This window comes from Bombina bombina, chromosome 5 (assembly GCF_027579735.1).
Source record: "Bombina bombina isolate aBomBom1 chromosome 5, aBomBom1.pri, whole genome shotgun sequence".
In the NCBI taxonomy this organism is placed as follows: domain Eukaryota; kingdom Metazoa; phylum Chordata; class Amphibia; order Anura; family Bombinatoridae; genus Bombina; species Bombina bombina.
Window position 1 is genome coordinate 985963551 of NC_069503.1, and position 72089 is coordinate 986035639.

Genomic DNA, 72089 nt, shown 5'->3' on the forward strand with positions numbered 1-72089 from the left:
CACCTTTATACTGTATGCTACTGTAATATGGATTCTGCATCTATGGTCACCAGAACAGTATTGGCAGGCAGTTGTGTACTGTAGCTAAGTCCAATAAGAAAGTAAGTGGTGTCTTGTGTAACACTATTACAATTAGTATTTCAACATTTTAAGGCATTGTCCACTGTTTGATATCTACTCAGTTAGAATGTTCAAACCTGCTGCAATTGCTTTTGGGAAGTAAATAAATGGCATGTAAAAGGTCCTGCTTCAAACTTTTACACTCTTCCCTAGTCTTTACCTTTATACCATCCACTGCTCCCATACACTTAACTCTTAGACTTACGACCCCATGACACCTCCCACCTCTTTCTGTAACTACACAATGGTACCTTCCCTCTTCTTCCAAACCTTTTCTGCATTTTAAGCTACTATCTTCAAATTTCATCATATTGATCAGCTACACACTAGACTTTAGGAAGAGCGGAGACACCTAACAAATTGACCTCCAACACTCTATTCTACTTCATTAAAACAAATAGCTGATTTCCCCATAGTGGCATACCATATCCCATGCAGGGCACTATTTGTACTTATTAAATTCCTTCATATTTATCAGTATTGTTTAATATCTGAGAAAACACCTCTAAACTTGTGTTTGAATATAAAATGTTAGCCCAATAAAAAAATATTATATTTCATTACTGCAGTACTGTTATTTTGGCATTTGAGTAACTTTTCCCCCAATGGGTTAGAATGGCGTTTAATTTGAAAACCATGTGGAGAGCCGTATGTTCAGAAATTCTGCTGGATTGGAATTTAAGACATTGACAGCAGAATATCATTGTGGTCCTAAAAAGTATCCATTTGTATGAAGTGCTTCAATTTTCATTTTGTTTCAGTGTGATAAATGCCCCTGCTGCGGTTAACAATTAAACTATTTCCCATACACAACAGTAATTTGTTACATGTGTTACAGTGGGGATTCTAGCTCAATTTTACTTTGGCAAAATATAATCCATAAAAAGTTGTGTAACAGAAAACTTCAAAAGGCAAGAGAAAAAAATAATATACACACAGATACATTAACTTACAAAGAAGGTCATTATTTCAAAATAAATCTTTAAAATTACAAGATCCTTATCTTAAAATAAATAAAAACCTACCTGGGAAATTAAAAAAACCTAAGTTTAAACTATAAATTAAACTAACATAACTATTAGACTAAAATTAAGATAACTACAAATTAAATTAATTAAATTACTCATTAAAAAAACCTAACACTACTAAAAAAATTAAATCTACAGTTACAAAAAAAATTACTACACTACAAAAAATAAAGAAATACTAAATTACGAAAGAAAAATAATACTAAATTACGAAAAATAACAAACGAAATGATCCAAAATAAAAACAATTACACCTAATCTAATAGCCCTATCAAAATAAACCCCCCCAAAATAAAAAAAACCTAGCCTACAATAAACTACCAATAGCCCTTAAAAGGGCCTTTTGTAGGGCATTGCCCTAAAGAAATCAGCTCTTTTCCCTGAAAAAAATACAAACACCCCCCCAACAGTTAAACCCACCACCCAACCAACCGCCCAAAATAAAAAAACCTATCTCTAAAAAAAACTAAGCTTCCCATTGCCCTGAAAAGGACATTTGTATGGGCATTGCCCTTAAAAGGGCATTCAGCTCTTTTACTGCCCTTAAAAGGGCATTCAGCTCCATTGCCCAATAGCCCTAATCTAAAAAAAAAACCAACCCAAAAAAAACGCGAACCCCTCTTTAGGTATTCATTCACAGTTGCTGAAGTCCGGCTTGAACGATCTTCATTCCAGTGGCTCCATCTTCATCCATCGAAGGACCGGCATCTTCTTCATCCCTGCGGAGGCTGAGCGGTCGATGCATGGAGGCGGAGGTCCAGTTGAAAGTCCAAGGCAGAGGTCCATTGATCTGATGTGGAGGTCCTCTTCATGCAATCGTCCACCGTACACTGAGGATTCAAATGTAAGATACCCCTTTTATACATGGGGTACCATTGAATTCATATTGGCTGAAAATTTTAAATCAGCCAATAGGAATTAGAGCTGCTTAAATCCTATTGGCTGATTTGAACAGCCAATAGGATTTTAGCAGCTCTCATTCCTATTGGCTGATGTGGGGGTTTGTAATGTTAGGGGGTGTTTGTTTTTATTTTGTAGAAAAAGAGCTGATTTCTTTAGGGCAATGCCCTACAAAAGGCCCTTTTAAGGGCTATTGGTAGTTTATAATAGATTAGGGTTCTTTTATTTTGAGGTGTTTTTTTTTTAAAACGGGGTATTAGAATAGGAATAGTTTTTATTATTTTGTATAATTCGTTTGTTATTTTATGTAATGTTTTTTTCTTTCTTTTTGGGGTGTTTTTTTTTTTTTTAGAATAGCCATTTTTCTTTTTAATGGGCAGCAAAAGAGCAGAATGCCCTTTTGAGGGCAATGCCCATACAAATGCCCTTTTCAGGGCAATGGGTAGATTAGGTTTAACTTTATTTTTTTTTGTGGGTTTGGGGGGTGAGGGTTTGTATACTGTTAGGGGGTGTTTGTTTTTCTTTTTTAGAAAAAGAGATGATTTATTTAGGGCAATGCCCTACAAAAGGCCCATGGTAGTTTATTATAAATTAGGTTTTTTTTATTTTGGGGTGTTTTTTTTTTTTTTTTTTTTTAAACAGGGTATTAGAATAGGAATAATTTTTATGGTTTTGGATAATTTCATTTTTTTTGCGTAATGGTAGTTTTTTTTAATTTTTTGTAATTTTAGTGGTTTTTATTTTTTGTAATGTTAATTTTTTTATTTTTTGTAATGTTAGTTGTTTTTTTTGTAATGTTTGGTTTTACTGTAAGGCAGCTTAGGTTTTACTTTTATTTTACAGGTAAGTTTGTATTTATTTTAACTAGGTAGTTAGTAAATAGTTAATAACTATTTACTAACTAGTCTACCTAGTTAAAATAAATACAAACTTACCTGTGAAATAAAAACCTAAGCTAGCTACAATTAACTATTAGTTATATTGTAGATAGCTTAGGTTTTATTTTTATTTGACAGGTAAGTTTGTATTTAGTTTTAAATAGGTATTATTTAGTTAATTGAAACTTTAATTTAGGTATATTTTAATTATGTTAAAGTTAGGGGGTGTTAGGTTTAGGGTTAGGGTTAGGTTTAGGGTTAGGTTTAGGGGTTAATATAGTTTAATTTAGGTTGTTGCGATGTGGGGGCTGGCGGTTTAGGGGTTAATAGGTTTATTTAGTTGTAGTGATGTGGGAGGCCAGAGGTTATGGGGTTAATAACTTTATTAAGTGGCAGCAATGTTGGGGAGCGGCAGAATAGGGATTAATATCTTTATTATAGTATGGGCGATGTTGGGGTGCAGGGGAATTGGGGTTAATAACTTTAGTATAGTGGTGGCGATATCGGGAGCGACAGATTAGCGGTTAATAGATTTATTTTGGTGGCAGCGATATCGGGAGAGGCAGATTAGAGGTTAATAACTTTATGTAGGTGTCAGCGATGTCGGGGGCAGTAGATTAGGGGTGTTTAGACTTGGGGTCTAGGTTTAAACGTAACTTATTTTTCCCCATAGACATCAATGGGGTTGTGTTACGGAGCTTTTCATTCCGCTATCGCAGGTGTTAGTTTTTTTTCTAACACGCTCTCCCCATTGATGTCTATGGGGAAAGTGTGCACGAGCACGTCAAAGCAGTGCTTGTATTTTGTGCGATATGGAGCTCATTGCCACCATATCGGAGGCACAAGGCGGCTTTTTCAAAACTCGTAATGGCAGGTAAAATAACGCAACTTTTGTTGCATTCATTTTGCACCCTCTATAGCGTAAAACTCGTAATCTAGGTGATTGATAAGCTGCCTGGAGAAGCCAACTCCACCCCCCTTATCAGTGTTTAGACACAGGCATTGTATTTCAACTGAGTTCACAGCTTCTAGGTATGCTCCATCAGATAATCCCTATGCATGCATTCTACCAAAGTACAATAGATATAGATACAGCCATAGAAGGAAATATGTGGGGGAGTTAGAGCTTTACAATTCAGAAACTAAACAGAAAGGGTTAAGGCACTGCAGTATAAATTTGCAGGTAAAGTAATTAAAGTACATATTATATTATTTTGTCTCTATCCCAACTTGTTTTATGTCCCTTAAATTGTGATGTGGGAGTTTTGTTTCAACAGTGATTTTCTACCACACATATCAGTATTGCACAAACATACTTTCTGTTGAATTTTAACTCAAAATTAGCAGATTTAATTTAACCAATATTTGTGCAAAAACATATTTATAAATATATGTTACATCATGTTCTTTCATATGCATGATGGACATCTTGATAGTTTAATGTGTCTCTATTCCCTTAAATTTTAGCAAAGTTTCTGAAAATCAACCAGATAAAAATTGTCCCACAGCATATTATTCACTGCTAAAATATTTAGTTTAATGTTTTTCCCTAAAATAATTATCAATATAAATCATTCACCAATATTTGTTACTCAAAACATTTTTATAAAAAATGTTTCTCCAACATTTCATTTGCTGGGTAAAATGTAATATTTATATAGTTTAAAAAAACAACAACAAACATTAATTATAAAAACACACACACACACACACATATATATATATATATAAATAATATACAGTATATATATGTAATGTTAAACACAACAGGAGAACTCATCCGGGAAAAGTAGCCAGGATGAAAAAAGACAGGGATTACAGCACTCTTTTGAAAATAGTCAATTTTTTACTAGCACAATATTTGACATGGATTACAAAGGAGATGGCATATCGGGCCCTCCCCTTACCCACGCAATGCAAAGACCGGATCACGTGATGTGCGTGTGTGGATCTCGGAGAAAGTAACTTTCAGCACATCTTCATGGCTACCTTACAGGCATCCCGAAGCAAACTTCGGATCAGCATTTGGCAATACCTGCCATGGATTTACAGCTACTTGGCATGGCTTACATTGACTGAATCACTCAGGTCGTATGGTTCCACATTGTTATTATTTTTCTTGCCACTAGCTGCACTAATCAGTTCTGAATACTGTGCACTAACTTTGCACCTTGGCAAACGCTGCTCTGTCGAGAGGGCGTCCAGCTTTCCTCAGGAACTTTCAAGGATCACAGCTTACCTAATAATAATGGATGGATTCATGCTTAGCACTAACATGTTTGTTTGCTTGCCTTAATTGCATGTGCTTATGTTATTGCTTTAAGGTTTCTGTTCTGAATTTAACCCTTGACCATCTATACCTTGATATCAAGTCTATGTATGCCATTTTATATGCAGATCCAAATGTTATGTTTACAAACTTATGTACATATCCTGAGGGTGTGTCGCCATTGATCACTTAGATCCCATTTCTATTACCTGCCCGACAGCATATACCTCCAAGGTGAGGTGTCGGTCGCAGAATGGTGTAGTCGATCTTTGAAGTACACTTTCCCTCTGAATATACTTTCTATATTGTACATTATCTTAAGGTATGCCTGATACTTTTATACCGTCTATTTTAAGACTGTCACCACTTTCTTAGATCCCATTTGCCGTTTAACCTGCCCAGCTGGAACCTCTCTACAGGGGTGCTGTGTGCAGCAGGGTGTAGAAAGTTTGACTGGTCTTTCTATGGCCAATTACGCATTTTTGCTGTATTTATGTTTCTGGGCAAATTGTACCGCACATCCCCTGACCGGTCAGGTTTAGTGTATTGGATTTGATATATCCAATATTTTTTGTAATATATTTTTGTTGCAAACTGACTTTGAATTCTCACATTGTAAATATTACCTTTCTTTGCATTGCGTGGGTAAGGGGAGGGCCCTATATGCCATCTCCTTTGTAATCTATGTCAAATATTGTGCTAGTAAAAAATTGACTATTTTCAAAAGAGTGCTGTAATCCCTGTCTTTTTTCATCCTGGCTACTTTTCCCGGATGAGTTCTCCTGTTGTGTTTAACATTACATTTTTCTATAAGGGTCTGCACCACTATTATTTATAAGGAAAGGTAGAGCCGACTTTGGCAACCTTTCAAATACTAGCCTATAGCGAATGCTTCTCTCCTATATCTATTTCTTGATATATATATATATACAGGGAGTGCAGAATTATTAGGCAAGTTGTATTTTTGAGGATTAATTTTATTATTGAACAACAACTATGTTCTCAATGAACCCAAAAAACTCATTAATATCAAAGCTGAATATTTTTGGAAGTAGTTTTTAGTTTGTTTTTAGTTTTAGCTATTTTAGGGGGGATATCTGTGTGTGCAGGTGACTATTACTGTGCATAATTATTAGGCAACTTAACAAAAAACAAATATATACCCATTTCAATTATTTATTTTTACCAGTGAAACCAATATAACATCTCAACATTCACAAATATACATTTCTGACATTCAAAAACAAAACAAAAACAAATCAGTGACCAATATAGCCACCTTTCTTTGCAAGGACACTCAAAAGCCTGCCATCCATGGATTCTGTCAGTGTTTTGATCTGTTCACCATCAACATTGCGTGCAGCAGCAACCACAGCCTCCCAGACACTGTTCAGAGAGGTGTACTGTTTTCCCTCCTTGTAAATCTCACATTTGATGATGGACCACAGGTTCTCAATGGGGTTCAGATCAGGTGAACAAGGAGGCCATGTCATTAGATTTTCTTCTTTTATACCCTTTCTTGCCAGCCACGCTGTGAAGTACTTGGACGCGTGTGATGGAGCATTGTCCTGCATGAAAATCATGTTTTTCTTGAAGGATGCAGACTTCTTCCTGTACCACTGCTTGAAGAAGGTGTCTTCCAGAAACTGGCAGTAGGACTGGGAGTTGAGCTTGACTCCATCCTCAACCCGAAAAGGCCCCACAAGCTCATCTTTGATGATACCAGCCCAAACCAGTACTCCACCTCCACCTTGCTGGCGTCTGAGTCGGACTGGAGCTCTCTGCCCTTTACCAATCCAGCCACGGGCCCATCCATCTGGCCCATCAAGACTCACTCTCATTTCATCAGTCCATAAAACCTTAGAAAAATCAGTCTTGAGATATTTCTTGGCCCAGTCTTGACGTTTCAACTTGTGTGTCTTGTTCAGTGGTGGTCGTCTTTCAGCCTTTCTTACCTTGGCCATGTCTCTGAGTATTGCACACCTTGTGCTTTTGGGCACTCCAGTGATGTTGCAGCTCTGAAATATGGCCAAACTGGTGGCAAGTGGCATCTTGGCAGCTGCACGCTTGACTTTTCTCAGTTCATGGGCAGTTATTTTGCGCCTTGGTTTTTCCACACGCTTCTTGCGACCCTGTTGACTATTTTGAATGAAACGCTTGATTGCTCGATGATCACGCTTCAGAAGCTTTGCAATTTTAAGAGTGCTGCATCCCTCTGCAAGATATCTCACTATTTTTGACTTTTCTGAGCCTGTCAAGTCCTTCTTTTGACCCATTTTGCCAAAGGAAAGGAAGTTGCCTAATAATTATGCACACCTGATATAGGGTGTTGATGTCATTAGACCACACCCCTTCTCATTACAGAGATGCACATCACCTAATATGCTTAATTGGTAGTAGGCTTTCGAGCCTATACAGCTTGGAGTAAGACAACATGCATAAAGAGGATGATGTGGTCAAAATACTAATTTGCCTAATATATATATATATACATAGATAGATAGATAAATAGATAGATAGATTTTTATTATTATTATTTTTTTTTGGTCCAGTCACATTAAAACAGAAGAAAAATAGAAACAAATTTTCTTTGAAAGGAAACCTGTTTTTATTTAAATTAAAAATATAACCTTTATTATTATAAATTTAATTTCAATATTATAGACAAAATCAGTTTATTTTGACTAATTTAACCTATGCATTTCTAAAAATATTAAAAAAAATACAAATATTCTAACAAGTATACTTTTTCAGTTAAAAATGGATCTGTAAATTACAGTTGTTATAATTTTTTTTTTAGAAAAATAGATTGGCATCATAAATTAGAATACAATCAAAAGAGAGACTATCACTTGCTGCTACATTTTTTAAACCAGAGAGTTTGAATTACTAAAAACAACTATTTTGTCTAATTTACTGAAACAGAGCAGATTTTTTTTTAACAAAAACTCATCTATATACAATCCTATATGACCTACTGTTTATAGTAACAGAATCACAACATAGTTTCAGAACTGTCTCTATGAATAGTGTATCATGAGCCATCATACTTGAACCACTAAAAATTGAGTGGCTTAAGCACTGCAGTGGCTTTTAATCTCTATGTGAGCCCCTATTGCATAATAGATACAGTATCCTATGACTGTCAATATTATGTGTAGCAGCACACAGTAAACCCCCCTATTTACCTCTAACTGGAATAAATTTGTCCTGATTCCAACAACTTTCTTTACCTCAAATCAATTTTACCCCTAGTATCCCCTCACTAAACAAAGCCTTCTTAGCTGTCCCCTCATAGTAAAGCCCTAATACATGTCCCAATGATAAATAAATTCACCTATCACATAACTCCTCCCCTAAATGATCAAAAACTACTTTAAAATAATAAACAACATAATCTTACCATTTGTCATGGGTTTCTGGTCATCAGGAACAGACCTTGTTGCAATGGATGCTCACCTTGGTCTGCTTTTGGAAAGGGCTTGCTCATCGTTTTGTAGAAAAAATAACAATGGGTTAATCATTCAGCATTGTAGATTAGTGCATAACTGTCATCAACAAGCCTGTCCACGTTACTTATTTGTTAATGTTAGACATACGGGGTGTGGTTAGGTATAAAGTGTGGTGGTGCCCGGGATTGGGTCAGCGTTCTTATAGTTAGTGTTACAGTTAGTGGGGCGTCATGTCAGAGTTATCTGGTATTGAGTATTGTGGTAGAGGAGTCCACAGTTATGGTTAATTGAACAGGACCATGAGGGAATAGGGTTATAGTTTAGTGGTGGGGATCACATGGTTAGATGACTAAAACACTAATATTAGAGCCTATGTAATATTGATACAATTGTTAAAGGGATTTTATCAGAAGCTCCTGGGCAGTTGCTACTATTATTTAGTAAACCACATATAATGGTTATTTTGCTTAAAAAAGTACTATCATGCCACTAAAATTGAGTTGCTATGTAATCTGGTTGTGCTAGATTTTTAAATTATAATGAATTGCATAGCATAAATCCCAAAATCTCAAACTTTTAGTTGTGAAAACTAAAAGGGCAAATGAAAGAGCATTACTTTCCCCTCCCCCTTAATATTTGGTTAAAGGGTTCAGAACCTGGGTTACGCTTGCTTATTGGTAACTAAATGTAGAACCTAAAATGGGCCGGCTCTTAAGAGTTACATTCCTGCTTTTTTTAAAGAAAGATAGCAAGAGAACGAAGAAAAAATAATAATAGAAGTAAATTAGAAAGTTGCTTAAAATTGCATGCTCTATCTGAATCACGAAAAGAAAAAAAAAAAATGGGTTTAGTATCCCTTTAAGTTAATTACCTTGAATTTTAAACCCCACTAAAAATGTAAAACACGGAAATAGTCCACAATGTTAAAAAACTTCATTCATAATATCATGCTTAGAACGTGTATAGTGTGACTATATACATAAGAATTAAAGATATATAGGAAAGACAATTATTTTCATGAAAAAATTCCAAGCTAATAAACTATTAGGTTTTAAAGCTGAGTGTTTATCACATACACATTATAAACACAACAATTATATCTTAAATCTTATTGCACAGGGACAATACAATGTACATCAGTTACAGTTGTCAAATAAATGTTTTCTTTTGCTTTGGTGCATGCTCCTTGTACATAATTAAATGTCTCTAATCATATTTTTCTTAGTATGGAAAAATTACTATATTTCCTTATCTGATAAAATGTAAAATTCCCACAATTAAATGGCTATGTACTGAAATGCCGCTGAATGGATTTTTGAGTATTTATGTAGCATTAGCTTACTATATCTGGTAATTAATCTTTTTTAAATTGTTTTTCCGTGGAAAGTGAAATTAAAGAACCACTGTTAATGAGGTTGAAAAAAACAAACTTAAAAATGTTACAGAATAATTTGGTTCCGCTAAACTTATAACAGTGACTCAAGTTTCATAATGTATCTAAATTTAAATATATCTGATTGTGTCACAGGAAATACCATTGTATGAAGAAACTGTTTGCAATGTGCTAGTCATCTTAAAGGGATAGTAAACCCAACTTTTTTCTTTCATGATTCAGATAGAGCATGCAATTTTTCTTATTTACTACTATTATTAATTTTTCTTCCTTCTCTTGGTATCTTTATTTAAAAGGCAGAAATGTATGTTTAAGAGCCGGCCCATTTTTGGTTCAGCACCTGGGTTGCACTTGCAAATTGGTTAGATACATTTACCCACCAATAGGCAAGTGCAACCCAGGTTCTGAACCAGAAATGGGCCGGGTCTTAAAAATACATTTCTGCTTTTTAAATTAAGATAACAAGTGAAGGAAGTAAAATTGATAATAGGAGTAAATTGTAAAGTTGCTTAAAATGGCATGCTCTATCTGAATTATGAAAGAAAAAAATTGGGTTTACTATCCCTTTAATGGACATGAATGTCAATAGTATGCTGAAGCTGTACAGCATACAGGAACACTGACTGGTACACATGCCTTTCACAATGCATCGTCTTTTGGTTTATATCCTCACATACACCTAGATTACAAGTTTTGCGCTATAAAGGGTATTGAACAAATGTCACCCTCCATAGCGCTGCCATTACAAGTTTTGAAAAAGCCACCATGTGCGTGCGATATGGTTGTATTGAGCTCCATACCGCACAGAATACAAACGCTGCTTTGATGTGCTCGTGCACGCTTTCCCCATAGACATCAATGATGTGTCAGAAAAAACCTAACACCTGCGATCGCAGAATGAAAAGCTCCGTAACGCAGCCCCATTGATGTCTATGGGGAAAAAAGTTATGTTTAAACCTAACACCCTAACATAAACCCCACGTCTAAACACCACTAATCTGCTGCCCCCGACATCGCCAACACCTACATAATGTTATTAACCCCTAATCTGCTGCTCCCGACATCGCCCCACTGGAATAAATTTATTAACCCCTAATCTGCCACTTCCGATATCGCCACCACTATAATAAAGTTATTAACCCCTATTCTCCACACCCCAACATTGCCCACACTATAATAAAGATATTAGCCCCTATTCCGCTGCTCCCCGACATTGCCGCCATTAAATAAAGCTATGATCCCCTAAACCCCTGGCCTCCCACATCACTACCACTAAATAAACCTATTAACCCCTAAACCGCCAGCCCCCCACATTGCAACAACCTAAATTAAACTATGAACCCCTAAACCTAACCGTAACCCTAAATCTAACACCCCCTAACTTTAACATAATTAAAATAGACCTAAATTAAAGTTACAATTATTAATTAAATAATACCTTTTTAAAACTAAATACATACTTACCTGTAAAATAAAACCTAAGCTAGCTACAATATAACTAATAGTTATATTGTAGCTAGCTTATGTTTTATTTTTATTTCACAGGTAAGTTTGTATTTATTTTAACTATGTAGACTAGTTAGTAAATAGTTATTAACTATTTACTAACTACTTAGTTAAAATAAATACAAACTTACCTGTGAAATAAAACCTAAGCTGCCTTACACTAAAACCTACCATTACAAAAAATAAAAAACACTAAAATGACAAAAAATAAAAAACCTACCATTACAAAAAATAACAAACTATCTGCTAGATTACGAGTTTTTGTTGGTAAGGCTTGCGGCTCTAACGCTCCTTTTTTTTCCACCTCTCCCTTAAGCCAACGCTGGTATTACAGGTTATTTTAAACCTGGCGTTAGCCGCAAAAAGGTGAGCGTAGAGCAGAATTAAGGTAGGAAAAATCCGATTGGTTGATTTAATCAGCCAATCGGATTGAAATTCAATCCCATTGGCTGATTGGATCAGCCAATAGAAATGACCTTGCATTCTATTGGCTGATCCAATCACCCAATCGGATTGAACTTCAATCCGATTGGCTGATTAAATCAACCAATCGGATTTTTCCTACCTTAATTCCGATTGGCTGATAGAATCCTATCAGCCAATCGGAATTCGAGGGACGCCATCTTGGATGACATCATTTAAAGGAACCGTCATTCGTCATTAGTCCGTCGTGCTTGAAAGATGCTCCGCGCCGGATGTCTTCAAGATGGAGTCGCTCCTCGTCGGATGGAAGAAGATAGAAGATACCGCTTGGATGAAGCCTTCTGCCGGTCCGGATGTCCTCTTCTGCCCGGATATGATGAAGACTTCTGCCGGTCTGGATGTCCTCTTCTGCCCCATCGGATGACCACTTGTGCCCGGCTGGGTGAAGACGGCTCAAGGTAGGGTGATCTTCAATGGGGTAGTGTTAGGTTTTTTTAAGGGGGGATTGGGTGGGTTTTAGAGTAGGGGTGTGTGGGTGGTGGGTTGTAATGTTGGGGGGGTATTGTAATTTTTTTTACAGGTAAAAGAGCTGATTACTTTGGGGCAATGACCCACAAAAGGCCCTTTTAAGGGCTATTTGTAATATAGTATAGGGTAGGGCATTTTATTATTTTGGGGGGCTTTTTTATTTTATTAGTGGGCTTAGATTAGGTGTAATTAGTTTAAACTTCTTGTCATTTTTATTTCAGTAATTTAGTGTTTGTTTTTTTCCGTAATTTAGTTTATTGAATTTAATTGTAATTAATTGTAGATAGTTTAGGTAATTAGTTTAATGATAGTGTAGTGTTAGGTGTAACTGTAACTTAGGTTGGGATTTATTTCACAGGTAATTTTGTACTTATTTTAGCTAGGTAGTTATTAAATAGTTAATAACTATTTAATAATTATTGTACCTAGTTAAAATAAATACAAAGTTGCCTGTGAAATAAATATAAATCCTAAGCTAGCTACAATGTAACTATTAGTTATATTGTAGCTAGCTTAGGCCTAGATTTAGAGTTTGGCGGTAGCCGTGAAAACCAGCGTTAGAGGCTCCTAACGCTGGTTTTAGGCTACCGCCGGTATTTGGAGTCAGTCAGGAAAGGGTCTAACGCTCACTTTTCAGCCGCGTCTTTTCCATACCGCAGATCCCCTTACGTCAGTTGTGTATCCTATCTTTTCAATGGGATCTTTCTAACTCCGGTATTTAGAGTTGTGGCTGAAGTGAGCGTTAGAAATCTAACGACAAAACTCCAGCCGCAGAAAAAAGTCAGTAGTTAAGAGCTTTCTGGGCTAACGCCGGTTTATAAAGCTCCTAACTACTGTACTCTAAAGTACACTAACACCCATAAACTACCTATGTACCCCTAAACCGAGGTCCCCCCACATCGCCGCCACTCGATTACATTTTTTAACCCCTAATCTGCCGACCGCCACCTACGTTATACTTATGTACCCCTAATCTGCTGCCCCTAACACCGCCGACCCCTATATTATGTTAATTAACCCCTAACCTGCCCCCCACAACGTCGCCGCCAGCTACCTACAATAATTAACCCCTAATCTGCCGACCGCAAAGCGCCGCTACTTACGTTATCCTTATGTTCCCCTAATCTGCTGCCCCTAACATCGCCGACCCCTATATTATATTTATTAACCCCTAACATGCGCCCCTCAACGTCGCCTCCACCTACCTACACTTATTAACCCCTAATCTGCCGAGCGGATCTCACCCCTACTATAATAAAGTTATTAACTCCTAATCCGCCTCACTCCCGCCTCAATAACCCTATAATAAATAGTATTAACCCCTAATCTGCCCTCCCTCACATCGCCGACACCTAACTTCAAGTATTAACCCCTAATCTGCCGAATCTGAGCTCACCGCTACTCTAATAAATTTTTTAACCCCTAAAGCGAATTTTAACCCTAACCCTAACACCCCCCTAAGTTAAATATAATTTTATTCTAACAAAATAAATTAACTCTTATTAAATAAATTATTCCTATTTAAAGCTAAATACTTACCTGTAAAATAAACCCTAATATAGCTACAACATAAATTATAATTATATTATAGCTATTTTAGGATTAATATTTATTTTACAGGCAACTTTGTATTTATTTTAACCAGGTACAATAGCTATTAAATAGTTAAGAACTATTTAATAGCTAAAATAGTTAAAATAATTACAAAATTACCTGTAAAATAAATCCTAACCTAAGTTACAATTAAACCTAACACTACACTATCAATAAATTAATTTAATAAACTACCAACAATTATCTACAATTAAACCTAACACTACACTATCAATAAATTATTTAAATACAATATCTACAAATAAATACAATGAAATAAACTAACTAAAGTACAAAAAATAAAAAAGAACTAAGTTACAAAAAATAAATTTTTTTTTACAAACATTAGAAAAATATTGCAACAATTTTAAACTAATTACACCTACTCTAAGCCCCCTAATAAAATAACAAAGCCCCCCAAAATAAAAAAATGCCCTACCCTATTCTAAATTAAAAAAGTTCAAAGCTCTTTTACCTTACCAGCCCTGAACAGGGCCCTTTGCGGGGCATGCCCCAAGAAATTCAGCTCTTTTGCCTGTAAAAAAAACACATACAATACCCCCCCAACATTACAACCCACCACCCACATACCCCTAATCTAATCCAAGATGGCGTCCCTCGAATTCCGATTGGCAGATAGGATTCTATCAGCCAATCGGAATTAAGGTAGGAATATTCTGATTGGCTGATGGAATCAGCCAATCAGAATCAAGTATGAATCAGAATCAAGAATCAAGAATCAGAATCAAGCCAATAGAATGCGAGCTCAATCTGATTGGCTGATTGGATCAGCCAATCGGATTGAACTTGATTCTGATTGGCTGATTCCATCAGCCAATCAGAATATTACTACCTTAATTCCGATTGGCTGATAGAATCCTATCAGCCAATCGGAATTCGAGGGACGCCATCTTGGATGACGTCATTTAAAGGAACCGTCATTCGTCGTCTAGTCATCGGTTGAAGAGGATGTTCCGCGTCGGCTTGGAAGAAGATGGTTCCGCTCCGCTCCAGAAGAAAGAAGTTTGAAGATGCGGCTTGATAGAAGACTTCATCCCGATGATGGACTTCCGACTTCAGCCCGATGATGGATTTCTTCAGCCGCCGCTTGGATCCAGACTTCAGCCCGAGGATGGACTTCAATCTTCAGCCCCCCACTTGGGCTTGGATCAACACTTCTGAGGACCGATCGGTGAACCTGGTATAGTGAAGATAAGGTAGGAAGATCTTCAGGGGCTTAGTGTTAGGTTTATTTAAGGGGGGTTTGGGCTAGATTAGGGGTATGTGGGGGTGGGTTGTAATGTTGGGGGGGGTATTGTATGTGTTTTTTTTACAGGCAAAAGAGCTGAATTTCTTGGGGCATGCCCCGCAAAGGGCCCTGTTCAGGGCTGGTAAGGTAAAAGAGCTTTGAACTTTTGTAATTTAGAATAGGGTAGGGCATTTTTTTTATTTTGGGGGGCTTTGTTATTTTATTAGGGGGCTTAGAGTAGGTGTAATTAGTTTAAAATTGTTGCAATATTTTTCTAATGTTTGTAAATATTTTTTTATTTTTTGTAACTTAGTTCTTTTTTATTTTTTGTACTTTAGTTAGTTTATTTCATTGTATTTATTTGTAGATATTGTATTTAAATAATTTATTGATAGTGTAGTGTTAGGTTTAATTGTAGATAATTGTTGGTAGTTTATTTAATTAATTTATTGATAGTGTAGTGTTAGGTTTAATTGTAACTTAGGTTAGGATTTATTTTACAGGTAATTTTGTAATTATTTTAACTATTTTAGCTATTAAATAGTTCTTAACTATTTAATAGCTATTGTACCTGGTTAAAATAAATACAAAGTTACCTGTAAAATAAATATTAATCCTAAAATAGCTATAATATAATTATAATTTATGTTGTAGCTATATTAGGGTTTATTTTACAGGTAAGTATTTAGCTTTAAATAGAAATAATTTATTTAATAAGAGTTAATTAATTTTGTTAGATGTAAATTATATTTAAGTTAGGGGGGTGTTAGGGTTAGATTTAGCTTTAGGGGTTAATACATTTATTAGAATAGCGGTGAGCTCCAGTCGGCAGATTAGGGGTTAATGTTTGAAGTTAGGTGTCGGCGATGTTAGGGAGGGCAGATTAGGGGTTAATACTATTTATTATAGGGTTAGTGAGGCGGATTAGGGGTTAATAACTTTATTATAGTAGCGGTGCGGTCCGCTCGGCAGATTAGGGGTTAATAAGTGTAGGCAGGTGGAGGCGACGTTGTGGGGGGCAGATTAGGGGTTAATAAATATAATATAGGGGTCGGCAGTGTTAGGGGCAGCAGTTTAGGGGTACATAGGGATAATGTAAGTAGCGGCGGTTTACGGAGCGGCAGATTAGGGGTTAATAATAATATGAAGGGGTCAGCGATAGCGGGGGCGGCAGAATAGGGGTTAATAAGTGTAAGGTTAGGGGTGTTTAGACTCGGGGTACATGTTAGAGTGTTAGGTGCAGACGTAGGAAGTGTTTCCCCATAGCAAACAATGGGGCTGCGTTAGGAGCTGAACGCGGCTTTTTTGCAGGTGTTAGGTTTTTTTTCAGCTCAAACAGCCCCATTGCTTTCTATGGGGGAATCGTGCACGAGCACGTTTTTGAAGCTGGCCGCGTCCGTAAGCAACTCTGGTATCGAGAGTTGCAGTGGCGTTAAATATGCCTGTACGCTCCCTTTTTAGAGCCTAACGCAGCCATTCTGTGAACTCTCAATACCAGAGGTATTTAAAAGGTGCGGCCAGAAAAAAGCCAGCGTTAGCTACGCGGGTCGTTAACGACAAAACTCTAAATCTAGGCCTTAGGGTTTATTTTATCGGTAAGTATTTAGTTTTAAATAGGATTAATTTATTTTATTATGTTACATTTATTTCGTTTAATTTAAATTATATTTAAGTTGGGGGGGTTAGGGTTAGGTTTAGACTTAGGTTTAGGGGTTAATACCTTTAATATAGTAGCGGCGACGTTGGGGGTGGCAGATTAGGGGTTAATAAATGTAGGTAGGTGTCGGCGATGTTAGGTCAGGCAGATTAGGGGTTAATAAAATGTATTTACACTAGTTAAATTTAAAATTTAACTAGTGTGTGGCGGTTTAGGGGTTAATACATTTATTAAAGTGGCGGCGATGTCCGGTCGGCAGATTTAAATCATTTTATTATAGTGGGGGTGGCTCAGTTTAATGGTTAATAGGTAGTTTATGGGTGTTAGTGTACTTTGTAGCACTTTAGTTGAGAGTTTTATGTTCTGTCATTAGCCCATAAAACTCTTAACTACTGACTTTTAAATGCGGTAGAAGTCTTGACAAGAGAGGGTCTACCGCTCACTTCTTCCAAGACTCGTAATACTAGCGTTAGGCAAATCCCATTAAAAAGATAGGATACGCTATTGACATAAGGGGATTTGTGGTAGCCTCGAGTCGCGGAAGAAAAGTGAGCGCTAGACCCTTTCCTGCCTGACTCATAATACCAGTGGGCGTTAAAAAACAGCATTGGGACCTCTCAACGCTGCTTTTTAAGGCTAACGACAAACTCGTAATCTAGGCGAAAATTATCCAAAACAATAAAAATTATTCCTATTCTATTACCCTGTTTAAAAAATACCCACTCCAAAATAAAAAACCCTAATCTATAATAAACTATCAAGGGCCCTTAAAAAGGCCTTTTGTAGGGCATTGCTCTAAAGAAATCAGCTCTTTCTTTCATGTATTTGGCAAGAGTCCATGAGCTAGTGACGTATGGGATATACAATCCTACTAGGAGGGGCAAAGTTTCCCAAACCTCAAAATGCCTATAAATACACCCCCCACCACACCCACAATTCAGTTTTAAAACTTTCCCTCCTATGGAGGTGGTGAAGTAAGTTTGTGCTAGATTTCTACGTTGATATGTGCTTCTCAGCTTTTTTGAAGCCCGGTTCCTCTCAGAGTGCAGTGAATGACAGATGGATGTGAAGGGAGTATTACCTATTGAATACAATGGTCATCCTAACGGGGATCTATTTCATAGGTTCTCTGTTATCGGTCGGAGAGATTCATCTCCTACCTCCATTTTCAGATCAACGATATACTCTTATATACCATTACCTCTGCTGATTCTCGTTTCAGTACTGGTTTGGCTATCTACTTTATATAGATGAGTGACTTTTGGTAAGTATATTTCCTTTTATTTAAGACACTCTCAGCTATGGTTTGGCACTTTATATTTAAAGTTCTAAATATATGTTTGTACTTATATTTGCCATTATTCAGGTTTATCAGTATATTTCCTTTTTGCAGACTGTCAGTTTCATATTTGGGAAATGCATATATATATATATATATATATATATATAAAAAAATAAAAAATCTTACCTGAAGTTTTCAAATTGACTCTCTTTTCGAAATTGCAGGCTGTTAGGCTTGCGGGAGCGCAAAATGCTATAATTTATTGCGTCATTCTTGGCGCAAGACTTTTTTGGCGTAAGAATTACATTTGTTGACGTAATTTCGTAATTTCCGGCGTCTTGGTGCCGAGTTTTTTCACGTAGTTGTGTCATCTATGACGCTCGTGTTTGTTGCAGACATTTTTGGCGCCAAAAAATATTTTGTCAGTTGTGGGCGTCATACTAGGTGCCAAACTTTTGACATTATTTAAGACTTCATTTATGTTTGCTTCTGGTTTCCAGAGGCTTATTTTGTTTTGCATTTCTTTCCCATTCCTGAAACTGTCATATAAGGAAATTGATAATTTTGCTTTATATGTTATTTTTTCTCTTACATATTGCAAGATGTCTCAAACTGACCCTGTCTCAGAATCTACTACTGGAATCCTGCTGCCTGATGTCGGTTCTACCAAAGCTAAGTGCATTTGTTGTAAATTTGTGGTAACTGTTCCTCCGGCTGTAGTTTGTGATAGTTGTCATGACAAACTTTTACATGCAGACAATATTTCCATTAGATTAAAGAGAACCGAGATAGCACACAGAGTCTCTATAGAAGTGCGCAAAAGATCACAGCATGTGGCTGATGGCGGATTCGGCAAACGGCAATCCAGGCAGCTCTCTCAGAAATGGTGAGTGGACAACGGGAACCTGTGGATGACAGATGGAAGAGGCGCCTCATGGGACAAGTATCGTTTTAGGCAGCAAAGGGACACACATAGACAGCGGACCCCCCACACAGAGTGTTACTCACAAGAGCGGCGGTACAAACGTGTACCCAGACAGGCAGGACGGAACCAAAAGTCGCCCGTCAGACAGGCGTAAGCTCGGTACGCTAGGCAAACGTCACTCAGCGAGCAACGTCAGAGTAAACCCAGCAGGAGAACCAATAGAGTCGAAGGGAACTCGACACAGCGGACCTCCGAAGGGGATCAGGAACGTAACCAAATTGCTCCAGCGGCAATAGTAATAGAAAACAGGCAGGTGTGATGTACTCAAAGATACATTTATTGAGTACAAACAGATAAAAACAAGCGTACAGCAACGCGTTTCTCAACAAATAGTCTGATCAGCCTGATGAAACGACTATTTGTTGAGAAACGCGTTGCTGTACGCTTGTTTTTATCTGTTTGTACTCAATAAATGTATCTTTGAGTACATCACACCTGCCTGTTTTCTATTACTATTGCCGCTGGAGCAATTTGGTTACGTTCCTGATCCCCTTCGGAGGTCCGCTGTGTCGAGTTCCCTTCGACTCTATTGGTTCTCCTGCTGGGTTTACTCTGACGTTGCTCGCTGAGTGACGTTTGCCTAGCGTACCGAGCTTACGCCTGTCTGACGGGCGACTTTTGGTTCCGTCCTGCCTGTCTGGGTACACGTTTGTACCGCCGCTCTTGTGAGTAACACTCTGTGTGGGGGGTCCGCTGTCTATGTGTGTCCCTTTGCTGCCTAAAACGATACTTGTCCCATGAGGCGCCTCTTCCATCTGTCATCCACAGGTTCCCAATATTTCCATTAGTAGTAGTCCATTACCTGTTGCTGGTCCTTCAACATCTAATGCTCAGGATATTCCTGTTAATGTGAGAGAATTTGTTTCTAATTCCATTCAGAAGGCTTTGTCTGTCATACCGCCTTCTAACAAATGTAAAAGTTCTTTTAAAACTTCTCATAAATTTGATGAATTTTTAAATGACCGACAAAATTCTGATTTATCTATCTCTGATGAGGATCTATCTTGTTCAGAAGATTCTGCCTCAGATATTGACACTGACAAATCTTCATATTTGTTTAAAATGAAGTATATTCGTTCCTTATTAAAAGAGGTGTTGATTGCATTAGATATGGAGGAGACTAGTCCTCTTGATATTAAAACTAGTAAACGTTTAAATTCAGGTTTTAAAGGTAGTTATTCCTGAGGTTTTTCCAGTTCCTGATGCTATTTCAGATGTGATTTCTAGGGAATGGAATAGACTGGGTACTTCTTTTACTCCTTCTTCAAGGTTTAAGAAATTGTATCGTTTGCTGACTGATAGATTGGAGTTTTGGAAAAAATCCCCAAAGTTGATGGGGCCATCTCTTCTCTTGCAAAGCGTACTACTATTCCTACGGCAGATAGTACTTCTTTTAAAGATCCTTTAGATAGGATACTTGAATCTTATCTACGGAAGGCTTATTTATGTTCAGGTCATCTTCTTAGGCCTGCTATTTCTTTGGCTGATGTTGCAGCTGCTTCAACTTTTTGGTTAGAAACCTTAGCGCAACAAGTACCAGATCATAATGTTTATAGCATTGCTAAGTTAATTCAACATGCTAATAATTTCATTTGTGATGCCATTTTTGATATCATTAGAATTGATGTTAGATATATGTCTTTAGCTATATTAGCTAGAAGAGCTTTATGGCTTAAATTTTGGAATGCTGATATGACTTCTAAATCAATGTTGCTATCTCTCTCTTTCCAAGGTAATACATTATTTGGTTCTCAGTTGGATTCAATTATTTCAACTGTCACTGGGGGGAAGGGAGCTTTTTTGCCTCAGGATAAAAAATCTAAGGGTAAATTTAAGGCTGCTAACCGTTTTCGTTCCTTTCGACAAAATAAGGAACAGAAACCTGATCCTTCCCCTAAAGGAACTGTTTCCAATTGGAAGCCTTCTTCAGGCTGGAATAAATCCAAGCCATTTAAAAGATCTAAATCAGCCCCCAAGTCCACATGAAGGTGCTGCCCTCATTCCAGCTCAGCTGGTAGGGGGCAGACTAAGATTTTTCAAGGATGTTTGGATCAATTCAGTCCAAAATCTTTGGATTCAGAACATTGTCTCTCAGGGGTATAGAATAGGTTTCAAAGTGAGACCGCCTGTGAGAAGTTTCTTTTTCTCACGCATACCAGTGAGCCCAGAAAAAGCTCAGGCTTTCCTGAAGTGTGTTTCAGACCTGGAGTTATCTGGGGTAATTGTGCCAGTTCCTTCTCAGGAACGGGGTCTGGGGTTTTATTCAAATCTGTTCATTGTCCCAAAGAAGGAGAATTCTTTCAGACCAGTTCTGGATCTAAATATTTTGAATCGTTATGTAAGAATACCAACATTCAAAATGGTGACTATAAGGACTATTCTGCCTTTTGTTCAGCAAGGGCATTCTATGTCCACAATAGACTTACAGGATGCATATCTTCATATTCAGATTCATCCAGATCACTATCAGTTCCTGAGATTCTCTTTTCTAGACAAGCATTACCAATTTGTTGCTCTTCCTTTTGGCCTAGCGACAGCTCCAAGGATCTTTTCAAAGGTTCTCGGTGCCCTACTCTCTGTAATCAGAGCGGGGTATTGCAGTGTTTCCTTATTTGGACGATATCTTGGTACTTGCTCAGTCTTTACGTTCTGCAGAATCTCACACAAATCAACTAGTGTTGTTTCTTCAAAGACATGGTTGGAGGATCAATTTACCAAAGAGTTCTTTGATTTCTCAGACAAGGGTAACCTTTTTAGGTTTACAAATAGATTCAGTATCCATGACTTTGTCTTTAACAGACAAGAGACGTCTGAAATTGGTTGCAGCTTGTCGGAACCTTCAGTTTCAATCATTCCCTTCAGTAGCTATGTGCATGGAGGTTTTAGGTCTCATGACTGCAGCATCGGACGCGATCCCCTTTGCTCGTTTTCACATGAGACCTCTTCAGCTTTGTATGCTGAGCCAATGGTGCAGGGATTATACAAAGATACCACAATTAATATCCTTAAATCCCAATGTTCGACTATCTCTGACTTGGTGGTTAGATCACCATCGTTTAGTTCAAGGGGGCCTCTTTTGTTCATCCAACCTGGACTGTGATCACAACAGATGCAAGTTATTCAGGTTGGGGAGCTGTCTGGGGATCTCTGACAGCGCAGGGGGTTTGGAAATCTCAAGAGGCGAGATTACCAATCAATATTTTGGAACTCTGTGCGATTCTCAGAGCTCTTCAGTTTTGGCCTCTACTGAAGAGAGAACCATTCATTTGTTTTCAGACAGACAATGTCACAACCGTGGCTTATGTCAATCATCAGGGTGGGACTCACAGTCCTCAAGCTATGAAAGAAGTATCTCGGATACTTGCTTGGGCGGAATCCAGCTCCTGTCTAATTTCTGCGGTCCATATCCCAGGTATAGACAATTGGGAAGCGGATTATCTCAGTCATCAGACTTTACATCCGGGAGAGTGGTCTCTTCACCCAGATGTGTTTTTTCAGATTGTTCAGATGTGGGGGCTTCCAGAAATAGATCTGGTGGCTTCTCATCTAAACAGGAAACTTCCCAGGTATCTGTCCAGGTCCAGGGATCCTTAGGCGGAAGCAGTGGATGCGTTGACACTTCCTTGGAATTATCAACCTGCTGATATTTTTCCGCCTCTAGTTCTTCTTCCAAGAGTGATTTCCAAAATCATAGTGGAGCGTTTGTTTGTACTGCTGGTGGCTCCAGAATGGCCACACAGGTTTTGATATGCGGATCTTATTCGGATGTCCAGTTGCCAACCTTGGCAACTTCCGTTAAGGCCAGACCTTCTATCTCAAGGCCCATTTTTCCATCAGGATCTGAAATCATTAAATTTGAAGGTATGGAGATTGAACGCTTAGTGCTTAGTCATAGAGGTTTCTTTGACTCACTGATTAATACTATGTTGCACGCTCATAAGTCTGTGTCTAGAAAGATTTATTATCGAGTTTGGAAGACTTACATTTCATGGTGCTCTTCTTATAAATTCTCTTGGCATTCTTTTAGAATTCCTAGAATTTTACAGTTTCTTCAGGATGGTTTAGATAAGGGTTTGTCTGCAAGTTCCTTGAAAGGACAAATCTCTGCTCTTTCTGTTCTGTTCCACAGAAAAATTGCTAATCTTCCAGATATTCATTGTTTTGTTCAGGCTTTGGTTCGTATCAAGCCTGTCATTAAATCAATCTCTCCTCCTTGGAGTCTTAATTTGGTTTCAAAGGCTTTACAGGTTCCTCCGTATGAGCCTATACATTCTCTGGACATTAAATTACTTTCTTGGAAAGTATTGTTCCTTTTGGCCATCTCTTCTGCTAGAAGAGTTTCTGAATTATCTGCTCTTTCTTGTGAGTCTCCTTTTCTGATTTTTCATCAGGATAAAGCGGTTTTGCGGACTTCGTTTAAATTTTTACCTAAAGTTGTGAACTCCAACAACATTAGTAGAGAAATTGTTGTCCCTTCTTTGTGTCCTAATCCTAAGAATTCTCTGGAGAGATCTTTACATTCTTTGGATGTGGTGAGAGCTTTGAAGTATTATGTTGAAGCTACTAAAGATTTCAGGAAGACTTCTAGTCTATTTGTTATCTTTTCTGGTTCTAGGAAAGGTCAGAAGGCTTCTGCCATTTCTTTGGCATCTTGGTTAAAGCTTTTGATTCATCTTGCTTATTTGGAGTCGGGTAAATCCCCGCCTCAGAGGATTACAGCTCATTCTACTAGGTCAGTTTCCACTTCCTGGGCTTTTAAGAATGAAGCTTCTGTTGATCAGATTAACAAAGTAGCAATTTGGTCTTCTTTGCATACTTTTTCTAAATTCTACCATTTTGATGTTTTCTCTTCTTCAGAAGCAGTTTTTGGTAGAAAAGTACTTCAGGCAGCTGTTTCAGTTTGATTCTTCTGCTTATAATTTCAGTTATTTTCATTATAAAGATTAAAACTTTTGATTTGGGTTGTGGATTAATTTTTCAGCGGAATTGGCTGTCTTTATTTTTATCCCTCCCTCTCTAGTGACTCTTGCGTGGAGTTCCACATCTTGGGTTTTTTCTATCCCATATGTCACTAGCTCATGGACTCTTGCCAATTACATGAAAGAAAACATAATTTATGTAAGAATTTACCTGATAAATTATTTTCTTTCATATTGGCAAGAGTCCATGAGACCCACCCTTTTTTATGGTGGTTATGATTTTTTTGTATAAAGCACAATTAGTCCAATTCCTTGTTGATGCTTTTTGCTCCTTTCTTATCACCCCACTTCTTGGTTATTCGTTAAACTGAATTGTGGGTGTGGTTGGTGGTGTATTTATAGGCATTTTGAGGTTTGTGAAACTTTGCCCCTCCTGGTAGGATTGTATATCCCATACGTCACTAGCTCATGGACTCTTGCCAATATGAAAGAAATGAATTTATCAGGTAAATTATTGCATACATTATGTTTTTTCTACAAAAGAAAAAAATACACCCCTAACAGTATACAAACCCTCACCCCCAAATCCACAAAAAATAAAGTACAACCTAATCTACCCATTAGTTAGTTTTTTTTTTATTTTGTGGGTTTGGCGGGGTGGGGGTTTGTAATGTTAGTGGGTCTTTTCATATTTTTTTTTAAAAAGAGCTGATTTCTTTAGGGCAATGCCCTACAAAAGGCCATTTTAAGGGCTATTGGTAGTTTATTATAGATTAGGTTTATTTTATTTTGGGGTGTTTTTTTTAAAGATAATTCATTGTTATTTTGTGTAATGTTTTTTTTTTTTCTTTTTGGGGTGGGTTTTTCGTTTTTAGAATAGCCATTTTTTATTTTTTAATGGGCAGCAAAAGAGCTGAATGCCCTTTTAAGGGCAATGCCCATATAAATGCCCTTTTCAGGGCAATGGGTAGATTAGGTTTTACTTTATTTTTATTTTGTGGGGGTGGGGTTTGTATACTGTTAGGGGGTGTTTGTTTTTCTTTTGTAGGAAAAGAGCTGATTTCTTTAGGGCAATGCCCTACAAAAGGCCCTTTTGAGGGCCCTTGGTAGTTTATTATAGATTAGGGTTTTTTATTTTGGGGTGTTTTGTTTTTTTAAACAGGGTATTAGAATAGGAATCATTTTTATTATTTTGGATAATTTTGTTTGTTATTTTTTGTGTTTTTTATTTTTTGTAATGGTAGGTTTTTTTAATTTTTGTGATGGTAGGTTTTAGTGTAAGGCAGCTTAGGTTTTATTTCACAGGTAAGTTTGTATTTATTTTAACTAGGTAGTTAGTAAATAGTTAATAACTATTTACGAACTAGGGGAGCGATCCGATATACGGCGCAGGTTTCAGCACAAGTGAGGGAACCCGTGCCGCCCGTAATTTCATCTCGTACATCGGGGTATTACATATACCCCGCCGGCAGTTCCTAAAGTGCCGTAAGTCTGATAAACTAGCGAATACGATGTCCAGAAATAAGCATAAGTACAAATTTCTGGAATCAGCAGTGACTTACGGCACTTTAGAAACTTTTAAATCTCCCGTAACTGTCTAACACACCTCCCAAAAATAAGCCCGACACGTATACCCCTATATCCGCAATCCCCCCTCTCACTCCTAATAATAAATGTATTAACCCCTAAACCGCCATAGCCCACACCGCAAGTAATAACTAAATTATTAACCCCTAAACCGCCATAGCCCACACCGCAATAAACCTATTCTAGTATTAACCCCTAAACCGCCATAGCCCACACCGCAAGTAATAACTAAATTATTAACCCCTAAACCGCCATAGCCCACTCTACAATAAACCTATTCTAGTATTAACCCCTAAACCGCCATAGCCCACACCGCAATAAACCTATTCTAGTATTAACCCCTAAACCACCATAGCCCACATAGCCTATTAAATCTATTAACCCCTAATCTGCCGCCGCCAACGTCGCCACCACTATAATAAAGTTATTAACCCCTAAACCTAAGTCTAACCCTAACACCCCCCTAACTTAATTATTATTTAAATAAATCTAAATAATATTACTATTATTAACTAAAGTATTCTTATTTAAAACTAAATACTAACCTATAAAATAAACCCTAAGATAGCTACAATATAATTAATAATTACATTATAGCTATTTTAGGATTTATTTTTATTTTACAGGCAACTTTGTATTTATTTTAACTAGGTACAATAGCTATTAAATAGTTAATAACTAGTTAATAGCTACCTATTTAAAATAATTACAAATTTACCTGTAAAATAAAACCTAACCTAAGTTACAATTACACCTAACACTACACTATCATTAAATAAATTAAATTAATTAACTACAATTAGCTAAAATTAAATACAATTAACTAAAATAAACTAAAGTACAAAAAAACTAACACTAAATTACATAAGAAAAAAAAATTACAAGAAGTTTAAACTAATTACACCTAATCTAAGCCCCCTAATAAAATAAAAAATCCCCCGAAAATAATAAAATGCCCTGCCCTATACTAAATTACAAATAACCCTTAAAAGGGCCTTTTGCGGGGCATTGCCCCAAAGTAATCAGCTCTTTTACCTGTAAAAAGAAATACAAGCCCCCCCAACATTACAACCCACGACCCACACACCCCTATTCTAAAACCCACCCAATCCCCCCTTAATAAAACCTAACACTACCCCCTTGAAGATCACCCTACCTTGAGCCGTCTCCACCCAGCCGGGCACAAGTGGTCATCTGATCCGTGCAGAAGTCTTCATCCGATGGGGCATTAGAGGACATCCAGACCGGCAGAAGTCTTTATCCTTTCCGGGCAGAAGAGGACATCCGGACCGGCAGCCGTCTTCATCCAAGCGGCATCTTCTATCTTCTTCCATTCGACGAGGTGCGGCTCCATCTTGAAGACATCCGATGCGGATTTAAAGGCTATTTGTAATTTAGTATAGGGTAGGGCATTTTATTATTTTGGGGGCTTTTTTATTTTATTAGGGGGCTTAGATTAGGTGTAATTAGTTTAAACTTCTTGTAATTTATTTATTTTTTCTGTAATTTAGTGTTTTTTTGTACTTTAGTTTATTTTAGTTAATTGTATTTAATTTTAGCTAATTGTAGTTAATTAATTTAATTTATTTAATGATAGTGTAGTGTTAGGTGTAATTGTAACTTAGGTTAGGTTTTATTTTACAGGTAATTTTGTAATTATTTTAACTAGGTAGCTATTAAATAGTTATTAACTATTTAATAGCTATTGTACCTAGTTAAAATAAATACAAAGTTGCCTGTAAAATAAAAATAAATCCTAAAATAGCTACAATGTAATTATTTATGATATTGTAGCTATCTTAGGGTTTATTTTATAGGTAAGTATTTAGTTTTATATAGGAATACTTTAGTTAATAATAGTAATATTATTTAGATTTATTTCAATAATAATTAAGTTAGGAGGGTGTTAGGGTTAGACTTAGGTTTAGGGGTTAATAACTTTATTATAGTGGTGGCGACGTTGGCGGCAGCAGATTAGGGGTTAATAGATTTAATAGACTATGTGGGCTATGGCGGTTTAGGGGTTAATACTAGAATAGGTTTATTGCAGTGTGGGCTATGGCCATTTAGGGGTTAATAATTTAGTTATTACTTGCGGTGTGGGCTATGGCAGTTTAGGGGTTAATACTAGAACAGGTTTATTGCGGTGTGGGCTATGGCAGTTTAGGAGTTAATAATTTAGTTATTACTTGCGGTGTGGGCTATGGCGGTTTAGGGGTTAATACTAGAATAGGTTTATTGCGGTGTGGGCTATGGCAGTTTAGGGGTTAATAATTTAGTTATTACTTGCGGTGTGGGCTATGGCGGTTTAGGGGTTAATACATTTATTATTAGGAGTGAGAGGGGGGATTGCGGATATAGGGGTAGACGTGTCAGGCTTATTTTTGGGAGGTGTGTTAGACAGTTACGGGAGATTTAAAATTTTAGTTAGTTTTCTCAGACGCCGGCAGTTTCTAAAGTGCCGTAAGTCACTGGTGACTCCATAAATTTGTACTTACGCTTATTTCTGGATATCACTAGTTTATCAGACTTACGGCACTTTAGGAACTGCCGGTGGGGTATATGTAATACCCTGATGTGCGAGGTAAAATTACGGGCGGCTCGGGTTCCCTTGTTTGCGCCGAAACCTGCGCCGTATATTGGATCACGCCCCTAGTATACCTAGTTAAAATAAATACAAACTTACCTGTGAAATAAAACCTAAGCTAGCTACAATATAACTATTAGTTATATTGTAGCTAGCTTAGGTTTTATTTTACATGTAAGCATGTATTTAGAATAGGTATTATTTAGTTAATAATTGTAACTTTAATTTAGGTATATTTTAATTATGTTAAAGTTAGGAGGTGTTAGGTTTAGGGTTATGTTTAGGGGTTAATAGTTTAATTTAGGTTGTTGCGATATGGGGGGCTGTCGGTTTAGGGGCAGGGGCGGACTGACAAGTCAGGTAATTTGGCCCTTGCCCGAGGGCCCGCATCTTAGAGGGCCCACCACCACTGCCATCATGCAGCTCTAAGGATTTTTTATTTTTATTATTTTACATAAATTACATTAAAAAAATTTTTTTATTATTTGCTGGAACTTTTTTTTAGGGGGGGCAGGAGATGGAGGGTCGTGGGTGCGGCGGGTGGGGGATGGGGTCGTGTGTTCAGGGGGGAGCGGAGCATGATGAACCCAGCCTAGGAGGAGGAAGAGAGCGGTAACGTACATTGCTTGTAAGGTTAGAGAAAGCCCAGACAGAAAGACTGAGATGACTGAAATAGCCTGAATACTTCAGACAATCCAAGTCTGCTCTATTTAAATGCATTGCTGATGATGACAAAATGTAAAGCAACAGGGGCAGAGGAACCGAGCACCCAGTTCCTTGTGCTATATGAAGAGCAGGTTTATTTTAACACTTCCTACTGCCATCACTATAAGAGTCCTCCCAAATATTATTACCAGTTATATTGCTGGACTCAATGTCTTAATATAAAGATTGAGAGGTTTATTAAAAACTGAATTTAATAATGAGCTATAGCTTATAGTACTAATAAATGGGCAATATTTTTACATTGATATAATCCTATTATATAAAAGGCCAAGTGTGTTTGTCCGAAGCTGTCATGCACAGTAGAGACAGCACGAGGACAAGCACACCTGGCCTTACCTGACATGCTGTTGCTGCAAAAGTGTGCGTGACCGGGTGGGAGTGTGGGCGTGGTCGGGCGTGGTCGTGGCCCACGGGGAACATGGGTGTGGACGGGTGTGGTCGGCGCAAGAGAGAGGGGAGAGAAATAGAAAGAGAGGGGGAGAGACAAAAAGAGATAGGAAAGAGCTAAAGAGAGGGGGAAGAGCAGAAGAGAGGGGAAAGTGCAGAAGAGAGGGGGGAGAGAGAGCAAAATAGAGGGAAGAGAGAGAAAAAGAGAGGGGAAGAGAGAGAAAAATTGAGGGGAAGAGAGAGAAAAAGAGAGGGGGGAGAGAGAGCAATAAAGAAGGGGGAGAGAGAGAGAAAAAAAGAGGGGGGAGATAGAGAAAAAGAGAGGGGGAGAGAGAGCAAAAGAGAGGGGGAGAGAGAGCAATAGAGAGGGGGAGAGAGAGAGCAAAAGAGAGGGATGATGAGAGAGAGCAAAAGAGAGGGGAGAGAGACAGAGCAAAAGAGAGGGATGGAGAGAGAGAGCAAAAAAAAGGAGAGAAACAGAGCAAAAGAGAGGGGGAGAGAGAGAGTGCAAAAAAGAGGGGGAGAGAGCACAAAATATAGTGGGGGGGAGAAAGAGTGCAAAAGAGAGGGGGAGAGAGAGAGCACAAAAGAGAGGGGGAGAGAGAGATCGCAAAAGAGAGGGGGAGAGAGAACGCAAAAGAGAGGGGGAGAGAGAGCACAAAAGAAACGGGGAGAGAGTGCAAAATAAAGGGGGGAGAGAAAGCAAAAGAGAGGAGGAGAGAGGGAGCAAAAGAGAGGGGGGAGAGAGAGCGCAAAAGACTGAAGAGCTCTGAAAATTGCACGGAGTTCCAAAATATTGATTGGTAATCTCACCTCCTGAGATTCCCAAACCCCTTGTGCTGTCAGAGACCCCCAAACAGCTCCCCAACCTGTCAGACTTGCATCTGTTGAAATCACAGTCCAGGTTGGAAGAACAATAAGAAGCCCCCTGAACTAAACGATGGTGGTCTGTCCACCACGTCAGAGAGTGTCGTACAATCGGTTTTAAAGATATTAATTGAGATATCTTTGTATAATCCCTGCACCACTGGTTCAGCATACAGAGCTGGAGAGGTCGCATGTGAAAATGAGCAAAGGGGACCGCGTCCAATGCAGCAGTCATAAGACCTAGAATTTCCATGCATAAGGCTACCGAAGGGAAAGATTGAGACTGAAGGTTTCGACAAGCTGAAACCAATTTCAGACGTCTCTTGTCTGTCAGAGACAGAGTCAAGGACACTGAATCTATCAGGAAACCTAAAAAGGTTACCCTTGTCTGAGGAATCAACTAACTTTTTGGTAAATTGATCCTCCAACCATGTTCTAGAAGAAACAACACTCATAAAAGACTGGAAAGGTTCTTTCTAGTGAAAATGAGCAAAGGGAATTGAATCCAATGCTGTGGCCATAAGACCTAAAACTTCTGTGCATATATAGCAACTGAAGGAAATAATAGAGACTAAAGGTACCGACAGACGGAACCCAATAGAATTATCCCTTGTCTGATAGAGACAAAGACAGTGACACAAACTATCTGGAAACCTAAAAAAGGTGACCCTTGTGTGAGGAATCAAGAGCTTTCGAAAAAAAGATCCTCTAACTATGTCCTGAAGAGCAAGTGAATCATATGAGATTCCGCATCCTCAGAAAATAATCTGAATGAAAACAGAAAAATGAAAATATGCATTTATTGTATCTAATGAAAACAAATAATGCTATCAATGACCATAAAAAGGCAAAATAGTTTGAATAAAACTCCAAACCCGGTTCCTAAAAAAGGAACTGGAAGAAATACCCCAGAAGATTCCAGGTCTGAGCAGCGCTTGAACCCCATGGGTGCCCAGCCATGCTTCAACAGTACCCAAAATATATAGGACAGAAACACACTTAAAGAAAGTGTTAGCCTTACTGGAATAAAATCAAAGAAATTTGGACAAAATAGAACCAAATACATTTCAAAGAAGTCTTAACCTGCCCCTTACCAGCCAAGCTGGAATACGGCACGTACATCGCAATATTAGGGAGCTGATTTCGAACCCCAATTATAAACATGTTACTTGGGAAAGAACTCAGGAATTTGTTCCTTAATAAGAACAACCAAACTAGTATAAGCTTAAGGTTTTAGTCTTAGAACTCAATCTTGAAGCCCAGAGTAACAGTTAAGAATTGAATCCAATTATAAAACAAATAATTGATTATCTTAGAACAAAAGAAATATGGATTTTTTTTTATTATTTTTTTGGTTTTGGTATGCGGATCTTGTCCGGATGGCCACTTGCCAACCGTGGACTCTTCCGTTAAGACCAGACCTTCTATCACAAGGTCCTTTTTTCCAACAGGATCTCAAATCCTTAAATTTGAAGGTATGGAGATTGAACGCTTGATTCTCAGTCATAGAGGTTTCTCTGACTCTCTGATTAATACTATGTTACAGGCTCATAAATCTGTATCTAGGAAGATATATTATCGAGTCTGGAAGATTTACATTTCTTGGTGTTTTTCTCATCATTTTTCTTGGCATTCTTTTAGAATTCCTAGAATTTTACAGTTTCTTCAGGATGGTTTGGATAAAGGTTTGTCTGCAAGTTCCTTGAAAGGACAAATCTCTGCTCTTTCTGTTCTTTTTCACAGAAAGATTGATAGTCTTCCTGATATTCATTGTTTTGTACAAGCTTTGGTTCGCATAAAACCTGTTATTAAGTCAATTTCTCCTCCTTGGAGTTTGAATTTGGTTCTGGGGGCTCTTCAAGCTCCTCCGTTTGAACCTATACATTCGCTGGACATTAAATTACTTTCTTGGAAAGTTTTGTTTCTCTTGGCCATCTCTTCTGCTAGAAGAGTTTCTGATTTATCTGCTCTTTCTTGTGAGTCTCCTTTTCTGATTTTTCATCAGGATATGGCGGTGTTGCGAACTTCTTTTAATTTTTACCTACGGTTGTGAATTCTAACAACATTAGTAGAGAAATTTTGGTTCCTTCATTGTGTCCTAATCCTAAGAATTCTAAGGAAAGATCGTTGCATTCTTTGGATGTAGTTAGAGCTTTGAAATATTATGTTGAAGCTACTAAAAATTTCCGAAAGACTTCTATTCTATTTGTTATCTTTTCCGGGTTCTAGGAAAGGTCAGAAGGCCTCTGCCATTTCTTTGGCGTCTTGGTTAAAGTCTTTGATTCATCATGCTTATGTCGAGTCGGGTAAAACTCCGCCTCAAAGGATTACAGCTCATTCTACTAGGTCAGTTTCTACTTCCTGGGCGTTTAGGAATGAAGCTTCGGTTGATCCGATTTGCAAAGCAGCAACTTGGTCTTCTTTGCATACTTTTACTAAATTCTACCATTTTGATGTGTTTTCTTCTTCAGAAGCAGTTTTTGGTAGAAAAGTACTTCAGGCAGCTGTTTCAGTTTGATTCTTCTGCTTATAATTTCATTTTTTTTCATTATAAGATTTAAACTTTATTTTGGGTGTGGATTATTTTCAGCGGAATTGGCTGTCTTTATTTTATCCCTCCCTCTCTAGTGACTCTTGCGTGGAAGATCCACATCTTGGGTATTCATTATCCCATACGTCACTAGCTCATGGACTCTTGCTAATTACATGAAAGAAAACATAATTTATGTAAGAACTTACCTGATAAATTCATTTCTTTCATATTAGCAAGAGTCCATGAGGCCCACCCTTTTTTGTGGTGGTTATGATTTTTTTGTATAAAGCACAATTATTCAAATTCCTTATTTTTTATGCTTTCGCACTTTTGTCTTATCACCCCACTTCTTGGCTATGCGTTAAACTGATTTGTGGGTGTGGTGAGGGGTGTATTTATAGGCATTTTGAGGTTTGGGAAACTTTGCCCCTCCTGGTAGGAATGTATATCCCATACGTCACTAGCTCATGGACTCTTGCTAATATGAAAGAAATGAATTTATCAGGTAAGTTCTTACATAAATTATGTTTTTTGAGTAACCAGCTCCTACTGAGCATGTGCAAGAGTTCACTGACTATACGTATATGCATTTGTGATTGGCTGATTGCTATCACATGGTACAGGGGGAGTGGAAATATACATAACTTTGAAATTTGTTAGAAAAAAATCTACTACTTATTTGAAATTCAGAGTAAATGCTATTGTATTGTCTTGTTATCTTGCATTTGTTGATTATGCAAATGTACTGTGTTGACTGGTCCTTTAACCAGAGAAATGGAAGGAACGTGGATAATCCCTTGCATGCATTAGGAATTCAAGCATGCAAGTATTAATAGTGTAGCACAGAACTACATGAAGATCTCCATTACTTGTTTACCCTCTGTTTATCACACCATTGGTTTAGCTCTCAAGCAATATCCAACATGAATTGTACTGAGCATCCCATATAAGTCTATTAATTGAGGGATTTAGCGAATCCACCAAATGCAACATGCATATGTTAGTGCACCTTAGACTTATTGCTTGAACAATAAAAAATAATATTTTTGCGCTCCGCCTGTAATCTAGGCTGCACTGTTCAAACATCTTAAAAATTTTATTAAAAAAAAATTATAATAATGTGTAGTTGTTATACACAAGTGTATTGTTTTTCACAGCTGCATACAAAACTGACACCAATCTCCCAATGATCAGTGAGAATAAGCTTTGGTGATGAAAAATTAAATTAGAGTACTTTACAATAATTTTATAAATCCGGATAGGACTTTTATTAAGAATAATATTGTAAACTGACTGTAAAATCCAAACTGTAGCTTTCCCTGATTAATTAATTGCAGTTAAATAGTATATTTGACAACATATTTTAAGGGACAGTGAACCCAAATTTTTTCTTTCTTTCATGTAATTAGCAAGAGTCCATGAGCTAGTGACGTATGGGATATACATTCCTACCAGGAGGGGCAAAGTTTCCCAAACCTTAAAATGCCTATAAATACACCCCTCACCACACCCACAATTCAGTTTTACAAACTTTGCCTCCTATGGAGGTGGTGAAGTAAGTTTGTGCTAGATTCTACGTTGATATGCGCTCCGCAGCAGGTTGGAGCCCGGTTTTCCTCTCAGCGTGCAGTGAATGTCAGAGGGATGTGAGGAGAGTATTGCCTATTTGAATGCAATGATCTCCTTCTACGGGGTCTATTTCATAGGTTCTCTGTTATCGGTCGTAGAGATTCATCTCTTACCTCCCTTTTCAGATCGACGATATACTCTTATATATATACCATTACCTCTGCTGATTTTCGTTTCAGTACTGGTTTGGCTTTCTACAACATGTAGATGAGTGTCCTGGGGTAAGTAAGTAAGCTTATTTTCTGTGACACTCTAAGCTATGGTTAGGCACTTTTTTATAAAGTTCTAAATATATGTATTCAAACATTTATTTGCCTTGACTCAGGATGTTCAACATTCCTTATTTTCAGACAGTCAGTTTCATACTTGGGATAAATGCATTTGTTTCAATCATTTTTTCTTACCTTAAAAAATTTGACTTTTTCCCTGTGGACTGTTAGGCTCGCGGGGGCTGAAAATGCTTCATTTTATTGCGTCATTCTTGGCGCAGACTTTTTTGGCGCAAATTTTTTTTTCTGTTTCCGGCGTCATACGTGTCGCCGGAAGTTGCGTCATTTTTTGACGTTTTTTTGCGTCAAAAGTGTCGGCGTTCCGGATGTGGCGTCATTTTTGGCGCCAAAAGCATTTAGGCGCCAAATAATGTGGGCGTCTTTTTTGGCGCTAAAAAATATGGGCGTCATTTTTGTCTCCACATTATTTAAGTCTCATTATTTATTGCTTCTGGTTGCTAGAAGCTTGTTCACTGGCATTTTTTTCCCATTCCTGAAACTGTCATTTAAGGAATTTGATCAATTTTGCTTTATATGTTGTTTTTTCTTTTACATATTGCAAGATGTTCCACGTTGCAACTGAGTCAGAAGATACTTCAGGAAAATCGCTGCCCAGTGCTGGAGCTACCAAGCTAAGTGTATCTGCTATAAACTTTTGGTATCTGTTTCTCCAGCTGTTGTTTGTATTGCATGTCATGACAAACTTATTAATGCAGATAAAATTTCCTTTAGTACTGTTACATTACCTGTTGCTGTTCTGTCAACATCTAATTTTCAGAGTGTTCCTGATAACATAAGAGATTTTATTTTTTAAATCCATTAAGAAGGCTATGTCTGTTATTTCTCCTTCTAGTATACATAAAAGTCTTTTAAAACTTCTCTTTTTTCAGATGAATTTTTAAATGAACATCATCATTCTGATACTGATAATGGTTCTTCTGGTTCAGAGGTTTCTGTCTCAGAGGTTGATGCTGATAAATCTTTGTATTTGTTCAAGATGGAATTTATTCGTTCTTTACTTAAAGAAGTATTAATTGCATTAGAAATAGAGGATTCTGGTCCTCTTGATACTAAATCTAAACGTTTAAATAAGGTTTTTAAATCTCCTGTAGTTATTCCAGAAGTGTTTTCTCTCCCTGATGCTATTTCTGAAGTAATTTCCAGGGAATGGAATAATTTGGGTAATTCATTTACTCCTTCTAAACGTTTAAGCAATTATATCCTGTGCCATCTGACAGATTAGAGTTTTGGGACAAAATCTCTAAGGTTAATGGGGCTGTCTCTACTACTGCTAAACGTACTACTATTCCTATGGCAGATAGTACTTCATTTAAGGATCCTTTAGATAGGAAAATTGAATCCTTTCTAAGAAAAGCTTACTTATGTTCAGGTAATCTTCTTAGACCTGCTATATTTTTAGCGGATGTTGCTGCAGCTTCAACTTTTTGGTTAGAAGCTTTAGCGCAACAAGTAACAGATCATAATTTTATAGCATTATTATTATTCTATAACATGCTAATAATTTTATTTGTGATACCATCTTTTGATATCATTAGAGTTGATGTCAGGTATATGTCTCTAGCTATTTTAGCTAGAAAAGCTTTATGGCTTAAAACTTGGAATGCTGATATGTCTTCTAAGTCAACTTTGCTTTCCCTTTCTTTCCAGGGTAATAAATTATTCGATTTTCAGTTGGATTCTATTATCTCAACTGTTACTGGAGGGAAGGGAACTTTTTTACCAAAGGATAAAAAAAATCTAAGGTAAATTTAGGTCTAATAATCATTTTCGTTCCTTTCCTCACAACAAGGAACAAAAGCCTGATCTTTCATCCTCAGGAGCGGTATCAGTTTGGAAACCATTTCCAGTTTGGATTATATCCAAGCCTTATAGAAACCTATAGCCAGCTCCTAAATACCCATGAAGGTGCGGCCCTCATTCCAGCTCAGCTGGTATGGGGCAGTTTACGTTTTCTTCAAGGAAATTTGGATCAATTCCGTTCACAATCTCTGGTTTCAGAACATTGTTTCAGAAAGGTACAGAATTGGCTTCAAGTTAAGGCCTCCTGCAAAGAGATTTTTTTCTTTCCCGTGTCCCAGTAAACACAGCAAAGGCTCAGCATTTCTGAAATGTGTTTCAGATCTAGAGTTGGCTGGAGTAATTATGCCAGTTCCAGTCCTGGAACAGGGGCTGGGGTTTTATTCTATCTCTTCATTGTACCAAAGAAGGTCAATTCCTTCAGACCAGTTCCGGATCTATCTATATTGAATCGTTATGTAAGGATACCAACATTCAAGATGGTAACTGTAGGACTATCCTGCCTTTTGTTTAGCAAGGGCATTATATGTCTACAATAGATTTACAGGATGCATATCTGCATATTCCGATTCATCCAGATCACTTTTAGTTTCTGAGATTCTCTTTTTAGACAAGCATTACCAGTTTTGTGGCTCTACTGTTTGGCCTAGCGTCAGCTCCAAGAATTTTTTTCAAAGGTTCTCGGTGCCCTTCTGTCTGTAATCAGAGAACAGGGTTTTGGTATTTCCTTTTTTTGAACGATATCTTGGTACTTGCTCAGTCTTTACTTTTTCGCAGAATCTCATACGAATCGACTTGTGTTGTTTCTTCAAGATCATGGTTGGAGGATCAATTTACCAATCAGTTCATTGTTTCCTCAGACAAGGGTAACCTTTTTAGGTTTCCAGATAGATTCAGTGTCTATGACTCTGTCCTTGTCAGATAAGAGAAGTTTAACATTGATATCAGCTTGTCAAAACCTTCAGTCACAATCATTCCCTTTGGTAGCCTTATGCATGGAAATTTTAGGTCTTAGGACTGCCGCATCGGATGCGATCTCCTTTGCTTGTTTTCACATGCGACCTCTTCAGCTCTGTATGCTGAACCAGTGGTGCAGGGATTACACAAAGATATCTCAATTAATATCTTTAAACTGATTATACGACACTCTCTGACATGGTGGACAGTTCACCATCGTTTAGTTCAGGGGGCTTCTTTGTTCTTCCGACCTGGACTATAATCTCAACAGATGCAAGTCTTACAGGTTGGGGAGCTGTGTGGGGGTCTCTGACGGCACAAGGGGTTTGGGAATCTCAGGAGGTGAGATCACCGATCAATATTTTTGAACTCCGTGCAATTTTCAGAGCTCTTCAGTCTTGGCCTCTTCTGAAGAGAGAGTTGTTCATTTGTTTTCAGATAGACAATGTCACAGCTGTGGCATACATCAATCATCAAGGAGGGACTCACAGTCCTCTGGCTATGAAAGAAGTATCTCGAATTTTGGTTTGGGCGGAATCCAGCTCCTGTCTAATCTCTGCGGTTCATATCCCAGGTATAGACAATTGGGAAGCGGATTATCTCAGTCGCCAAACGTTGCATCCGGGCGAATGGTCTCTTCACCCAGAGGTATTTCTTCAGATTGTTCAAATGTGGGAACTCCCAGAAATAGATCTGATGGCTTCTCATCTAAACAAGAAACTTCCCTGGTATCTGTCCAGATCCCGGGATCCTCGGGCGGAAGCAGTGGATACATTATCACTTCCTTGGAAGTATCATCCTGCCTATATCTTTCCGCCTCTAGTTCTTCTTCCAAGAGTATTCTCCAAGATTCTAAAGGAATGCTCGTTTGTCCTGCTGGTAGCTCCAGCATGGCCTCACAGGTTTTGGTATGCGGATCTTGTCCGGATGGCCTCTTGCCAGCTGTGGACTCTTCCGTTAAGACCAGACTTTCTGTCGCAAGGTCCTTTTTTTCCATCAGGATCTCAAATCCTTAAATTTTAAGGTATGGAGTTTGAACGCTTGATTCTTGGTCAAAGAAGGTTTCTCTGACTCTGTGATTAATACTATGTGACAGGCTCGTAAATCTGTATCTAGTGAGATATATTATAGAGTCTGGAAGACTTATATTTCTTAGTGTCTTTCTCATCATTTTTTCTTGGCATTCTTTTTGAATACCGAGAATTTTTCAGTTTCTTCAGGATGGTTTAGATAAAGGTTTGTCCGCAAGTTCCTTGAAAGGACAAATCTCTGCTCTTTCTGTTCTTTTTTCACAGAAGGATTGCTAATCTTCCTGATATTTCATTGTTTTGTACAAGCTTTGGTTCGTATAAAACCTGTCATTAAGTCAATTTCTCCTCTTTGGAGTTTGAATTTGGTTCTGGGGGCTTTTCAAGCTCCTCCTTTTGAACCCATGCATTCTTTGGTCGTTATATTACTTTCTTGGAAAGTTTTGTTTCTTTTGGCCATCTCTTCTGCCAGAAGAGTCTCTGAATTATCTGCTCTTTCTTGTGAGTCTCCTTTTCTAATTTTTCATCAGGATGAGGCGGTGCTGCGAACTTCTTTTGAATTTTTTACCTAAGGTTGTGAATTCTAACAACCTTAGTATAGAAATTGTGGTTACTTCATTATGTCCTAATCCTATAAATTCTAAGGAGAAATCATTGCATTCTTTGGATGCTGTTAGAGCTTTGTATTATTTGTCATCTTTTCCGGTTCTAGAAATGGCCAGAAAGCTTCTGCCATTTCTTTGGCATCTTGGTTGAAATCTTTATTTCATCATGCTTATGTTGAGTCGGGTAAAACTCCGCCTCTAAGGATTACAGTTCATTCTACTAGGTCAGTTTCTACTTCCTGGGTGTTTAGGAATGAAGCTTCGATTGATCAGATTTGCAAAGCAGCAACTTGGTCCTCTTTGCATACTTTTTCTAAATTCTACCATTTTGATGTGTTTTCTTCTTCTGAAGCAGTTTTTGGTAGAAAAGTACTTCAGGCAGTGGTTTCAGTTTGAATCTTCTGCTTATGTTTTTCATTAAACTTTATTTTGGGTGTGGATTATTTTCAGCAGGAATTGGCTGTCTTTATTTTATCCCTCCCTCTCTAGTGACTCTTGTGTGGAAAGATCCACATCTTGGGTAGTCATTATCCCATACGTCACTAGCTCATGGACTCTTGCTAATTACATGAAAGAAAACATAATTTATGTAAGAACTTACCTGATAAATTCATTTCTTTCATATTAGCAAGAGTCCATGAGGCCCGCCCTTTTTTGTGGTGGTTATGATTTTTTTGTATAAAGCACAATTATTCCAATTCTTTTTTTTTTTCTTATCACCCCACTTCTTGGCTATTCGTTAAACTGAATTGTGGGTGTGGTGAGGGGTGTATTTATAGGCATTTTAAGGTTTGGGAAACTTTGCCCCTCCTGGTAGGAATGTATATCCCATACGTCACTAGCTCATGGACTCTTGCTAATATGAAAGAAATGAATTTATCAGGTAAGTTCTTACATAAATTATGTTTTCATGATTCAGATAGAGCATGCAATTTTAAGCACCTTTCTAATTTACTCCTATAATCACATTTTCTTCATTCTCTTAGTATCTTTATTTGAAATGCAAGAATGTAAGTTTAGATGCCGGCCCATTTTTGGTGAACAACCTGGGTTGTCCTTGCTGATTGGTGGATAAATTCATCCACCAATAAAAAAAGCTGTCCAGAGGTCTGAACCAAAAAAAAAGCATAGATGCCTTCTTTTTCAAATACAGATAGCAAGAGAATGAAGAAAAATTGATAATAGGAGTAAATTAGAAAGTTCCTTAAAATTGCATGCTCTATCTTAATCACGAAAGAAAAAATTTGGGTTCAGTGTCCCTTTAATCAGAGCAGTCTTGATGCAGTATAAGCCTAAATATTCTCTATTTGTTTATGAATTGCAAGCGCAAATTGTAGGTGCGTGTGTACAGAATGTGTATGTGTGTGCAGAATATATGTGTGTGTGTATACAGAATATGTGTGTGTGCAGAATATATGTGTGTATACAGAATATGTGTGTGTGTGTGTGTGCAGAAAATATGTGTGTGTGTATACAGAATGTGTGTGCAGAATATATGTGTGTGTGTATACAGAATATGTGTGTGTGTGTGCAGAAAATATGTGTGTGTGTATACAGAATGCGTGTGTGTGTGTGTATACAGAATATGTGTGTGTGCATACAGAATGTGTGTGTGTATACAGAATGTGTGCGTGTATACAGAATATGTATGTGTGTGCAGAATATATGTAGGTGTGTGCATACAGAATATGTGTGTGTGTGTGTGTGTGTATATACAGAATATGTGTGTGTGTGCAGAATATATATGTGTGTGTATACAGAATGTGTGTGTGTGCAGAATATATATGTGTGTGTGTGCAGAATATATGTGTGTGTATACAGAATATGTGTGTGTGTATGTTTGTGTGTGCAGAATATAGGTGTGTGTACAGAATGTATGTGTATGTACAGAATATATGTGTGTGTACAGAATATGTGTGTGTGTACAAAATATGTGTGTGTGCGTGTACAGAATATGTGTGTGTGCGTGTACAGAATATGTGTGTGTGCGTTTACAAAATATGTGTGTGCGTACAGAATATATATGTGTGTGAACATAATGTGTGTGTCTGTGTACAGAATATGTGTGTGTGTATACAGAATATGTGTGTGTGTACAGAATGTGTATGTGTGTTTTTATATATATATATATACAGAATGTGGGTGTACAGTACAGAATATGTCTCTGTGTGTATAGAATGTGTCTGTGTGTGTACAAAATATGTCTCTGTGTTTATAGAATGTGTGTGTGTGCTGAATATGTGTGTGTGCTGAATATGTGTATTTGTGTGTGTACAGAATATGTTTGTGTATATGTGTGTTTACAGAAATGTGCTTGTATGTAGGGAATGAAAGAGAGGGCAGAAGACAGAGGAAAGCAAGGGAGACTCTTTTACATGACCAACTCATAGTAGGCAGCGCACTGGGCACTCCACTTTAGGCGACTCAGCCCAAGGCAATAAATAATAAAAACAGAACTTGACTTGACTTTGCAGTGGTGTGAACCAATTCACTTGTATCAGGAAGACAGCAGCTGCAGCACTATGCATTAGTTTGCAATAGGCAGCACATTTGAAGACAGGACTCGGATCTGGGGTATTTAGGTTTCAAGTAGATCAGGGCTGGAGTGGGCTGGGGTTGCAGGTTGCCTATATGGGATGTAAAATGTATCAACTGCTACAAAAATAAACAAAAAAACATCAAATGTACTTTTAAACTTCTGGGACCAGTACATGAATGAGTATATTTAATATTGGGTTGGAGTTAACCATTTTCAGAAATACAATCCACTACAAATAACAGTACACATGGTTAAAGGGACAGTCAAAACCAAAAAAAAAACTTTCATGATTCAATTAGGGCATGTAATTTTAAACAACTTTCAAATTTACTTTTATCACCAATTTTGCTTTGTTCTCTTGGTATTCTTAGTTGAAAGCTAAACCTAGGAGGTTCATATGCTAATTTCTTAGACCTTGAAGGCCGCCTCTAATCTGAAAGCATTTTGACAGTTTTTTACCACTAGATGGCATTAGTTCATGTGTTAAAACAAAAGATGTCACAGGATCTTAAGAGTATAACTAAACAGGACAAATATAAATTTAAAATATCTATTTGAAATATAAAAATATTAAGAGTGAACCTATATCTCACAAGCGCAGAAGATTAACCACAAAAGTGGACACAGGATTAATCACAACAGTTATATCTTAAGAATAAATTCCACTATGAAGGTGCCGGTTACAAAAACAGATTTATTCAAAACAGTATTCACAAATGTAAAAATATTGATACTAAGACATAAAATGTAAATATTTTAATTACATAAACATTGTAAAAATTATTATATATAAAGGTCGACCTATTTAAATACACAATACAGATACAATTAAAAAAAACAAAAAAAAAACAAGGAACTCTGGTGTAAAAGTTCTTAAAAATATTTGGGACTTTATTCCTAGAGTAGCAGCTGTGTAGTACCCCTGTAAAGCCTAAATGTTCGTGTCAAGGCTATATTGCAATGTGGCAGTCTTATTCAGCTTGTAACATATGTTAATCCAGAGATCTCTATGCGGAAGTGCATGAAGTTTAATGGAACCGTCCGATTGGTTGTTACAGATGACACTGTGCTCCTACGGACAGAGAGTCCTCTTAGTGTGTTATCAATTAGAAATAACAAATGTATATCCAAACTCACATATCAGTTAACAGGAGCCGGCTTCCAATATGCAAAGCACCGATCGTGCCGTGGACCACCCACAAAGTGTGCGGGTTAGATGTTGGGCAGGGGTGCTAAGCTGTACAAATAAACTGGATTCGGCTAGAAACCCGGTGACACAATGCAGTATTCTTTTACGGGTTTAGAATTGGTATTACAAAACTAAACATCAAAGACCCGCCTCAGAGGTCAGTACTGCTGTTTTCACCATAAAAGGTTATTTTGCCTGAATCAGAGGTTTAAAATATCAAAAGCTCCCTTTCTGGAGCAGCAGAACGAGCAGGGAGCTCTTGATATTTTAACCGGCACCTTCATAGTGGAATTTATTCTTAAAATATAACTGTTGTGATTAATCCTGTGTCCACTTTTGTGGTTAATCTTCTGCGCTTGTGAGATATAGGTTCACTCTTAATATTTTTATATTTCAAATAGATATTTTGAATTAGTTCATGTGTTTCATATAAATAACATTGAGCTCATGCACGTGAATTTACTGAGGAGTGAGCACCGACTGGTTAAAATGCAAGTCTGTCAAATGAACTGAAATAAGGGGGCAGTCTGCAGAAGCTTAGATACAAGGTAATCACATAGGTAAAAAAGTGTATTATTATAACTATGTGGGTTATGCAAAACTGGGGAATGAGTAATAAAGGGAATATCCATCTTTTTAAACAACAAAAACTCTGGTGTTGACTGTCCCTTTAATGAATATGTATATATTTAAAGGGACATGAAACCCAAATTTTTTCTTTCATGATTTGCAATTTAAACAACTTTCTAATTTACTTATATTATCTAATTTGTTTCATTCTCTTGATATTATTTGCTGAAAAGCATATCTAGATAGGCTCAGTAGCTGCTGATTGGTGGGTCCACATAGATGCTTTGTGTGATTGACTCACCCCTATGCATTGCTATTTCTTCAACAAAGGATATCTAAAAAAATAAAACAAATTAGATAATAGAAGTAAATTTGAATGTTGTTTAAAATTACATTCTCTAACTGAATCATGAAAGAAAAATTTTGGGTTTAGTGTCCCTTTAAGTCATATATGTCAGAGATAACAGAAAAAGTGAAAATCAAGGGCAAGAAAAAAAAACTATGCAATATTACTGTGAGAGAACGCTACAACCGTAACTTGTAGCCAAGGGAGATAAACAGCCTAACAAGTTTTCCTTACAAAATACCCTCTATAACAGCTTGGATTTGTCTTTAAAATATCACTCAGGGTAAGTAAAAGGCTCTTTTTATTTGAATCCTCAAAACCAGACTCCAGCTGTCCTCCACCAATATACTGGACAATCTATTATGGGCATAATGATACTTGGGTAACACAATGCCCCACCTAACAGCACTACCTTAGTCCCAATGTTAATCCCATGATGTATATTTTTGATAGCTAATAAGTAAGTTTACCCCTTGGCTGCCAGTAACATACAAATTAATTATTTAAGCTCTTTAAAGGGACACTCAGGTTTTATTACATTTTCATGATTCAGATACAGCATGTCGTTTTAAACAACTTTCCAATTTACTTCCATTAAAAAAAAATGTGCACAGTCTTTTATATTTACACTTTTTGAGTCACCAAGTCCTACTGAGCATGTGCAAGAATTCACAGACTATACGTATATGCATTTGTGATTGGCTGATTGCTATCACATGGAACAAGGGGAGTGGAAATATACATAAATTTGAAATTTGTTAGAAAAAAATCTACTACTCATTTGAAATTCAGAGTAAATGCTATTGTATTGACTTGTTATCTTGCATTTGTTGATTCTGCAAATCTACTTTGTTTACTGGTCCTTTAACTGTCAGTAACAAATAAACAGAAGTTATTTTAACCCCTTGTCTGCCCCTCCATACTGTAGTGTAGGGCAGGGGTATTTTGATTTTTGCACAAGAACGTGTTAATTTACAATATATAGTTTTTATTAAAAATATTTAATGAAAACATTTTCTCTTTATATGACAATTAAAAACATGATGGGGAGGGGCATATGAGGTGGGAGGGGCACAGGAGATGGGACGGGAAACAGGGTAGAGGAGGGTCAGAGGAGGTAGGTAGGTGGAGCAAAGAGGAGGCGGGGGCCCTGCCACACATTTGCCCGGGGGCCCTGGTTGGACTCAGTCCACCCCTGTTTAGGGGTTAATAGGTTTATTTAGTGGTAGTGATGTGGGAGGCCAGAGGTTTAGGGGTTAATAACTTTATTTAGTGGCGGTGATGTTGGGAAGTGGCGGAATAGGGGTTAATATCGTTAATATAGTGTGGATGATGTTGGGGTGCGGGGGAATAGGGGTTAATATCTTTAGTATAGTGGCAACAATGTCGGGGAGCAGCGGAATAGGGGTTAATACATTTTATTAGTGGCGGCGATGTCGGGAGCAGCAGATTAGGGGTTAATAACTTTAAAATAGTGTGTTGCAATGCAGGAGGAGTTTAGTTATGAGTTTTATGTAACAGTTTTGTTGCGTAAAACTCATAACTACTGCTCTCATATGGCGGTACGGATCGTGTTGGTATAGGGTATAACGCAAGCTTTTTAGCCTCACCGCAAAACTTGTAATGGCAGAGCTATGGAAGTCCCATGAAAAAACGTCATTGCGGGACTGACGTTGCGTTACAGGCTAAAAGGCTTGCGGTACAGCTATACCGACAAGACTCGTAATGGCTGCTTAGCTGTTTTAGCTCTGAAATTACCATTTTTTCCGCGCTAAAACACGAACGCACAACTAGTAATCTACCTGATAGTAAGTACTCCAAATATTACTCCTTTTAGCTGTTTAATTTGATCAATATCTAAAAAAGTTATCTTGCCGTCTTTTCTGACACTGTGAATTACTAATCATTTTCACTGTGACTTTGATTGTAAATATGGATCGAGCAGACTTTGTAAGAAGTATCACTCAGATAACATAATTTTAATTTTACAACTTTGAAAACATCCGTTTCTATTATCAACTCTAGGAGCCACTTTCTTGCCATGCGATCCTGAGCGCACATATGGATAGATGACGTTTTCTAATAGCATAAGCTATGTGAATTTTTTCATAAAAGATGTTTAATGATTGGATTGAGTGCTTATTTTTGACAAGCTTTTAACACATCAATTGTACACAACTGAAGAGTTGGAGTTTTTTAACAAGTGTCATAACATATGTACATACTGTTTACTTTGGTTACCTGGACACCTGTGATTGGTTGACACCCACCCACAGGTCCTGTTCATAGCATTTGATTATGTGTTTGGTATATATAGCAAGTGATTTGTATCTATTGTATTAAGCTTGATGAAACAGCCACCGGTTGGCTGAGAAACGCGTTGCTGCTATACCATTATTTATCTCCTCCATCATTTTATATGGTGCAAGAACCTCCTGGGGCACAGTATCCTGATCCATTCCACTACTGTAGGAACTGTACCGGAGGCCAGCCTGCTGGATGACTGTTTGATTACAGTCTGTCTGCATTATTTGCACCAAGAGGGGTGCTTATTTAAATGTGAGTGGAAAAATGTATGTACATTTTCACACTAGTACATACAATACTAGGCCATGTGGCACTTCTGTTTCCTTTCAGCTTCTATAAATTTAAATATATCTGATTGTGTCACAGGAAATACCATTGCGTGAAGTAACTGTTTGCAATGTGCTAGTCATCTGAATGGACATAAATGTCAATAGTATGTTGAAGCTGTACAGCATACAGGGGCACTGACTGGTACATATGCCCACTTTACTGTGCACTGAAAGAATTTAGCAATCATTCAGAAATTAGCAGATGTGTAAACATAGCACCAATCTCAATGTAAAAAAAAGCTAAAATGTTTTCTATGTATGCTAAACACAATTATGCCCATTAAAATCTTCCTTTCTTTAAAGGATGGTGTATTAACGCCTTCAGTACCAAGTGTTTGAGAATTGTTTTCACTTTTGGATGCCAGACAGATTTATATAATTATACAATCGATTTTAACTTCATTCCGGAGAATATTTTTATATGCACACAGGAAAACTATATATAATTTTTTTAGCACCAATTAACCTTTCATATGATGCCTTTTTTTTATTTTTTTAATAACAACTTTATTTAAGGTAATTTGAAATGTTACATATATATGGATACACAGCTCCATTATATAATGTACAATAGTGGTTGTCAATTTTGTATAGGTTACAAACAAAATATATAGAGCTTGTGACAATTTACACAATTTCCTTTTTTTTTTTTGCAGTCTTTTGCCTGAATGATGACTGATAGTTATAGGAGGAGGTACAAAATCGCACCATAATACATTCAGTTTTACCATGAAAAGAAAAAAAAACATCTAACAACTAAGTCCTGTCTCGTCCGCATCCCCGCATGAAGCACCTGAATTGCTTACTCAAAATGTTAAGTCCCACACTAGTTCTGGTCTGAATCGTTAAGGTTACATGTTTCATTTCGTGTTAGTTTGAACATAACAACTCCAGAGATGTGAAATCTCCGCGTACACTTCCATTTTGTTATGTTTAAGATAGTAATAATACTCTTCTAGTTCTACTCATATGATGCATTTTAACTGCATTTTTGTTTTGTAATATGCTATGATGCATTTATTCTGAAAAAAATATTTTTTAATATTATACAATAGATTTTTTTTAAAAAATCCAATCATCTAACTAAAAGTAAAAGTTAAAAATGTAATGTTCATAATTTTATGGACGATTTAGGTCTAAATTGGTGTCTGGTTAGTGCACATGAAGAATTGCTAATCTTAATGTGCTTTATTGAAATATTAAATATGAAATATTAATAAAAAGTATTAAAAATTATTATACATATTGTAATAAAAACTATATATATATATATATATATATATATATATATATATATATATATATATATATATATATATATATATATATATATATATATATATATATATATTCTATGGATTATTTAGAATTATTTTACAGTGTGTATAATAATTTAAAATAATTTTTATTTTAAGGGATACTAAACCCAATTTTTTTCTTTCATGATTCAGATAGAACATGCAACTTTAAGCAGCATTCTAAGTTACTCCTATTATCAATTTTTCTTTGTTCTCTTGCTATCTTTATTTAAAAAAGAAGGCATCTAAGCTCAGGAGCCAGACAATTTTTGATTCAGACCTCTGGACAGCATTTATTCACCAATCAGCTAGAACAACCCAGGTTGTGAACCAAAAATGGGCCGACTTCTAAACTTACATTCTTGCTTTTCAAATAAAGATAGCAGGAGAATGAAGAAAAATTGATAATAGGAATAGATTAGAAAGTTGCTTCAAATTGCATGCCCTATCTGAATCATGAAAGATAAAATTTGGGTTCAGTGTCCCTTTAATATTTCAATAATGTGCATTGAGGATAGCAATTCTTCATGTGCACTAACCTGACACTGTGGTAGACTTAAAGGGACATTCCAGTCAAAATTTAAATACACATAGGTCAATTACATCTTTGAATGTTAACATCTTTGCAATATACATTTATTGGCAGACATGCTTCTAGTAAAAGTTATCACTGTTTTAGTGTTAACATTTTTCTTGGCACGTGCATGAGAAGCATAGCTAGATTTTCTTTCATGTAATTAGCAAGAGTCCATGAGCTAGTGACGTATGGGATATACATTCCTACCAGGAGGGGCAAAGTTTCCCAAACCTTAAAATGCCTATAAATACACCCCTCACCACACCCACAATTCAGTTTTACAAACTTTGCCTCCCGTGGAGGTGGTGAAGTAAGTTTGTGCTAGATTCTACGTTGATATGCGCTCCGCAGCAGGTTGGAGCCCGGTTTTCCTCTCAGCGTGCAGTGAATGTCAGAGGGATGTGAGGAGAGTATTGCCTATTTGAATTCAATGGTCTCCTTCTACGGGATCTATTTCATAGGTTCTCTGTTATCGGTCGTAGAGATTCATCTCTTACCTCCCTTTTCAGATCGACGATATACTCTTATATACCATTACCTCTACTGATTCTCGTTTCAGTACTGTTTTGGCTTTCTACTACATGTAGATGAGTGTCCTGGGGTAAGTAAGTCTTATTTTCTGTGACACTCTAAGCTATGGTTGGGCACTTTTATATAAAGTTCTAAATATATGTGTTTAAACATTTATTTGCCTTGATTCAGGATGTTCAATATTCCTTATTTCAGACAGTCAGTTTCATTATTTGGGATAATGCATTTGAATATTAAATTTTTCTTATCTTTAAAATTTGAAGTTTTTTTGCACCAAAGATGACGGCGTTACCGGATGTGGCGTCATTTTTGGCGCCAAAGCATTTAGGCGCCAAATAGTGTGGGCGTCTTTTTTGGCGCTAAAAAATATGGGCATCATTATTGTCTCCACATTATTTAAGTCTCATTGTTTATTTGCTTCTGGTTGCTAGAAGCTTGTTCATTGGCATTTTTTTCCCATTCCTGAAACTGTCATTTAAGGAATTTGATAGATTTTGCTTTATATGTTGTTTTTTCTATTACATATTGCAAGATGTCTCAGATTGACCCTGGATCAAAAGCTACTTCTGGAAAAACGCTTGACTGAGTTCAGTCCTACCAAAGCTAAGTTCATTTATTTTAAATGTTATGAATGTTTATCTTTAGCTATGGTTTGTAATAAGTTATTATGATACATTTTTACATGCAGAATCCATTAGTATTTATGCTTTATATATTGCCATTCTTTTTACATCTTATGTACAAGAAATATTTAGAAGATTTATAAGAAATATTTTTCTGATTCTATTTTAAAGGCTTTGTCTGACATCGTGCCTTCTAATAAAAATGTTTAGGTCTTTTTCACTTCTTTTTTAATTATTGAAGTTTCAAATGACCAACACCATACTGATTTATCCTTCTCTGATGATGTTTTTTTCTCATTCAGAATTTTCTTCATCAGATATTGACACTAACAAATCTACTTTTTTATTATTTTTTTATTAAAGTACATTTGTTCTTTGTTGAAAAGGTGTTGATTATTTTGGATATTAAGGTAACTAGTTCTTTTTCAAGACTAGCTAACACTATTTCTGCTTATTTTTTCTTCTGTGTTTTCAGAGGTTTTCTTTCCAATTCCTCATACTAGGGAATGGAATAGGCTGAGAATTATCTTTTTTTCCTTCTTCAAGGTTTTAAACTATATTCTTTGCCAGCAGTTAAATTCAATTTGGAGGGTTCTCCAATTTATTGGGGCTATCTCTACTCCTACTAATTATGCTATTGTTTCTATAGCAAAATAGTATTTATTTTCCTTTAGATGGTTGTATCTTATTTATGGAAAATTATTTAGTTTCAGGTACTTTTCTTGGTCCTGTGATTTATTTGGATGTTGCAATTGCTTCATTTTGTTCTGTTTACTTTAAGATCAAGTATCAGATTATGATTTATTTTAGCATTGTTAAGGGACAACATTTACTAGACTAGGTGCTGTTGCATTTGTCTTGTTGTTTTGCATTTTTTGATTTTGCAAGTCCACTGTATTGACTGGTCCTTTAACTGGACTATCATGCTAATAATTTCATTTGTGTCTTCATTTTATTGAATATTTTCGCAAATGAGGGTTAATCTATGTCTTTAGCTATTTTAGCTAGAAGAATTTTGTGATTTTTAAAAATCCATATTTCTTTTGTTCTAAGATAATCAATTATTTGTTTTATAATTGGATTCAATTCTTAAATGTTACTCTGGGCTTCAAGATTGAGTTCTAAGACTAAAACTTTAAGCTTATACTAGTTTGGTTGTTCTTATTAAGGAACAAATTCCTGAATTCTTTCCCAAGTAACATGTTTTTAATTGGAAATTTTTCAGTTCGAAATCAGCTCCCTAAAATTGCGATGTACGTGCCGTATTCCAGCTTGGCTGGCAAGGGGCAGGTTAAGACTTCTTTGAAATTTATTTGGTTCTATTCGGTCCAAATTTCTTTGATTTTATTCCAGTAAGGCTAACACTTTCTTTAAGTGTGTTTCGGTCCTATATATTTTGGGTACTGTTGAAGCATGGCTGGGCACCCCTGGGGTTCAAGCGCTGCTCAGACCTGGAATCTTCTGGGGTATTTCTTCCAGTTCCATTTTTAGGAACTGGGTTTTGGAGTTTTATTCAAACTATTCTGCCTTTTTTTGGTCAGTGATAGCATTATTTGTTTTCATTAGATACAATAAATGCATATTTTCATTTTTCTGTTTTCATTCAGATTATTTTCTGAGGATGCAGAATCTCATATGATTCACTTTGCTCTTCAGGACATAGTTAGAGGATCTTTTTTTCAAAAGCTCTTGATTCCTCACACAAGGGTCACCTTTTTTAGGTTTCCAGATAGTTTGTGTCACTGTCACAGTTCAATTCAGAATACGCTGAAGAGAGGGAGAGGAGACACAGACTGCAGCTGCGGCACAAGTGTGTTTGAGCGCGAAGTCAGATACACAGTGGGAGGCGGTCCTGAGGCAGGGTATCCGGTAACAGCGTATGCTGACAGGTAACGGAGACACAGGTAGATCCAATAAGGAAAGGCTTGTATTGATTCCAATACAGGAGTAATACTCAATTACAAGCAATGAAGGGGAGAAAATGAGGTCCTTATAAAGGAAGCTATGCCAGCATACTTAAAGGTACAGTGCACAAGGCTCACAATATGACAGGTCCCCCACCCAAGGAAAACCTCCAGGTTTTCAAAAAGTGGGTCTATCCGGATGCCTTCTATGGAAAAGATTTATCAATCGAGGAGCAGAGACCTGTGAAGCAGATACCCAGGAGTCATCATCCGAAGAATAACCAGACCAGCGAACAAGATACTGTAAATCCCCACGGTATAGTCTAGAGTCTATAATGTCAGAGACCTCATAATCCTCTTCCGAAGTTTGAGCTTCAGGCATTGTAGTTAAAGGGACTGGTTGTGACCGAACAGGCGTGTATGGTTTTAGCAAGGAGACATGGAATGAGGCATGTATACGGAAATTCTCAGGTAACTGCAGGACTACTGCGTTGGGGTTAATGATCTTAGTGATCGGAAATGGTCCAGTATATAACTGGTTAAACTTTGCCTTAGAAGCCGGAATTTTCAGATGCCGGGTGGATAACCAAACGGAATCACCAACTTTATAATCAGGTGCTGGTCGCCGTCTGAGGTTATAATATCGTTGGTGTTGGGTTTGTGCCTGTTGAATATTTTCCTTTAGTAAGTTAAAAGATTGTGCTATAGAGTTCACCAAGTTGTTAACAACTGGACATGGCACATAGATGTTACGATGAAATTCGTAATCTGGATCAAATCCGTAATTTGCAAAAAACGGAGTCATTTGAGTGGAAGCATTCTTAGTATTGTTATAGGCAAATTCAGCAGTTGCCAAAAAATCTGCCCACTTCTCTTGTTGTTGAGAACAATGAATTCTCAAATATTGTTCCAAGGACTGATTAGTACGTTCACACTGACCATTAGTCTGTGGATGATAAGATGTGGTCAATTTTCTTGTGATATTCAATTTTTGACATAATGATTGCCAGAATTTTGACGTAAATTGACTTCCTCGATCAGTTAAAACACTAGTTGGAAGTCCATGTAGTTTAACTATATGATTCAAAAATAGGTCAGCTGTTTGTGAAGCGGTGGGTAATGCTAGTAAAGGTAGGAAATGCGCCATTTTAGTAAATTGATCAATCACCACTAATATTGTGGTGTAATTTTTTGAAGTTGGTAGTTCTACAATGAAGACATTTAGATGCGGCGTTCCTGGCAGCGTCTGCGGACTCAGCGAGTCAACCGGAAGTGACGCCGGTATCAGTATAGTCCTTCCATAGGGAGCCAACGGAGTGCCGTAGCAGTGGCGAAACCCAGCCACTATGTAGATATAGGAAAAAGAGAAGATGCAGGCACTGCTGTGGATAGCTTAAAAACAATGAGTCTTTATTTGAAAGGTCATTAAAAATTAAACAGCTACAACCGCTGTAAAGACATAAGAAAAAGGTACAAAAAACGACAAAGGCAAGGCAGGGTAGAAAAATAGACAAAAAATTGTCTGACTAGTTTCGAGTGCGGACTGCACTCTTATTCATAGACATACAGAGAGAAGGCTAGGCCTGCCTTTTAAAGGGAAACTATTGTCTGAAAATTCAGCTGATGTCCATTACTAATGATTGGGACATAAACTTCAGTTAACCCCTCAAAGACAAGTCATGCCTAATCTCTGTGTGAAAGATTAAAAACAAAGAACGAAATTCACAGTTTATTGTTGTTATTTTAAACAGAGATTAGGCATGACTTGTCTTTGAGGGGTTAACTGAAGTTTATGTCCCAATCATTAGTAATGGACATCAGCTGAATTTTCAGACAATAGTTTCCCTTTAAAAGGCAGGCCTAGCCTTCTCTCTGTATGTCTATGAATAAGAGTGCAGTCCGCACTCGAAACTAGTCAGACAATTTTTTGTCTATTTTTCTACCCTGCCTTGCCTTTGTCGTTTTTTGTACCTTTTTCTTATGTCTTTACAGCGGTTGTAGCTGTTTAATTTTTAATGACCTTTCAAATAAAGACTCATTGTTTTTAAGCTATCCACAGCAGTGCCTGCATCTTCTCTTTTTCCTAGTTCTACAATGAAGTCCATTGCGACTTCTTTCCATGGCCGTGCTGGGATGGGTAGAGACATTAAATATCCAAAGGGCTTTTTATGTTCCTTTTTATATTGAACACAAGTTGTACAAGTATGGACATATTCTTCAACTGTTTTCCACATTTTTGGCCACCAATATTTCCTTCTTAATAAATGATAAGTGTTTTGAACACCTGGATGACCATTAAGAATGGAGTCATGGTTTTGTTGTATTATGCTTCCCTGTAAAGTAGGGGGTATATACAATAAATTTCCATAATAGTACAACCCATCAGAACGTTTTGTGAAGTTGTATTTTTCTGGGTTACAGTCTCTTCCTTGTGAATATTCTTTCTCTTGTTCTAGACTCAGAGTACAAGAAATGAATTGAGTAATTGGTAGCACAGTACCAGGAAGAGATCTTTTATTATCTGGCAAAGTCTGTCTAGATAGTGCGTCTGCTTTTTTATTCCTTGTACCTGGCCTGTATTGAATATGAAAATTGAACCTGGAGAAAAACAAACTCCATCTAAGCTGTCTTGAGGATAATGTGCGATTAGTTTGTAAATATTCTAAGTTTTTATGGTCTGTATAGACTAAAATTGGTGTCTCAGTCCCTTCCAGTAAGTGTCTCCAATTTTCAAAAGCAGACTTAATGGATAGGAGCTCTTTTTCTCCAATAGGGTAGTTAATTTCTGCTGGAGACAGAGATCTAGAAAAATATGCCACAGGGTGCATAGGTTCTGAGAGACTTTTCCTTTGGGACAAAATAGCACCCAATGCACAATCAGACGCATCCACCTCAAGTACAAATTGTTTGGTGGGGTCTGGGAATTGAAGGATGGGTGCTGTAGTAAAACTATTTTTAAGAGTTTCAAATGCACATTGTGCTTCTGTACTCCAAATAAAAGGAACATGTTTTCCTGTGAGTCTTGTCAATGGTTTCACAATATGTGAAAAATTGTTAATAAATTTACGGTAAAAATTTGAAAAACCTAGAAAACTTTGTAATTCCTTTACAGTAGTTGGCCTTGGCCAGCCTGTAATGGCTGATATTTTTGTATCTTCCATGTTGATACCTTCAGCCGTTATTCTATAACCTAAAAAAGAGATATCTTGTGTGTGAAAGATACATTTTTCAGGTTTAGCAAAGAGTTGATTTTCTCTGAGTCTTGATAAAACGGTTGTAACATGTTCAATATGTTGTTCCAAAGACTCAGAATAGATTAAAATATCATCCAGATAAATTATAACGCAGACATCCAATAAATCTCTAAAAATCTCATTAATGAAATACTGGAATGTCGCGGGGGCATTACAGAGCCCGAATGGCATCACAGTATACTCGTACAATCCGTACCTAGTACGAAAAGCTGTGAGCCATTCGTCTCCCTTCCTTATTCGAATTAAATTATAAGCACCCCTTAGATCTAACTTGGTAAAGATAGTTGCATTACCTAAACGTTCGATTAATTCTGTTATTAAAGGTAAGGGATATCGATTTTTTCGTGTGACCTTATTTAGTTGCCTATAATCGATGATAGGTCTGAGACTACCATCTTTGTTACGAACAAAAAACATTCCAGCTGCTGCTGGAGAGGTGGATGGTCTTATGAAACCCTTTTTTAAATTTTCATCTAGATATTGTTTTAGATGTGAAAGTTCGGGTTGAGATAAGGGGTAAATATGACCATGAGGTATAGGGGAGCCAGGTAATAATTCAATTGGACAGTCAAAAGCCCTATGAGGGGGCAAAGACTCTGCCTCTTTTTTGTCAAAGACATCTTGAAAAGAGGTGTATTCTTTAGGTATAGAGTCTAAAGTTTTGTCTGAATCTGAATGTATGATACAAATTTTAGACAGACAGCAGTTTCTGCAGTGTACAGAGGAAAATTGAATTTTATTTGTAGACCAATCAATAATTGGTTGATGTTGTTGTAGCCATTTTAACCCCAAAATTATTGGAAATAAAGGAGAAGGTGTTATATCAAAAGATATCTCCTCTATATGTCCTTCTTGTGTTCTCATAACTATATTATGTGTCTGATGTGTGATTGAACCATTAACTGCCTGACTACCATCAAAAACTCTTAAAACATAGGGATGATTAATGTTTTTTTATTGGTATATCATGTTTACACACCGCATGATAATCTATGAAGTTGCTAGTTGCACCGGAGTCAATGAGTGCTTTCAAGGTAATCTCTTTTGAACCCCACTGCAAAGAAATAGGTAAAAAACAATAAGTTGAATTTCTACAATAGTTATTAGGAGATCTTGGTATCTTATGTTTCTCACCTTTCTTTGTTTTCAGAAGGTTAGGACATTCCTTGACCTCATGTTCCTTAGCAGCACAATAAAGGAAAAGATTATTATCCCTTCTTCTTTTCTTTTCTTCCATGGAGAGAGGGCCCCTAATCACTCCTATTTCCATAGGTTCATCAGGAATTTTATACTGTATAGAACTGGTAGGGTTAATTATTCTCTTTACTACAGGTTCCTGACTAAATCTTTCTCTCTTTCTTTCCCTCAATCTTCTATCTATGTTAATAGATAATGACATTAAATTGTCTAAAGTATCTGGAATATCAACTCGTGAAAGTTCATCCTTTAATGCATCTGACAGACCAAGTCTAAATTGATTCCGCAATGAAATATTATTCCATTGTGAATCTTTAGATACTCTCTTAAATTAGGGCTCTCATAGCATTTTCTGATGTTATCTGTTTGCATGGGTCATCATACAGTAGGGCCATAGCTTGGAAGAAATCCTCCAAACTGTCTAGTATAGGGTAATTTAGTTCAAAATAAGAGTTAGCCCATGTTCTAGGTTCTCCTCTTAAGTATGATATTACTGTTAGAACTCTCTGCTTATCTGTGGTATAAGTTTTAGGTCTGAGAGTGAAAAGTAAATAACAAGAGTTTTTGAAGTCACGAAATTGACTTCTGTCACCAAATAATTTTTCTGGTGGTGATACATTAGGCTCGTTGGTAGAATCTACAGTTAACTGTTTTGGAGTTACTGTGTCTTTAAGGATATCTTTTAATGTCTGGTTTTCTAATTGGAGTTGTCTTAACCCTTGTGAAAGTTGATCAACCCTCTGGGATAAATTATAGACATGTGAAGGTATTTCTGCTTGATCCATCTTTTTGGCTTGTAATTCTGTCACAGTTCAATTCAGAATACGCTGAAGAGAGGGAGAGGAGACACAGACTGCAGCTGCGGCACAAGTGTGTTTGAGTGCGAAGTCAGATACACAGTGGGAGGCGGTCATGAGGCAGGGTATCTGGTAACAGCGTATGCTGACAGGTAACGGAGACACAGGTAGATCCAATAAGGAAAGGCTTGGATTGATTCCAATACAGGAGTAATACTCAATTACAAGCAATGAAGGGGAGAAAATTAGGTCCTTATAAAGGAAGCTATGCCAGCATACTTAAAGGTACAGTGCACAAGGCTCACAATATGACAGTCACTGTCTTTGTCTCTATCAGACAAGGGACAATTTTATTGTGTTCCGTTTGTCGGTACCTTTAGTCTCTATTATTTCCTTCAGTTGCTATATATGCATAGAAGTTTTAGGTCTTATGGCCACAGCATTGGATTTAATTCCCTTTGCTCATTTTCAATAGAAAGAACCTTTCCAGTCTTTTATGCTGAATTATGGTGCAGGGTTTCTAGGATTTCGCATTTTAAATCTTCGAATCCTAATATTTATCTCTCTTGATTTGGTGCTTAAGATCACCGTCATTTAGTTCTACAGGTCTCTTCGTTTCTTTCAACCTGGACCATGATCTCTACAGATGTGAGTCTTTTTGGTTGGGAGGCTGTCTGAGGATCTCTGTCAGCACAAGGGGTTTGGAAATCTCAGGAGGCGAGATTACCATTTGATATTTTAGAACTCCATACTTTCTCAGAGTTTTTTCGGTTAATTTCTTTTTGAAGAAGAGACGTTTAATGTTTTTCAGACAATATCACTACTATGGTGTATGTCAATCATCAGAGTAGGACTATCAGTCCTTAGGCTGTGTCAGAAGTGTCTCGAATATTAGCTTGGGCTAAATCCAGCTCCTATCTAAATTCTGTGTTTTTTTTTCCCAGGTATAGATATTTGGGAAGCGGATTATCTCTGTTAATCTAGCTTTTCTTCCGGGAGAATGGTCTCTCTTACCCAGATATGTTTTTTTCATCTCATCTGAATAAAGAACTTCCCAGAGGCCTATTAAGGTCCGGGAATCTTCAGGCGGAAGTAGTGTATGCATTGACATTTCTTTGGAATTATCTTTTTGCCTATTTCTTTCCGCCTCTAGTTCTTCTTCCAAAATTCTTATGGAGTATTTGTTTGTTATGCTGGTAGCTCCAGCATGGCCTCTCAGGTTTTGGTATACGAATCTCATTCGGATGGCCAGTTGCGAACGTTGGACACCTCCGTTTAAACCAGACCTTTTCTTTCTCAAGGCCATTTTTTCCATCAAGATCTCAAATCATTACATTTGAAGGGATGGAGATTGAACGCTTGGTTTTTAGTCATAGAGGTTTTTCTGACTCATTGATTAATACTATGTTTCAGGCTCATACATCTGTCTCTAGAAAGATTTATATTGAGTCTGGAAGACCTACTTTTCTTGGCATTCTTTTAAAATTCATAGAATTTTATTATTTTTTCAGGTTGGTTTGGATAAGGTTTTGTCTTCAATTCTTTGTTAGGACAAATCTCTACTCTTTCTGTTCTTTTTTTCACAGAAAGATTGCTAATCATCCTGATATTCATTGTGTTGTACAGGCTTTGGTCCATATCAAGCCTGTCATTAATTCAATCTCTCCTCTTTGGAGTCTCAATTTGGTGCTGAGGGCTTTACAGGCTCCTCCGTTTGAAACTATGCATTTTCTGAACGTTAAATTACTTTCTTGGAAAAGTATTGTTCCTTTTGGTTATTTCTTCTACTAGAAGAGTTTTTGAGTTATCTGCTCTTTTTTGTGAATATCCTTTTCTGATTTTTCATCAGGATAAGGCAGTGTTACTTCCTGATATTCATCATTTTTTTCAGGTTTTGATTCGTATCAAACCTGTCATTAAGCCAATTTCTCCTCCTTGGAGTCTTATTTGGGTTCTGAAGGTTTTTCAGGCTCTTCAATTTTGAGCATATGCTTGCTCTGGACATTCATTACTTTCATGGAAAGTATTGTTCTTTTTGGACATCTCTTCAGCTAGAACAGTTTTTGAATTATCTGTTCTTTCTTGTGAATCTCCTTGTTCTGATTTTTCATCAGGATAAGGTGTTTTTTTGCTGTCCTCATTTCAATTTTCACCTAAGTTGTGAATTCTAACAACATTAGTGGAGGAATTATTGTCTTTTCCTTGTGTCCTAATCCTAAGAATTCTTTGGTAAGATTCTTACATTCTTTAGGATGTGGTAAGAGTTTTGAAATATTATGTTGAAGCTACTCAGATTTCAGACAGACTTCTAGTCTATATGTTATCTTTTCTGGTTTTAGCAGGGCCGGACTGGGAATACAAAGCAGCCCTGGAAATATATGAAGACCAGCCCAATTTTCCGTTGAGTCGGTAGATTACATATGCCCCATTTTTACTGGGATACTCCTTCCCCAATAATTTTTCAGAATTAAATTATATTACTTTGTATTAAATATTAAATTAAATAAAAAGTGCCAGATTGATGTTAGTTAGGCACCCTACAACCCAATTGCCTCCATTAATCACCCCTTTAAATTGTAGCTTTCCAGCCCCAGCTGCTGCAGCCCACCGGGAAATCTCCTGGTATCCTGATAGGCCAATCCGGCCCTGGGTTTTAGGAAGGTCAGAAGGCTTCTGCCATTTCTATGGCATCTTGGTTAAGCTTTTGATTCATCATGCTTATTTGGAGTCGGATTATTCCCCGTCTCAGAGGATTACGGCTCATTCTACTAGGTCAGTTTCTACTTCCTGGGCTTTTTAAGAATGAAGCTTCTGTTGATCAAATTTGCAAAGCAATGACTTGGTCTTCTTTGCATACTTTTACTAAATTCTACCATTTTGATGTTTTCTCTTCTTTAGAAGCAGTTTTTGGTAGAATAGTACTTCAGGCAGCTGTTTCAGTTTGATTCTTCTGCTTATAATTTCAGTTTTTTTCATTATTAAAATTGATAATTTTGATTTGGGTAGTGGATTAATTTTTCAGCGGAATTGGCTGTCTTTATTTTATCCCTCCCTCTCTAGTGACTCTTGCGTGGAAATTCCACATCTTGGGTATTTATATCCCATACGTCACTAGCTCATGGACTCTTGCTAATTACATGAAAGAAAACATAATTTATGTAAGAACTTACCTGATAAATTCATTTCTTTCATATTAGCAAGAGTCCATGAGGCCCACCCTTTTTTGTGGTGGTTATGATTTTTTTGTATAAAGCACAATTATTCCAATTCCTTATTTTTTTTATGCTTTCGCTCTTTTTCTTATCACCCCACTTCTTGGCTATTCGTTAAACTGAATTGTGGGTGTGGCGAGGGGTGTATTTATAGGCATTTTAAGGTTTGGGAAACTTTGCCCCTCCTGGTAGGAATGTATATCCCATACGTCACTAGCTCATGGACTCTTGCTAATATGAAAGAAATGAATTTATCAGGTAAGTTCTTACATAAATTATGTTTTCTCAGTGCCCCAGCATTTTACATACTGCAGCTGCTCAGAGCACCAGTGGGGCTTGTATCATGTCAGCAATTAACAAATTGAGTCATTATAAGATTGTATAAGCACCTTAGGCTCTATGAGCAAGTTTTGTGTTTAAAATGCTGGTGCACAGTGCATACTTAAATACACTTTTGAAACATCTATAGCCTTCATTAGAAGCATTTTTGCTTATACGTGTATATTACTATAATACAATAATACTTATCATCAAAACTTAAATGCATCCACGTGGATTTCAATTTTGGCTGGAATGTCCCTTTAAATTGCAAAATGCGAAGCGCAATACACATATTTACATTTCTATGTTCTTCATATAGAAAATAATGTAATTTTTATTTCATAAATATATAGTACTATATATATCTGATAATATTAATGTAAAATAGATATCTATACCTATATATCTATAGGAATAGATATACAGGTATATACAGATATATAAAGAAATATGTATTTACAATAAAAATTACATTGTCTGTATGTGAAGAACTTTGAAATGTGAAATATGAATAACTCCTATCAGGTTAGTGCGTGAGTGATGGGTGTTAGATTTTTGTCTTCTGCGTTCTCCATTGACTTTTATGGGGAGAATACATTATGCAGTCGCGATATTTGGTTAGAGCGCATCGAGTTTTGCTCATCACAAACTTTTTACTTTGAACTTGTAATATGCGCGCAAACTAACGCAAACAAAACAATTACTTCTAGCAAAGTTTATGCTCGATCAGGGGCGCTAAATAGCAAGCCACTTTTTATCTAGTCCACTATTGCATGTTGACAATTTAATAATCATTTACAAAAGTATGTCCAATAGCAACGCATTTTATCTTGACTCATGAAAATCACCAATAGCAAAGCATTTTATATTGACTCATGAAAATCACTAATAGCAAAGCATTTTATATTGACTCATGAAAATCACCAATAGCAACGCATTTTATCTTGACTCATGAAAATCACCAATAGCAAAGCATTTTATATTGACTCATGAAAATCACCAATAGCAAAGCATTTTATATTGACTCATGAAAATCACCAATAGCAAAGCATTTTATATTGACTCATGAAAATCACCAATAGCAAAGCATTTTATATTGACTCATGAAAATCACTAATAGCAAAGCCTTTTATATTGACTCATGAAAATCACCAATAGCAAAGCATTTTATATTGACTCATGAAAATCACCAATAGCAAAGCATTTTATATTGACTCATGAAAATCACTAATAGCAAAGCATTTTATATTGACTCATGAAAATCACCAATAGCAAAGCATTTTATATTGACTCATGAAAATCACTAATAGCAAAGCATTTTATATTGACTCATGAAAATCACCAATAGCAAAGCATTTTATATTGACTCATGAAAATCACCAATAGCAAAGCATTTTATATTGACTCATGAAAATCACCAATAGCAAAGCATTTTATATTGACTCATGAAAATCACCAATAGCAAAGCATTTTATATTGACTCATGAAAATCACTAATAGCAAAGCATTTTATATTGACTCATGAAAATCACCAATAGCAAAGCATTTTATATTGACTCATGAAAATCACCAATAGCAAAGCATTTTATATTGACTCATGAAAATCACCAATAGCAAAGCATTTTATATTGACTCATGAAAATCACTAATAGCAAAGAATTTTATATTGACTCATGAAAATCACTAATAGCAAAGAATTTTATATTGACTCATGAAAATCACTAATAGCAAAGAATTTTATATTGACTCATGAAAATCACTAATAGCAAAGAATTTTATATTGACTCATGAAAATCACTAATAGCAAAGAATTTTATATTGACTCATGAAAATCACCAATAGCAAAGCCTTTTATCTTGACTCATCATAAGAATGTTGAGAAACAAATGTAAGAAAAAGAGGAGATAATAAAGATAAGGTACTGGGAAAATGAGAAATATATTGGATCTTTAAATTACAAATTAGTGACCTAATCAGTTATTGGAACTAAACACATTATTCAAATGTTACACCAGATTCATTGTGTTGATGTGTATGGGAGCAGTATACTGGACTTGTATTTAATATTGGTAGAAAATAATTGCATAATAAATAAGAAACATAAGCATGAATTGGGTTAATAGTTAAAAATGAATAATTATTAGATAAAGTGTAATGTTTATAGGTTTTCAGAGAATTAGGTTTATAATATTCTTGTGTGATTAGATTTATCTATAGTTTTATTAGTCCAAAAACCTACTAGTATTATCATACATTAATAAAGAGTACTGCAGTATATAACATATTACACAGAGATTATCATGTTAAGGGTTAATCAAGTTTTTTTTTTTTATTATTTGGTTGTACATGTGTATATATAAGTAATATGAGGGACTATGAACTTCAGTCTATGAATGAGTGTATTAAAGGGACATGAAACCCAAAATTTGTCTTTCACGATTTAGAAAGAGCGTGCAATTTTAAACAACTTGATAATTTACTTCTATTATCTAATTTGCTTCATTCTATAGATATCCTTTGCTGAAAAGCATATCTAGATAGGCTTAGAAGCTGCTGATTGGTGGCTGCACATAGATGTCTCGTGTGATTGGCTAACCCATGGGCTTTGTTATTTCAACAACAAAGGATATCTAAAGAATGAAGCAAATTAAATAAAAGAAGTCCATTTGAATGTTGTTTAAAATAGTATTCTCTATCTGAACATTGAAAGAAAAAAATGTGGGTTTAATGTTCCTTTAAGCTAAAACCCGTTAGACTGTCCTACCAGCCTTGACACATTTTATGTACCAGATGGTTTTAAGCTATAGGAAATAAAAAAGGGATGTTTTAAATTGTAAATCATACATCACTGTAAATCATACAGTGAGCAAGTCTGCTTCGTTCCTGTATTATTCTGAACACTATTGGGGGGCCATGCCGCAGGTCCTTGAGGAGAAGGAGGAGCTTTTGGAAGATGAGGAATTGAATCCTGGCTTGTAACCAACCAAGTAAGAAGAAATGTGTTAATGGCTAATTCTAATGAAAATAATATACAATAGCACATTGTATGGAATAGCCACATATTTCTCTAAAGAAAACCTAATCAGACAGAGTTGCCAGAGAAGGGAATATAACTTTATAATGCTTCATCTTTTTGCTTCTAATGTCCATTTTAAACATTGTCCCCCTCATAGCAGTGCAGTGCTTCTCTAAGCAGCTTTAAAGCATATGAGGAATTAGATGGTTCAGCAAGGAAGTCACATGTTCTATCTGATCCTTGCTATGATTTAAAGCTTCTTAGGAAAATAACAAATACATAAACATAACAGACAGAAAGAAATAACATCTTTTAAACAAATGGTGATTTATTTATTTTTTTTGTAGAAAGAATACAAATGAATTATTAAAAACATTTTTTCCTTTTGTGTCTCTCACAAGATGTTTTCATTATGAATGGATAATTATATTTCAGAAGCAAATTATAGAGACAGATTGTTTAACTGTTTAATATACATGACGTCCGTCAGGACAGCATTGGAACGGCCTACCATATATGGCATCCTGCAGCATCCCTTGTTGACGAAGGCAAGGATAGCCCTGGGGGGCAGCACGTAGGCAATCCTCCATGATCCGATCCTGGCCTTGAAATCACGTGATTACATCGACGATCGCTTGATTTCATTTTTACTAATAGTGTTAACATTGTAATTTCATTCCAATAAGAACAATATTGTACCGCCACAAAGAGGTTAAAGGGACATAAAACCCCAATTTTTTCTTTTGTGGTTCACATAGAGCATACAATTTGTCTTCTATTTTCAATTTTCTTAGTTTTCTTGTAATCCTTTGTTGAAAAGCAGGAATGTAAGCTAAAGAGTGTGCACGTGTCTGCAGTACTATGGGGTCGATTTATCAAGAGAACCTGCTCGCCATATTTAACAAGCAGCGGTCATCAGACCACTGCTTTCCTAACCTTTCGCCACTTCTAAGGTGGCAAAATTCAATCTCTGCGGAGATTGACAGCTTCTGCCGGCGCGTGATTGGCTGTGTGGGGGCAGGGGGCGGGATTGCTGAGGCGCTCGTGTACAATGGTAAATTCCTCCGGGAAAATTCGCCCCGCCAAAGTCGAGTTGTGGCGGACAGGGGCGCGTATATGCACCCCTGTGGGCCTCAGCTTGATAAATCTAGCCCTATATTGCAGCAGTTTTGCAACAATGTTATACATTACCAAGAGCACTAGATGGCAGCACTATTTTCTGTCATGTAGTGCTTCAGGCATGTGCACGCTACCTACCTAGATATCTCTTCAACAAATAATAACATAAGAACAAAGCAAATTAGATAATAAAAGTAAAATTTGAAAAAAATTTTAAATTGTTTTCTCTATCTTAATAATGAAAGAAAAATATTGGGTTTTATGTCCATTTAAGAAAGCTTTTTAGTCAACAGATTATTCAGTGCTTTAACAGTGCTGGCATTCATTTATGACAAAACCATTTTAAATATACAAACCAAATGTGTCTAGGATCCTCCCCAAGACATTGATATAAGTAATGTTTAATAGTAATTTCCAAAGGTCTCAAAATATAATAAAAGGCCTGTGAACGTACATACTAAATAATTCTAAGCAACTATAGGAAGATACATTTTGTGACTTTACTATACTGTTATACAAACTGATTTTAAATTTCCTTTTCATTTTATTACAAAACTTTGAATGGAAGTTGGATCTACTTTTACTTTCATGGCTTCTTGATGTTAATCACTAAAAGCCTTTTATTTAAGTCTACCATTATTACGCACTACATAAAACACAGCAGTGTTGCCTAAATTACTGCAAAGTGTGCTCATTTTGATTGGTAATGCCTGCTCAGTTTGATTGGAAATGCCTGCTCAGTTTGATTGGTAATGCCTGCTCAGTTTGATTGGTAATGCCTGCTCAGTTTGATTGGTAATGCCTGCTCAGTGTGATTGGTAATGCCATTGCACGTATAAAAACAAACAATGGGTGGAAAATATTACTGTGAGGCACTTCTACGCTTTAAAAATCTCTTCAATATGTGTCTCTGTGTAGCTGATAAACTGATGTTGATCTTTCTGCTTTATTTTCCAGAGTTATATTGTTGTTATGAAAGTTTCCTGCAGTGAGTTAGCCAAGCTGGAATCACAAGAGATGGTTCTCAGCTGTTGTAAACTCAGATTTTCCATCCTAAGGGTTGGCGACAATTAGGTCATATTACCAAAAGCCAAAATTATGTGTATCACTTGGCAGGAAATGCTAATGGAAGAGGATAATTGTAATATCAACTGACAAAAGATTGTATTCTTTATACTATTGCGTGAAATGTATAACACATTTTATAGAATTGTATATTTAGTTTTGTATTTTTAAAGTCAGCCATACCAAATGCTGTATATACAGTTTAACTGTATCTTTTTTTTTTATAAGGAAAAAAATAAATACTCAACAGAAAGAAATATTGTATATCTGGATATCAGAGGAGATGGAAGGTATCATATTGTACAACTAACACCAACATTTGCTGCCCTAGGTCCAGACCTAGTTAGACTAGGCCACTGGTTTTTAAACCTGTCCTCAGGTAATCTGCCCATTACCATTTGGGCAGATTACGAGTGGAGCACTATTTATTGCTCCTGCTTGCCCACTAACTCTGCTATAAGTTTTTTGTGCGCGCATTACAAATTCAAAGTAAAAAGTTTATTCCCCCATAAATGCCAATGGAGCATGAAAAGTGGGGGGGGAAATCTAACACCCTTACTCATGCGCTATCCCTATCGCATTCTCTCAAGTGTGGCTAACCCAACATGAATACATTAATATTCCTCATATAGCAGAATATGTTCTATTTATTCATAAATAAATATTTATATATATATATCCGTTTTTTTGGTAAAATATATATTCTATACATATATTCCATATATATATATATATATATACAGTATATACTGTATATATATATACATATATACTGTATATATATATATATATATATATATATATATTGGTGTATATATATATATACAGTATATATATATATATATATATATATATATATATATATATATATATATATATATATATATATATATATATATATATATATATATATATAAATATTCATCTGAAATTAAAATCCTCCATGTCACTAAAGTAAATCAATATAAATTGTTGCACAGGAAATTAGCACATCTAGGCAAGTGTCCCCGCTTGCTTTCACCCAGAAACACTCCATATACGCTGTTGCCAATGCACAAGAGGATTCTGGGTGAGATATGCAAATTAGATATACAACATCTCAGATTTTTTGCTCCAATACTGTGTTAACACACAGCAATTAAATGCAGCAATACAGAAATCACTGCTAGACAAGCTTGTTTTGTTCTTTTTGGAACTCTTCAGTAGCAGATAGATTTCTGATTGCTGCTTAGGTAGAGCTAATTTCAGGATTAAATCAAAATTGAATGAATTTATCAGTGGGATGACTTATTGGTCTCTGTAATGAGAATTAAGGATTAATTATCATGCAAGATTAATTAGAATAAAATATTGAGTTATTTTGGGGCAGGCACCCTTCGTTTCTCTTGCTAGTTCTCCTCTGAATAATTTGCAGGAATAAACAATTAAATTGTTAACTAGTCCATTACATACCTGCTCCCTTATAGTAGCTGTAACTGCTCAGCTGCTGCCCACAGAATTATAGGAATATCAGGCTGCAGCACCAAAGTAGGGCTCCTGGGACATGGTCCTGGGGTTGCCCCACACTGTATGCACACTTGCAGGATATGATGTAGGATTGCCTTGATCATAGCTGCTTTGGGCTATGTTGAGTTGGTCCCTCATGTGCAGCATCCGACTTAAAATGTGCCAGTGCCTCCAAAAGTCCTGGTCTATTATGCCTCCGTCCTCTAAAGCCACAGGATGAGCAGGTGTCCTGGGTGCCAGCCTGTGGCTAAGGGGGAGGTGTGGGGCATCTGGCTGCCACTGCAGGCAAAATCTGAGAGATAAACATTGCCCTTTATAGCAAATCCTTGCTTGTAAGTCCTGGGAACGGAGACAGAGTATTTAGCTCCTTTCTTTGACACCACTTGTTCAGTGAGAAAGTAATTTCCTGCTCACCATATAACTGCCGCGCTAGGCATGATATAGCGTGAGAGTTAAGAGGTGAGCAGGAAATTACTTTCTCACTGAACAAGTGGTGTCACAGTGATGTGAAAAAGTGCCGCCCCCCGCCATCTGCCTCCCTAGGCCCGTGCCTTGTTTGCCTAGGCGGTAATACGCCCCTGCATACATTGTATCATTTTTTTTAAAGCTTCATAAATCACTATTGGAGAGACTGTATGTAGGGAACACATTTACATATGTGTAACTTTATATGCATGTGTATGTGTGTTGACTACGTGATATCCTGAACAGCTAAGGGAATCTGGAGGAAAAATCACTCCAGGACACCAACAAATGACATAATTTCAGATAAAAATTTTAATATTTGACTTAAAGTCACACTTGCACTGTCGTGATTGTCACTAACAGTATTGTTATTACATTTTTTTTAGTCGAGACTTTCATAGTTCACTATTGTGATCCGTTTCCCTCCGCACCACTGCTAAGCCATCTAAATGCATCTTTTAGGATGTCAGATGGGCAGACTGTGTACTGTTTTTCTATCTCTATATGGTTACTTTGCAACCTAAACAAGAATTGTTTTAGCAATATTTATTTCTATTGTTTTTAAAGCACAGTTTCCATTTTGGTGTGAACTATAAACAAAATGATGACTACTAGTTTCTATACAAAAGACAAATAATATGTTTGTTAACTGGATTTTGTGGAAAAAACCTAGGCGCCAATCCTACGGAGGCTAAGGTATTAAGACTGCTAATATGTTAAAAGTAGAATTTATTGGATAAAATCATCTTTAATCAATAAAAAATTAATCAATAAAAGATTAATGCATAAAAAATGGTTGCATACATAAAAAGGTTACATACATAAAAAAAGGTTCATGGATCCATGATAACAATGAATGTACAATATTAAAAACAAACAAATGTAGTAAATAGTAAGCGTTTAGAATACACAATGGTGGGATACACAATGCTCAAATGATGTAGAGAAAGTTGGTAGATGTCCAGCGAATGAAGTGAACAAACTGAGATCAACAATCCATATAGAGGTGATTCCAGTAAAATAAAAAACGTTAGTGATCTAAAAATTCCTTAGTGATCAAAACAATACTTAGTGATCAAAAAAATTTTTTTGGTGTATCCTGTGAAAAAAGTCAGTGAGATAAAAAATATAAAAGTACTCCAGTGATAAAAATAAATGTGAAAAATAATTTTGTGATCAAAATTAATCCTGTGGAAAAAATTAATCCTATATAAAAAAATCTGTGAATTAATAAATCCTGTGAAAAAATATATAATAATCCTGTGAAAAAAGACTGTGATAAAAATGAGAATTACAGATCTTGGGCAAATAACTCCCACTCAGCCATCATATAATAATTATACTGAGCTCTAAATATATAAATTATATCTGAATCTCAACCGGAAGTGACGTTGCGGCCATACGGAGGCAAAAGTATCATGACAATTAAACTACCACTGTATATCTTGTGTGTTTTTTTACTATATAAGCTATATATCACAGAAGGGAAATATATACTTTATCAAATAGCTATGATTTTAAAAACATTTAGTAAGTAGAAACTAGAAGTCATCGTTTAGCAAACATCCGGTCAATTATCCATTCCCTATAAAAGGCTTACACTACCAACATGAAACCAGTCTTGATAAAGGCCTTGCACGGGCCGAAACGCATAGACCTTGAACTGGTAAGCCTTTTTTCAATTGCTAACACAATTTGTAAACTTTCTACACATTGTTCTTTATTTATTTTTTCCATAGGAGGATCGTTATTTATTTTTGTTTCACCCAAGTCATCAATTTCGTTTTGTACCTACTTTCTCTTGGACTACAGTGCCTTTGTTTTTAAGAAGTATGGAGTCACAACTCCACTAACCTATTAACTTCATTGTTCATATATAGTGCACTTTATTTTAACAATTTATCAACTCAGTTTCTTTTGGATTTTAAGATTTAGACACTCATTTTTATCATAGTCTTTTTTTCACAGGATTATTATATATTTTTTCACAAGATTTATTTATTCACAAATTTTTTATATAGGATTAATTTTTTCCACAGGATCAATTTTTTCCACAGGATTAATTTTGATAACAACATTATTTTTCACATTTATTTTTATCACTGGAGTACTTTTATATTTTTTATCTCACTGACACAGGATACACCAAAAAAATTTTTTGATCACTAAGTATTGTTTTGATCACTAAGGAATTTTTAGATCACTAAAGTTTTTTATTTTACTGAAATCACCTCTATATGGATTGTTGATCTCAGTTTGTTCACTTCATTCGCTGGACATCTACCAACTTTCTCTACATCATTTGAGCATTGTGTATCCCACCATTGTGTATTCTTAACGCTTACTATTTACTACATTTATTGTTTGTTTTTAATATTGTACATTCATTGTTATCATGGATTCATGAACCTTTTTTTATGTATGCAACCATTTTTTATGCATTAATCTTTTATTGATTAATTTTTTATTGATTAAAGTTGATTAAAGTTGTTAGCTAGGGACCACCACCCCTGGGCGAAAAGGTAGTAGTTGGCGCTTCAGTATACCTCAAACCAATTTATTGTTAACTGGATTTTAACATTTTTTAAACTGTAAATCTTGATCCTGCTACCTTGTTACTTTGTATCTTCTTAAGAGACACTTAAAGGGACATGAACCCCAAAAATTTTCTTTCATGATTTAGGTAGAACATACAATTTTAAACAACTTTCCAGTTTACTTCTATTATCAAATGTACTTCATTCTCTTGGTATCATTTTTTGAAGGGGCAGCAATGCACTACTGGTTTCTAACTGAACACATGGGTGAGCCAATGACAATCGGTATATATATATGCAGCCACTAATCAGCAGCTAAAACCTAGGTTCTTTGCTGCGCCTAAGCTTACCTAGATAAACCTTTCAGCAAAGGAAAAAAAGAGAAGGAAGCAAATTAAATAATAGAAGTAAATTGGAAAGTTTTTTTAAAATTGTATGCTCTGTCTAAATCATGAATGTCTAATTAGGACTTTTCTGTCCCTTTAAACAAGATCATTACTTTGTGAACTTGTAGTCTGGATTGAGCATTCATCACCGTGAGTTCAGTAACGTAAGCGCAAGCACTTTGAAAGGCACTCTTGTGACCGTGTTTGGAATTAACGTGCCAGGAGCTGCCTCTATAAAAACACATTCACAAAGGTGCAATTGTAAAATTATTTTTAGCATACATACAGCTAGATTACAAGTGTTGCAGTACAGCTTTTAATGCTGAAAAAATGGCCATTCCAGCGTAATGGCCAGGAACCCATATTATTTTGTGTGGGATTTTCATAGCGCCGGTATTACAGGTTGTGTGGTCCGGCTAATATGCTTGCGTTATGCTCTATGCCGACACAAGCCATACCACCATCTGAGAGCAGTAGCTATGGATTTTGCGAAACAAAAATGTTTCACAAAACTCATTACTAAACTGTTACAAAGTACACTAACACCCATAAACAACCTATTAACCCATAAACCGCCTCCCTACTGCATCGCAAACACTATTTAAAACTTATTAACCCTAATCTGCCGCCCACCCACATCGCGACTATTAAATAAACCTAATAACCCCTAATCTGCCGCACACCCACATCGCCAACACTATTTAAATATATAACCCCTAATCTGCCACTCCCCGACATCGCCGCCACTATAATAAAGTTATTAACCCCTAAACCTCTGGCCTCCCACATCGCTGCCACTATAATAAACCTATTAACCCCTAAACCTCCGGCCTCCCACATCTCCCTGCCACTAAATAAACCTATTAACCCCTAAACCGCCAGCCCCTCATATCGCAAAACACTAAATTAAACTATTAACCCTTAAACCTTATGCCCCCCTAACTTTAAATTAAAATTACAATATAACTATATTTAAATAAATAAAAACTTACCTGTGAAATAAAAATTAAACCTAGCATTAAACTATAAATTAACCTAACTATTCTAATAAAATAAAAAAATACTACCAATTAAAAAATCTAAATTACAAATTTAAAAAAACCTTACACTACAAAAAAAAACATTTGAACAGCCAATAGGATTTCAGAAGCTCTCATCCTATTGGCTGATTTGAATTTGAAGAATCAAATCAGCCAATCGGAATGCAAGGTACGCCATTTTGAAATGGCTACCTTGCATTCAACTTCAGTGTACGGTGGAGACCATATGAAGAGGACGCTCCTCGCAGGATGGGATCGGCTTCCAGGATGGTCCCGCTCCACGCCGCCGGGATGAAGATAGAAGACGTCCCCAAGATGGATGAAGGTGTCGCCGCCTGGATGAAGACTTCTCACCGCCTGAATGAAGATGGATGTCCGGACTTCAGGAACCATGAGTAGATATTCTGGGGTTAGTGTTAGGTTTTTTTTTCATTTTTTTGGGTGTTTTTTTTTTAGATTAGGGCTTTGGGCTTTTGTAAAAGAGCTTAATGCCCTTTTAAGGGCAGGGAAAAAGAGCTGAATGCCCTTTTAAGGGAAATGCCCATTTTTTAGAGTTAGGTTTTTTATTTGGGGGGGTTGGTTGAGCGGTGGGTTTTACTGTTGGGGGGACTTTGTATTTTTTTTACAGGTAAAAGAGCTGTTTAACTTAGGGCAATGCCCTACAAAAGGCCCTTTTAAGGGCTATTATATAATAATATATATAATAATAATTTGCGATTTATATAGCGCTTTTCTCCCTGTGAGACTCAAAGCACTTTAGCGAGATTTAAGCAGCTCTCATTCTAT